The sequence below is a fragment of the Myodes glareolus genome, chromosome 8 (genome assembly GCF_982192425.1).
Source record: "Myodes glareolus chromosome 8, mMyoGla1.1, whole genome shotgun sequence".
Taxonomy (NCBI): domain Eukaryota; kingdom Metazoa; phylum Chordata; class Mammalia; order Rodentia; family Cricetidae; genus Myodes; species Myodes glareolus.
The window spans coordinates 76,130,263-76,201,902 of NC_142033.1; the positions used below are offsets into that span (position 1 = coordinate 76,130,263).

The following is a 71,640-nucleotide window of genomic DNA, read 5'->3' on the forward strand; positions in this document are numbered from 1 at the left end:
AAAAACAAACAAAATCATATTGCTAGTCAGGTGATGGTGGATTTAATTTCAGCACTCAGGAGACAGAGGCAGGCAGATCTTTGAATTCAGGGACAGCTAGGGCTACAGAGTGACTTCTGGGACAGCCAGAGCTACACGGAGAAATCCTGTCTCAAAAAAAAAAAACCACAAAAAAAAAAGAAAAGAAAAAAGGGAGGGAGCAACGGAGGGAGAGAGGAAGGAAGGGAGGGAGGAAGGGAAGGAAGAAGAAAAGAAATTGCAGGCACTGAACGTTGGGGAGGAACAGGCCAGAAACCTCTGCTGGTGTGTAACTTATCATATTATCAAGGAAAGAATAAACTAGGCATGGAAAATGACAGCGTGATTCAGGTGGAGGTGTCTGATGAAGAGGATTGTGTAAAGAGCATATTTCCGTCATTCTGCTGGGTTTAATTTTGCTTATTTTCAGGCTAATTAGATGGAGTTCATTCTAACAGTCGTTATAGAGTGTAGCTTTAGTTTCTTACAGCTGAGCTGGCATCAGTTGTCGACTGCCCTGGACCAGTCTCAGTTTACATCCTTCGCCGTGAAACCGTATTTTTTACTCATGCAGCTCTACAAGCTGAGAGAAACTTGGGAAACTACATCTTACAAGTGTCTACACACGGTTGTAAAGCTTCAGTTCATGGAGCAGGAGCTAGCAGCGATGAAATCGGAACAAAAGAAGTGTGGACGCCTCCTCGAGAACCACAAGAACTTAGAAGAAGAAGTTCTTCACTGCAGAGGCTGGATGCGGGGACACGCGGTAGGTGGTGAGAGCTGTGTAACCCGAACAGAGCGACGTGCTTGAATTCATCTCAGCACAGCGGTAATGTGGACTATATCCCTTGTGTTTCCTCCCCTTCCCATAGCAGTTGACTTTGTAGATTTCTGAACAGCATCTGTCTCTTCTAAGTTTTCAGTGTATGTCATTGTTCTGGTTTGCTTTTCTATTGTTGTAAAACAAACAAACAAACCACTGATTGAAAGCAGCTAGGGGAGGTAAACTGGCTACTTTTATGTCAACTAGACACAAGTTAAAGTGATTTAAGAGGAGGGAACCTCAGTTAAGAGAACACCTCCAGCTGGGCAGTGTGGTGCACACCTTTACTCCCAGCACTCAGGAGGCAGAGGCAGGTGGATCTCTTATGTAGTCCAGCATGGGCTACAGACATTCCAGAACAGCCAGGGCTACACAGAGAAACCATCTCAAACAAACAAACAAACAAACAAAATAAAACAAAGAAAATGTCTCCACAAGATCCGGGTTTCTTTATTAGTGATTGGTGAGGAGGACTTCTGGCCTCCAATTAGGGGTGGTGCCCCCCGTGGGTGGGGGTCCTGAGTTCTATAAGGAAGCAGGTGAGCCAGGCGTAGGGAGCAAACCTATAAGCCGCACCCCTCCACGTGCTCTGCATCAGCTCCTGTCTCCAGGTTCCTGTCCTGTGTGAGTTCTTGCCCCGACTTCCTTCCACGATGGACTTGGAAGTGTAAACCAAATAAACACTTTCTTCCACAACTTCTCTTGGTCCTGGGGTTTCATCACAGCAATAGTGTAACACGAGGGCCGGCTTGTTGGGGTTTCTGTCCCACCCGGTACCCCACAACTGGCAATTCCCAAAGAGAAAATCACACACAGGACTCCATAACATTATAAACTGATTGGCCCTTAGCTCTGGCTACTTATTAGTTTTTATGACTTATCTTAACCCATTATTCTCATCTATGTTAGCCATAATGGCTCCGTACCTTTCTCAGCTGGGCAGCTTACATCTTGCCTCTTAGGTGGTCTGGACAGGAGTGGCTGAGGGAGCGTTCTCCTCCCTAGCCTTATCCTATTCTCATTGCCCCGCCTCTACTTCCTGTCTGGTTGACCCGCCTATACTTCCTGCCTGTCCAATCAGCGTTTTATTAAAATACATGATTGACAGAATACAGATAATTCTCCCGCACCACAATAGCAACCCTAAGACAGGAGGAACATGTTTATAACAGGCTTCCAGGTCCTACTCACACCGAAAGAAACCAACGCAGGAGCTCCAATGAATCAGGACAGGCTTGATCTCCATATATCCTTGCCCACAGGTCAACGCAATGGAGGTAATGCGTCAAGGGAGGTTCCTTCATCCCAGATATGCCTAGGTTAGTAACAAGCTTACAAAAAAATATTATTGATCTTCCACAATATTTTAATTAGACAATCATTTGTGTCTTAAGACAATTGAGAGGAAAAAAGTTCTCTATGAAAATTAAAACACACTCTTAAATATTTCCTTCAGTTACAGTTATGCTTTTAAAATGTTTTTGAGTTGATTCTTTTGTTCTGTGACTTATGAAACTACATTGGAGCTAGCATGGGGGTGACTCAGAACACAGGGCTCCAGGTTCAAAGGAAAACAATATACTATTTTTATGTTTTAAATTTTTAATAGTTTTTGGTTTTGGGGTTTGGGGTTTTGTGTGTGGGTGTGGGTATGATTTTTCAAGACAAGGTTTCTCTGTGTAACAGTTCTGTCTGTCCTGGAACTCGCTTTGTAGACCAGGTTGGCCTCAAACTCACAGAGATGCACCTGTCTCTGCCTCCCGAGTGCTGGGATTAAAGACATATGCCACCACTACTTGGCTTTAATCAGGTTTTGTTTTGTTTGTTTGTTTTGTTTTGTTTTGTTTGAGACAGCCATTCATTATATAGACCAGAATGACCTCAAATTCAGAGATCTACTGCCTCTGTCTCCCACGTTCCACCATGCTGGCTTTATGTGTTAAATATAATGCAGATGACATTAGTCATAAAAATTTTAAATCCCAACATCTTATTTAACATACTTACAACTGCCTGTGAGTTGATGATTCTTAACTAAAGGTAACAAGAGCAAAGTAGTTGTCGAAAGTTAATTATTTTGGAATTTTGTGCTTTTTGCTTCAGATCCAAGCAAGAGATCAAAACAACACTAAGGATTTAAGAGATGCGGATGAAGTGGTCACGATAGGTGAGATGGAACTCAGAATTAAGACCCTGGAATCTCAGCTGGCCACTAGGGGAGCTCAGCACAGTCTCCCGGAAGAAGTGCTACCCTCTGAGCAGGACTGTGTGGGAGAGCGTGGCGTGACACAGCCCCTGAGAAGAAAGCTGGGTGAGCAGGCCAGCCGGAGTCCGCAGAAATAGCGAAGCTTGTTGGTTTGTCTCTGCCACAGGTGGACAGGTTCCAGGGACCAGACCTCACAACAGACTCGGAGTTAGAGAATGAATGTGCCCTGGACTGCATTCAGGCCTGCGTACTTGTTTCTCCCCCTTTCAGTCTGGGTTTCTGTGGCCTTTTGCCCCCAGTGCTCTCTTGGAACTAACATGGTTCATTAGTCTTTTAGATTAATATTCTAAAGTTTTCTAAATAAGCCATTTATGTTCTCATTAAGCTACTTTTTGCTATTTTATTGAATGAAAATCTTAACATGTGTAACTATTTGGGGAGTATTACAACCTGAACGGCGATGCGTGTTCTGACATGGGCAGACTTTCCTGGATTGGGATCTTTGGTGTCACCTATTGGAGGGTCCCTGTTGACAAACTGTCATTGGCAGGTTTTCTAGATTGTGTAAAGACATACTTATGATGCAGGAAAGAAACACAAATGAAGGGAAGAAAAAAATCATAAAAATAACTGCATGGTCAGTGTGAAGGGGTGTGTGAACCTCAGAAAGCACGGCCCCCTGGTTGGCTTGGTGATGTCACAATAGTGGACACAGGAGCAGCCACGCTCACTCCTGCTGGTCACCCCAGAGTTGGCTACTCTCAGTCATCCCTCAGTGCCAAATAGGGTCCAGGTGAATTGTGCATAGAGTAAAAGCAAAACCGTGAAATGACTTCAAGGAATGTTTGTTTGTTTTTTTTTAACTCCTAAGCCAATTTGAAAAACACAAGTTACTTCTAGATTGGTTTTCAGTTTTATTTTAACTAAGTACACTTAAGAGCACAATGATTATTAATAAATGTATGCATAGCATGATGCTTTTATAGTTAAACAGATGATTATACCCATCATCCACATAATTTTACTCCTTAAAGTACAAGTATTAGGGCTGGAGCGATGGTTCAATGGTTAACGGCATTTACTGCTCTTCCGGAAGACCCAGGTTCAAGTCCCAGCAGCCACAGGGCAGCTCATCACCACAGTCCCAAGTGATCCAGTGCCTCCTCCTGGCAGCCCAGGGCACTCCATGCACACAGTACACAAACGCACATGCAGACAAAACACCCATACGCATAGCAATTAAAGGAATAAAAATTCCTAAAACAAACATTTTCATGGCATCATCAAGACTTTCTAATTTACTTTTGTTAATTATGTGTACATGTGTGGGTGTGAGCACATGAGTGCAGGTATTCACAGAGGCCAGAGGAGTCAGAGCCCCCTGAGCTGGAGTTCCGCTGGTTGTGAAACTGAGATGTGGGTGGTGAGAACTGAACTCGGGTCCACTGGAAGAGCAGTGATGTGATCTTAACTGTGGAGCCATCTGTCCAGCCCATCCTCAAGAATGTTGTCAGTGGTCCCCTTCCTTCCAGAAGGCACAGCGTTACCTTCCTGTTAAGTTGTCTGTCTCACTTTGTTAGCCACTATAAAATGTTTATTTAAAATAATTTTAAATCTATAATTGTGTACAGTGGCATTTTTACCCTTAAGACACTGTCTAAATGAAAATTCTGTTGAATCATGTGACTCCTTTTAAGACACGAGTTGCTTAGGGAGGGAGATACATTCTGAAGTCTGCAGTCTCATGGGACTAGAGAGGCTGGAGATGGCCAGTCCACAACCTCTCCAGTAGGAGAGAATTTGGCCAATCATTCTGAAAAAAAGCCTGTTCCGAGTGCCCTTGCAATGAGCAGCTTCATGACAGTATTGCTGCGAAGTTTGTGACCCCTGGGAAAAACTATAGACTCAGTCTAATTATAGTTAAAAGACTTATTGGTTAGCTGCTAGCAAGATGATAGCCTTAAAGCTGAATCTTGGGCATGTCATGAAGGAGGGATATGGGGAAAGGGTTTTTTAAGGGCAAAACCACAAGAAGACCTTCAAGCAAGCAAAAGTTGGTCTATTCTGGCAAGTTTAAGTGACTAAGGTCACTCAGAACAATCTTTGGGTATCTGTGTAAGAAATTTACAAAAACAAAGAAAGCAGTTGGTTTTATAATAGTAAGTAGATAGTCATGACTGGACATTTTGGGTGGAGGTCACTGAGTCAGAGTTGCTAGGAACTTATCTTCCAAGGACTAAGTCAGAGATGAATGAATGGTGGGTACCAAAGATAGATGCCTAGCATGAAGTGCATTTCCTTTAGCCATTACATTCCCACTATCATATGAATCAAGTCATTAATACACATTTATATAGAGATAAAGGTTGGTATTTTAATTGTGTTGAATATATATATATACATACATACATATATGTGTAAGTAGCCAGGTTATGACTCAAAGGCCAATATAAAACAAATTCCATAGGTTTGTGTTGTATGTGTGCATGTGTGCGTGCGTGTGTGTGTGTTTATTGTTTTGGTTTGCTTTTTATTGTGTTGTTTTTGGGTTTTTTGAGAGAACATGAAATTGGGTGGTTTGGGAGGAGGGAGAAGATCTGAGAGCAATTAGAAAAGGGGAAAAATGTGATCAAAATATATTTTATGAAAAAAATTTAAATAATATGGTGTGGGAGAATTGTCTGTATTCTGTCAATCATATTTTAAATAAGTGCTGATTGGCCAGGCAGGAAGTATAGGCGGGAAAACCAGACAGGAAGTAGAGGTGGAGCAAAGAGAATGGGAGTATTCTGGGAAGCAGGAAGCTCTCTCCGTCACTCCTGCGCAGACCACCAAAGAGGCAGGATGCAATTTGCCTGGCTGTGAAAGGTATGGAGCCTTGTGGCTAACATAGATAAGAATAATGGGTTAATATAAGCTGCAAGAACAATAAGAAGACTGAGCTAATGGACCGATCAGTTTTATAACTTATGAAGTCCTCTGTGTGATTTTCTTTGGGGCTTGCTGACTTGTTGGGGTACCGGGAGGGACAGAAACCCCAACAAGCTGACCTTCATATTACAATAATACATAAAATATGCTTTTTAAAAAAGCATTTGCTGGGCTGGAGAGATGGTTCAGAGGTTAAGAGCACTAGCTGTTATTTCAGAGGTCCTGAGTTCAATTCCCAGCAACCACATGGTGGCTCACAACCATCTGTAATGAGATCTGGTGCCCTCTTCTGGCCTGCAAGTATACATGCAAGCAGAACACTGTATATGTAATAAATAAATATATTTTAAAAAAAAAAGCATTTGCTGCTTTGTCAGAGGATCCCAGCACCCGTATCAGGTGGTTTACAACCATCTGTAACTCCAGCTCCCAGGCATCTATCATCCGCTCCTGGTCTCCACAGGCATCTTCAAGCATGTGTGTACACACATGCAGACAAACATGTATATGCAATAAAATAAAGAATTAAACAATTTTTAAAACATTTAAAGAAATAATATTAACTTTATTCATAAATTCAAATCAAGTGATATAACTTACAGTGAAATTTGATTCAAGGAAGTGAATATCACTGCCTCTAATTAGTGGTGTAATGCATGATGCTTCTATGTAATTTAAATTTGCTGTGTTTCATGACACTTTCAGAGTTTTCCAGCATCACAAAAAGGTTGACATCCCAATCAGAAGAGAATGATTCACAACCAAGCATACAACCACACGTAGTTTTGATTTAAATGAAAATGATATGAATGCATTATATAAAGTAGGAAAACACACTTAACACTAAAGAAAACTAAATTCTTTTTAAGTTAATTTTTCAGTTTCTTTAAATACAAATATATCATCAATTGCTATATTTTGCTACTGCAACTTTATCTTATTTTTCAGTCAATTGAATGTACAAATTCATTGTTGACATGGTGCAATTTGGATAGTTGAGTTAGCATATATTTAAATTTTATCTATAACTGTACAAACAACTGAGGTCTAGTATGACATGATCAACATCCATGTAACTTTGACACTCGGACAGTATCCACCCCTGTGTTAACCTCTTCATACCTCCTCCTCATCCTTTTCCCTTCTGCATCCTTACCTCACTGTTCTACAGGTGCAGACACACACACACACACACACACACACATACAGTCCTGTTATTTCACTGTCCTACACACATACACACACACGCTCAAACACACACACAGTCCTCTGTTATTTCACTGTCCTACACACACACACACACACACACACACACACACACACACGCACGCACGCACGCTCAAACACACACATCTGTTATTTCATTGTCTTACACACACAAACACACACACTCACACACACAGTCCTCTGTTATGTCACTGTCCTACACACACACATTCAAACACACATGTGCACCTAAATTTCACACTTGGAATACAACCTGTAACACATATCTCTGTTGGGGTAGTTCATTTCACTTAGCATGATCACAGTCTATTTTTTTTCCTATTTTCCTGCATAAAATAAATAGCACCATGATTTCATTTTACTTTCTGGAAACTTTTATCATGCTCATACATAGGATTTTGTTGCCAGTGAATCTGTTGATAGGTGCCTGGATGAATTCTGTATCTTGCGCCCTGTGATCGGTGCCACTGTGGACAGATGCAAGCAAGTACCTGTATCGTCAGTTTTTATTCACGTTAGTAATACCCTGAAGAGGCACGGCTGTATCTGCCAATAGTTCTACATTTGTTTATGTATTTAGTATTCATTTAGTTATTTATATGAGTATTGTTGCTTTGCTGTGCATATGTTTGTGCAGCTTGTGTGTGCAGTGCCTACAGCGGGAATAAGAGGGCATTAGAGCCCTTGGGGCTGGCTGTGAGCCACTTTTAGGTGCTGGGAATTGAAACTGTATCCTCTGCAAGAGCAGCCAATGTTCTTAACCACTGAACCATATCTCCAGCTCTAGTTATTATTATATAGCATATTATTATATATTATTCTATGATATATAATATAATAAAATATACAGGGGGTATGCCATACTAATTTGCATAGCAAACAAAGTGCTTTACATTTCCCCAGTATATAGAAGGGAAATTTTTCCTACTTCCTCACCATCAAATACTTTTATAGCTGTTTGTCACTTGCTTTATTGATGCTAGCCTTTCTGAATGCAGTGAGACAGACTCTCCATGTAGTTCTGATTTGTGTTTCCCTGGTGGCTGAGAAGAGTCGACATTTTTTTCCCTGTATTTGCTGGCAATTTCTACATCTGCACCTGAAAGGTTTCTGCTTGTTTTTTGCATATGTTTACTGGAATGTTTGTTCTTTGGGTGTTAAGTTTCTAAGCTATTTATATGCACTATGTCTCAATCCTCTGTTGAATATCTGGAAAGTAGTTCTGCCATTCTGTACAACTTCAGTCCGTCAATCGCTTTCCCTCACTGTGTGTGGGGGCTTTTAAATTTTACACAATCCGGTTTGGTGATTCTTGTTCTGCCCTGAGCTCCTCAAATCCTATACAGAACAGATTGCCTATCCTTCTACACTGAAGCCTTCCCATTGTTTCAATTGTACACTAACATCTGTTCTGCTTTGAGATGCTTTTCGCCTAGTGTGGACCATAGGGATGCCATCTTAGTCTTTATGTCTTCGCTTTTCTCAGCACGCTTGCTGCCTCTTTACAATGTGTGTGTGTGTTGGGTGCTTTTGTTGAGATTCACACAGTTATTGCTGTGAGCTAATGGTTTCCATTCCACTGGTCTACGTGTCTGTTTCTGTGCCATAATCATGCTGGTTCTTTTGTTTCTGACCATGGCTCTGCACTGTAACTTGAAGTCAGGTGATGTTTCTGGCACGCCCTTTTTGCTCATTTTTAAAATGAAGTATCTCTTGCCATCATTTGAATGATATTTTCCTAAGATGACCGTGATATCCAAACTCTGTAAATACCAGCTCTAGACAACCAAGTTCATGTTTGAATACTTGGTCCCCAGTTGGTAAAACTGTTTGAGAAGGATTAGGTGATATGGTGATATGGTGATATGGTGATATGGTGATATGGCCTTGTGGGAGGAGGTGCGGGATGGGCTTTGAGGCTTAAAAACACTCATTCCCCTCATTCCAAAATAACTTCATCCCTCTCTCTCTCTCTCTCTCTCTCTCTCTCTCTCTCTCTCGTTTGTGTGTGTGTACCTCATGGTTGTGGATCAAGGCGTGTGTTCTCAGCTGTTCCTGCAGTTTGCCACCATGAATTCCAACCCTCTGAAACCAGAGGTCAAAACAAACGCTAAGCTTCCTCAGTCATGGTGTTTAGTCAACAGTAGAAAGATTAGTAAGACAAGTTGCAAGATCATAGGTTCCCAAACAGCTTCTTTGTACATTCTTCATTTTGGTTACATCCTCCACCAGCACCTGGCTTTCCTGGTCCACACCCCTTCTCTACTTTCATTTTACCCGTATTTTACTATAACCTCCCTCCCCCCCTTTTAAGACATCCATAAGAAGCACCTCTGAGAAATAAAAATTTCTATACAAATTTCAACCAAGGATGACTTAAAAAAGAAATTTCAAGGCATAATAAATGGATGTCAAACAAGAGACCCTACAGCCCTTACCTGGGTTTGTGTCGCTGAAAAAAAAAAACCTTGACCACAGCTTTAGAAAAGTGTCTGGTGTAGAAAATGGTTCAGGGTCACAAACTGAAGCATCAATTTCATTATCCTCTTGCTATGTAACACAAATACAAATAGCTCATGGTCTCACCAAGCAGGTGCTGCCTTGTCTTTGAAACTAAATATTGTCTACACATGTGTAAACACAGGTTAAATAAATGCAGTCTAGAAAGTAAAACGAAGAGTGAAGTGCTCTGTGGGTGAAGGAGATTGTGCCAGAACCCACGGTTAAAGAACAGATTCCTGTAAGCTGTTCTCTGACCTCCACATGAGCCCCCCAACACACACACACACACACACACACACACACACACACACACACGCGCGCGCGCGCGCGCACGCATGCACAATGAAGAAGGAAGGGATAAAAAGAAAGGGAGGGAGGAAGGGAGAGAGGGAGGTTAGTAAGTAGTACATGCCTGAAAGCCAGGCACACAGCTCAGAAGGTGGAGGCAGAAGGGTCTTGTCTTTCCAGGCAAGCCTCAGCTAAAAACAAGATCCTGTCTCTAAATAAATAAACCGTTTTGCATAAGTCTATCATGCAAGAGAGGGGTGGTTATGGGAGAAGAGTAGAAAGGGCATAGAGGAGGAAGTAGGGGTAAGAGAAAAACTAAAAAGTATTTTTTTTTTCCTGAGACAGGGTTTCTCTGTGTTGCTTTGGAGCCTGTCCTGGAACTAGCTCTTGTAGACCAGATTGGCCTCGAACTCACAGAGATCTGCCTGCCTCTGCCTCCCAAGTGCTGGGATTAAAGGCGTGTGCCACCACCACCCAGCTAAAAGGTATTTCTTACATGTTTTGGTCAGAGGATGTGGAGAAATCAAGTTAATATTGACCAGGAAGCTTCCTCCCTGCTGGCTAGGGTTATCTAAAGAACCTGTCTCAGAAAAAGAAAAAAAAAATTGAGACAGGGTTTCTCCGTGTAGCCCTGGCTGTACTGAAACTGACTTTGTAGACCAGGCTACCCTCTGACTCAGAGATCTGCCTGCTTCTGCTTCCCAAGTGCTAGGATTGAAGGCGTGAGCTACCACTGCCTAGCCTTCAAAATACTTTTGGAAGATACAATTTATAACAACAGCCTCAATATTTGAAAATTGAATACCACACTTTGTAGTTTGTGAGCACTGAATATATCTGGGACCAGCATGCCGTGATGGCTTTCTGGAAAACTAACGGGAGAAATTTCTTTCCTTTGGTGAAAATATGGACACATCCATGTGCTCACATTTCCATCAGTCTATCTGTTCTGTTCATTCTGACTTTCAGATAAGCCTGGACAAGACCCAACAGCCTGAAGCTTCCTCCCACCTCTGCATCTCCCCAGCTTTTATTGGTCCTTGGAGTACAGCTCTGCAAGCGCTTCTTGGAGCCTTGAATGGTCAAGTGGCTGTAAAGCTCTTGTTCACTCCCACCCAAGAAAGACCTGCTTTCCACATCTCCCTCTAACAATTCTCTTAAGTTACTTAGCATCTTGAAAGCAGATAAAATGGACACATTTGCTTTCTCCAGGAGGGAATGATGCTTCAGATAGACAGTGGGAGTAAGGGCATCCCAGAGCCAGGCATGGTGGCACACACCTTTAATCCCAGTGCTAGGTGAGGCAGAGGCAGGACCTGTTGGTTCAAGGCCAGCCAGGACTATATAGTTGAAATCCTGTCTCAAAAACAAAATTAGGGGCTGAAGAGATGACTCAGCGGTTAAGAGCATTGGCTGTCCTTCCAGAGGACCTAGGTTCAATTCCCAGCACCCTATGAGCACATGACAGCTCACAACTGTAACTCCAGTTCTAGGGGATCTGATACCTTCATACCAATGCACATAAAAGTTAATTAAAATAATAAAATTAAAAATTAAGTGTACCTTCAGGCTAGTACATAACCCTGTAGGTTACTGTTGCCGCACTGTCAGTGCACTGGGTCCCATTCCCCAGGACACAGTTGACATCAGCTCATACTGGAAGCACACCTATTTAATATTTGACTTAACGTTTAGTAGACTTACCCAGAACTTAAGTTTCCTTAAGGTCCAAAAGAAAAAGGCTCCAGAACTAGAGCCTTCTAAGTATTAAAAGTAGAGCCTTTTAAGGGTTTGGAGGTTTTGCCCCCACTGTAGAAATCTGTAACTGGCCCTTTACGTCAAGTGCCTGCACAAGGATGTCTATGAAGTATATCCCTTCACCTCAAGTTCCCTGCAAACCCTGTGCGCCTCTGAGACCCACTAAAAAAAGACAACTACAGAGATGGCTCCTTCGGCAGCTAAGAACTACTGCAGAGGACCCAGGTCAGTTCTCAGCACTGGTCCAGACCACTTGGATCAGGGTTCCAGTCCCACAGAGAAGACTGGAGACCAAAATAAAGAGATGACAGGAGTCAAAAGCTGGGTCAGGAGAGCTACCAGCAACACAGCTCTTCACACCCCTCACTCGGGGAAGCAGCAGACAGACAGTAAAGAGCATCTGACAGGACCAGAGCCCAGGTATCTCAGGCTCCCCCTCAGCAAGACTCACCTTGGAATGGCAAATGCAGCATCTGGGTCTGGAACATCTGACCACATATCTAGGTGGGAAATGCCAAGTACCAATTCCCACACTACAGGCCCTGGCACCAGTCCATAGCTGGCACCACCCCGGCTGAGGGACAAAACGCCTACATCCCAACATCAAGACCTCCAGGCAGTCTCCAGCCCAGGCTAGACCCCAACACAGCACCCACGCTGGGCAGCTCAGTCATGTGATTCCAGCTCCTAGAATATCCAATGTTTTCCTCTCACATGAACACACAGACACACCGATCCACATATAACTAAAAGTAAAATCTTTAAAAGAGACAGAGAGGGACATTAGCAGGGTCTTTATTCAACAGCAGCTTAGAGTTGATGCCGCCATCCCGAGATCTATTTCACTTTTCTGGATCGTTGCAGATTCCAGCTTGATTAAGAGATAGCGCCTTTCATATGTACTTGTACACGACCTTGGAGGGCACAGTTTGAAGGTGGAGTCGTACAGGACACTTGTAAAAGTGTGACAACAGAGTCTCACTGTAGCCCACAAGGAAGTAGAATTTGTGTGCTGGCAGCTGCCTCAAGACAAGGGCACAGATGTCCACTTGGTTGGCCCGGCGCTTCAGAACGATCTGGTCAGCCAGACAACCTGGAAAGGTGCCCAGCATGAATTTTCGAAGGAAAACATCTTCCAGTGTTCTCTCTGCAGCATGATCTTCTCCATCCAGGTTACCTGGAGAGGATGCAATACAAGAGTCAGCCAGGTGCAGACTCCAGACCTGACACTCAACAGGTCTGGACACTCAGTTCCATCCCTTGCCCTAGCCATTTCCCTTTTCTTCTGAGGGAGGAAGACTAACATCTTAAAATTCAAAGCACAAGGATACCAAGATGGCTCAACAGGTAAAAACACTTGTGAAAGTCTAACAACCGGAGTTCAACCCCCAAAGCATACCTTAAGAAGCCAGATGCACTTTCAGTGTTGTAGCTGCCTTTGAGTCCCTCTACTCTCATCCATGAAGTAACCCATTAAACTCATTAGTCCACACCTCCCCACAAAAACAGGTGCAATCACACACATCTGTAAGCCCAGCACTCTTACAGCAATATGACAGGTGGAGACAGGAGCTCAACAAACAGACGCCTGGAGTACAAACCACAGCAGACAGACACCCTGCCACTGATCCACATGGCAGCTTCTCCGATTAGCTCTATATCCCTCCATCTCTCTCTCGCTCTCTCTAAACCCTTCCTCCACTCTGTCAAACTCTGGACAATTATGTTACATTTTCAGGGCCTGACCCATTCTCATAACACATGGTAAGTCATGTAGTTTCTCTTAGGCTAGGGAGGTTACACTGACTGGCCAGTGAGTAATGCTTGGCCATGCGCGTAGTTCTTTCACAGACAAAAAAAATGACACTGGAATTCAAGAATTAATAGTACAGTTAATTAGCTGGACCTTGAGTCATAGGAAATGCATGCAGAAAGTCCATTGCTGCAGGGAGCTGTCTACTAAAGTTGCTTCAAGCTCTGACCCTGAATCAGCAAAACGCTGGGGAAATGACCTCATGCATTTGTCTCTAGGGGCAACCAGCCTGCTATGAATTTGTTCTGGAGTCTAAAGTTAGCTGTCTATGTAAAAGGTTATCTTTGTGACTGAGACTCCTATGTCAGCCTGAGTAATGCAAAATATCCTAATATTATTTCTATTCATCAGAATTATACAGATTAAGCAGAAATCATCTTCCTGACCATCCACAGCTGTATGTACGCCCAACAGATGGAATATATACATGCGATAAACATACAAGCAGTGGGAAAACACCCAGAACAGTTCTTAGGGAAGAAATGAAGTTGTACATGAGAAAAATTACAGACAAGAGCAACAGGTTTCCACAACCAGTGACCCATGAACTTCACCAGGTGAGGCTCCCCAAAAGGAAGTTATACGTCTGGTGGGTCGACTTGTTAAATACTAGCTGTCATCTGCTGTGTACACCCACGGCAGCTCTCAGCATCTGGGTACCCGCAGCCATGCAGTATAGTTTCAGAGACTCTGACCTCAGGGGCTCAAAGGTGTATCTTACCTCTTCTCTTGGGATGGAAGGGGCTCGGCACTAAACCCAAGAAACTGTATTTTAAATGTTTTACATGTGCATCCTATTGAACGTTAATTCAAGACAAGAATGCACATGCTGAACAAACACACTCTCATTAGTTCACAACAGTTATGTGCTATCTACACCATCACACATTGAGCTAGTGAGTTCTGAGCCACTGCCCCCAGTGGTCATTCACAGCAAGCTTTGTACAAGCCTCTAGTTACAACATTTTTATCAACAGATTAAAACATAACTAATTTTATGTGTCCTTCTATTTAAAGGCACTGCTAATATATATGGTTCACTCTTTAATACTGAGCTCCGATAACTCAGGCCCAAGTAAAGTTTATCTAACAAACATTTTCTCCACAAGGCATGCCAGTCGACTACAGCTCACGGGAACACTAGACAGCATTTCAGGGTCAAAGTGTCATATCCCCAACATAAGGCACAGTAGTGTTTGAAATATGGCTCCAGACCAAAGGGGTACATTTAACCACATAAGCTTGTTCTACCTCATCTGGGAACCCACAGGTCAGCCTCGCTCTGCCACTCCCAGGTGACCTTGGATGACTTTGAGGTTACAGATGAATTTTAATCTGAGGAGCCGAGCAGACAGCTCACCAGGGGTATAGACTACTGTACTACCATGAGGACCTGAGTTCAGATCCCCAGAGCTCACGCACAGGTTACCTCAACAGTGCGACCCAGCAGCTGTAATCCCCATGCTCCTACTGAGACAGAGGGCAGAAGCAGGAAAATCCCCAGAAGCATGCGAACTAGTCTAGCACACACAGGTGCTGACAACAAAGAAACCTGTCTCAAACACGATGAAGGTAAGCACTGGTCTGAGATGTCTTGACTTTCACATACATGCAGCATCATACATGTACACCTGAACTCACACATGAACATGTACAAACACAGGTATAGACATTTTACATAGGAATACCATATATACAGATTATTAAATATGCACACAAGGATCGGGAGTTGAAACTCCAGTATCTAAAAATTAAATAAATCGGCTGATGATAGGGTGCATACACACAGCACCGAGAAAAATGAGGCAGAGTATGGGAGTTCCAGGCCAGCCTGAGGCGCACTGCCTGACTCACGTAAAGATGGTTCTGCAGGTAACGATCCCTGGGACCCATATGGTTGAAGGAGAGAACTGACTGTGACAAATTGCACACACACACACATACACACAGCATGCATACAGAAATGTAAATGAATAAAGAAAAGCAGGAGGAGAGGGTGAGAAAATAGACGTCTGCAAACACGGGTGAGTAACGAAGACCGAGTGTGATACGACTGTGCAGAGTCTGTGCTTTGCATTATTAGGGCTCTCTCTTCCCAGGTCTAGGATTCTGCGCAGACTCCACTACCTCTTCGCCTCTGAGTTCTTTCACATCTCTATAAGTAATGTCAAATCTTATTTGTAGGCATGCAAATACTGCGTCCTCTGGAGGCTCAATGGAGACCTGAACTCTCACTGAACAAGGAATGCCCAAATTCCTTTCAGCATCCTAGTCTGTGGGTCACGCTGTAATGCGTGCAGGTGTGCTCCTCGATGGCCATGTGAAGGAAACCAGGGATTACAGCCAATGCGTCCTCTGTCGCTCTCCATTTCCATTTATTTATTTGATACCTATTTTTTTTTTTTTTGGCAAGACAGCAGCTCTTTCGAGACCGACTGGCTAGTGACTCCAAGGACGGCCTGTGTCCATCATCCTCGCACCCCTGAGCTGTGATCACAGACCCATCAGTTTTACATTGAGGAGCCAGGGCGGGTCCTCATGCGCGAGCGACAGTGCGTTTTACTAATCTCCACTCACTTTTCCAGCCCCATAACTAGATGTCTTTTACTTTTATTTTATTTAACTATATTTTTTCTTGCGACAAGGTCTCACTACGTAACCCTGGCTAATCCCGAGTGATCCCGAGTGCTGGAATTAAAGGCGTTCGCCATCACGCCCGACCCCCTTAACCAAAAATTCAGATCTTTGCCTTAAATAACAGGTTAATGTGTCACCCGTGCCACCGTTTCAGTCAGACCGGATGGTGATCCGTCCCGGGTGCCCTCACCTGTGTGCAGCGACAGCCAGCCCTTTCTGTGCGCAATGTGGTGTGGGGCGTGCGCCTCCTCGTAGCTCACCGGCTTGTCCCCCTTGGCCACACGGACTCGCGCCGCCCGGTTCTAGAAGCAAAGGGACGATCACGGGGCAACCGGCCCCCTCCCCCAAACCCCCAGCCGGCGGGACGGCCCGATGCACTCACCTTGGCGCAGACCGCGGAGGTGTGCAGGGCGCGCCAGGCGCAAGGCAGCTCCCAGCTGCACGCCAGCACCTGCGGAGAGACCGAGAGTGAGCGGACACCGGGCGGCGCCCCCAGCACGCCCGCCCGCAGCCCACTCACCCGCCGCCCCAGACAGCTGACGGACACGGACGCCGCCATGTTGGACCGGCGCAGAGCGGGACGCGCCAACGCGCAGCCGCGGGAAGGAGGTGCCGAGGGGCAAGAACCAATAGGAGAAACTCGGGCGGGGGCGGAGCGAGGCGTGGCGGGGGCGAAGGAGAGGGTGTGGCGTGGGCGGGTCGGGGTGCCACTCGCTAGTCTGCTGAATTTTAAGTGCGAGAATTTAATGCTATAAAACATGAGGTTTTAACTCTCAAGGAGCAGGTGATAGGCGGCGAGGCTTCCGTGCTCCCACCCGAGCCAGCGTTTTTGCCTGCAACCCCAGCATCAGCCTCCCTTGACCTGGAAATACAGTCGTCTGAGCAGATCCCTGAGAAAAGGTTGCTGGGCAGACTCCTAATCTTTTAAAATGAGGGGAAAGAGAGGCATTATATTGAGGGTGCGTCTCAGCGGCAGAGCCAGACAAGGAAGACAGTTTTTAAAGGGCAAGGAGATTTATGAGGATGTGGCTGGACCTGCTAATGCTCAAACTAGAGGGGTACAAAGGTAATTGGTATCCAGAAATTATTAAAGGAAGGGGGGGGGCAGATAGCACCGTGGATATTTTATTTTAGAACTCACTGTTCTAAAGTAAGTACATGGATGGACTCTGCTGTCTCACTCTCATTATATAACAAAATCTACTAAGAATGGCAAGCGCCTTCAGAAGCGAACGCCTTTTAAACAGCACCTTCAAGGCATCCTTTCCAGCCGGGCTTAGTGATATATGCCTTTAATCCCAGCACTCAAGAGGCAGAAGTCAGCAAATCTCTGAATTGGAGGTCAGTCTGATCTACAGAGAAAAATCCTGTCTAAAAAAAGAAAAAAAGGCACCTTTCCTTTATTTCAGATAAATGCTCAGGAAACGAGCCGAGTGTGCATGAATCACTCTTATCCAAAACTTTACATTTTTAAGCTTATGCGCCATGACTTTTGGCTAACCATACCCAAATAAATGTCTACTGTTTTTCCTTCTTACCTAGGACTTTAAAATGGGAGTGGCCGTGAGCACTTTTAATCTTACGGCTTGGAAGGCAGAAGCAGATGAATTCATTACGAGTTCAAGGCTGGTCTACATATGGAGTTCCAGGCCACCAGGGCTACACAGAAAGACCCTGTCTCAAAACTAACCTAAAAAAGCAGATTGGGAATGCACTCCTCTGATAGTACTTATGACTAAGCCAATTCCTGTAACAATATGTCCAGGTTCTCTGTTCAGGAAGGGCACTGCTTTGGAAATAACTCTGATGCTACCTTGCCTCTTGTAGGTAGGCAATGGTTTTCAAGACATGGTCTCCTGTAGCCCATACTTGTCTGGAACTCAATGTGTACCAGAAGCTAACCTTGAGTTCCTAATCCTCTTGCATCTGCCTTCCAACTCCTGAGGTATGTACCACTTTGTTTGGCCACAGGTAATAAATCTTTCTCTACTCTTATATCTTGGCTATATTTATTTTGACTTTGCACTCGCTAAGAGGCAAACATGTTACATTTGTACAGTTAAACCTGGGTTCCATTACGTAGAAATGGAACATCTCACCCATAAGGGCTAGTGAGATGGCTCAGCTGATAAGGCACTTGCTTCCCAAGCCTGTTGCTCTGAGTTCTATTCCCAGAGCCTTTGTAAAAGTTGGAAGGATCAGAGGACCCCCCTGTGGTGGTATGAATGAGAATGGCCCCATTAGGTTCCAATCACCAGGAAGTGGAATTGTTGGGGAAGGATTAAAAGGTGTGGCCTCATTGTGTCACTTAGGATGGGCTTAGAAGTTTCAAAAGCCCCACTAGCTCCCACCCCAGGCTACAACTTGGGGATCAGATGTAAGTTCTTAGCTACTTCTCCAGCACAGTGTCTGTAGCTGTCTGCCTGTGTGTTGCCATCACCATGATGATAAATGCTTCTGAAACTGCAAGCCAGCTCCCAGTTAAGTGCTTTCTTTTGTAAGAGTTGCCTTGGTCATGATGTCTCTTCACAGTAATAGAACAGAAACTAAGACACTCCCCCACAAAGCTTCACATGCCCCTTGAGTTAGCACACACATGCACGCACGCAATACATGCACGCACATACATGCACACATATATAAATAAAAATTTAAAAAAATAACCACTTCTTTGAGCTGTTAGGATGAGGAAGGTTTTTAATAGTCAGGCTTGGTGGCTTACTCCTACAGTCCCAGCACTTGGGAGGCTGAAACAGGACTGCATTGAGTTCAAGGCTATTCTCGTGTATAAACAGGAGCGCATTTAATGACTGGCAGCTGGAATTGGGTCTGTCTGCCTGAACTGTGTGAAACTGCCAACATTTGACTGTTTGGGATATGCCTGGGTCAACTGGTGGGATACGCACACCTGTGTTTCCTGAGGGAAAAAGATTGGACCTGGACCTCTCAGGTGGGAAATAGATGGTTAGTGCCCACAATGACAGCGAGGCAAATGTAGAGCGACCAGTCCATCGGCTCCCGTCTGTTTTGAGGGTTAAAGTTTCTTTGACCACTGAAACTGGGTCCTTCATCTGGACCTCACTGGGAGTATTTTATTCTTGATGTTTTTTAGACTGCAGCCTCCAGCTGTCTTAGCTATTGGATAATGGACTTACAGGGGCGTGGCCTTTTCTCAGCTATTGGATAATGGACTTACAGGGGCGTGGCCTTTTCTCAGCTATTGGATAATGGACTTACAGGGGCGTGGCCTTTTCTCAGCTATTGGATAATTGACTTACAGGGGCGTGGCCTTTTTCCATATCCAGTCACTTGCAAACGTAAAATCTTGCAGTTTTTCCTAAATAATTCTTAGATGTTTTCCTTTTTAAAGTTTGCATAAAGTGTGAGGATTTTTAGTTTGACAAATTATATAAATTTGCTCCAACATCGAGTGAGAGATGGTATCCAGCATCTGAACTGCCCAGATCCAAACTTGAACCCACTTCTTCGCTGTATAATGTGAGCAAGGACGACCTCCCTCTGTCCAGGCTTCCTCATGTGTAAAATGGGGTCAGTAATGGTTACTGTGGACTGGGGGTGGCGCTCAGTGGTACAGCACATGTGTAAGGCTTTGGGCTCCCTCCCCAGCACTTGAAAATAAATGGGAAAGGGGTTGGAGAAATGGCGCAGCAGTTAAGAGCACTGGCTGCTCTTCAGAGGACCTGGACTCAATTCCCAGCACCCATATGGCTGCTCACAATTGTGTAATTCCACCTCCTGAGGATCTGGCACCTTCACACAAGATATACATACAGGCAAAACCTCGATGCACATAAAATAGAAAAAAATTAAAAAATAGAAAAAAATAAAACCAGGAAAACTAATACCATATTCCCACAGAGACGTTAAGTGTCCTGAGTCTGGCTGACTAGTTGGGCCTTTGGTTTCTTTTGTTTTTGTTCTCTTTGGCCTCTGAAGACGAGAGAGAGCAGAGCCTTGGGCTACCCTTGAGTCTCATAAAAGTGAAGTCATAAACTCCACTGAGGTGGGGCTAGCTACATGAGCAGGGCATGACTACTGCTTGGCTTCTGTGTCCCCTCCAAACAGTTAAATGTGTTCTATTGAAGAACCATCGTGCTGGGGCGGCTTCCTCCATCACTCCTCACTATAGTAACCAAACCTCTGCAGAGCTCACCAACTCAGCCAGTCTAGCTTGGCAGCTTGCTCCAGGGGTCCTGTCTTTTCCTTTTGTCTTGTTGTTGTTGTATGAGACGTGAAGCTCTAACTGACCTACAGAAGCAATCTGCCTCGGCATTATGCATCACCTCGCCAGGCCCATCTCCCTCCCTTAAGCAATGGAATGACAAGCTTTTCTGAGGATTGTAGGCCTTCCAGTTCTCATCATCACGCACAGCCAACACTTTACCTACTGGGTCATTTCCCCAGCCCAACCAGTGGAAATTTCATTTTTAACATTGGTGTGTGCAGGTGCTGTGGAAGCCAGAACATGTAGGATCCCCTGGAGCTAGGGAGTTGTGAGCTGCCTGGTGTGGATGCTACAAGTGCAGGTCCTCTGGGAGAGAAGAAAGCACACTTAAGCGCTGAGCCATCGCCCCAGCTCCAGGCGGGGACTTTCTAAGGGAGCTATTTCTTCTACAGCATGCACTTGTGTTAATGCACTCTGCTCCTCCCAGACATCATGCTGAAGTAGTATCTCCAGGCTTTACCGATGAGACAGTGGAGGCTCCAGATTCACACAGTAGCCAGGTGCAGGCCTTGTTCAGAACCTGCGTTCTTGCTGTATCTGGGATTCCTGAATCACTTTGGTACAGTGAAAATTCAGAACCAAGCTAGTATGAGGGGGTGACCCCAGCCTTTGGGGCTAGGTGAGTGGCTGCTGGGTACGGAACAGCCTCTGTTAGGAGCGATCCCCACATGAATGGCCACAATACCTCCCCAGGCTGAAGGCCAAGCTGGAGGGATGCATTGCTTTCTCTGATATGAGTTCTTGTTCTTCGCATGACAGCCAGCGGTCTACGCGCTCAGAAGACAGAACCACCAGCCTCATCTCCGTGAGAAAGCAGGCGCAGGTGCTTTTGGAAATCCCCGCAGAGATGACAGCTTGCAGTGGAGTTGTGAACTAGTTTGGAACGATGATTATGTGTGTGATTATTGCCTGCATGCATGTATTTGTGCCTGGTGCTGGGTGGGAGGCCAGAAAAGGGCATCAGTTATGATCCACCATGTAAGTGCTGGAACAGAACTCGGGTTCTCTGCAGCAGCAAGCACTCCCGACCACAGAGCCATCTCTCCAGCCCAAGAACTGGTGTCTTAACTCATCTTTTTGGGAGGATGCCCCAAACAGCTATCTGCAGACCTTTCTGAGGGAAAGATTGTGGCACTTTTCTGCCCAGTCCACTGGGTGGAGGAAGGCCCTAGCTGCAGTCCAGGTGTCTTAAAAACGATCTGTCTGTCCCTGCATAAGCAATAGTGTTCAAAGGCTGAGCTATGGGGTGACTTTGTGCAAGAGCAACAATCCAGCCAAGAACACAAGGAGTTGTTAGAGTCCAGGAAGGTGTTTTTCTCACTTTCCTTGGAGCCCGATCTGGTCTCTAGTTCATGGTCATTTCACTTTGGCCTCCCAAATGCACCATGCAATCCAGCCAGTGCTGCTCTGTACCACCTAGTGAAGTCAGTTCAGAGGGGCTGATGCTCACTTTGTAAACCTGCTTCCTGGTAATTCCTCTTACCCAGTCAGTAAACAAGAACTCCGGCGCTTTTCCTGAGAAGTCAACCACTGAAGCCCACAAGCTAAAGCAGAAAGCAGCACCACAGGAAGCCTGTGCAGCCTCCTACCTCACCCTTCCTGTGGAGGCTCAGGGAAACCAGGCCAAGTATATGGCTCAGCACACACTACACTTAACTTCAGCTCCAGGGCCCCGAGAATGCTCTCTTGACATCGGAGCCAAGGGCAATAGGAAGGCTGAACAACCTGCTGCCAAAGTCCTGGAAATCCTCTCCTAGGTCTTGGGCTAGAAACGTTAGCCCTCAAAATAGGCATGGTGAGCAGAGAAGTGACTTCCTGGAAGTCACCCAGCTCAGGCTGACCTCTTCTGTTCTGATGGTCTCGGCTTGACTAACAGTCACAGAATTCTTCTAACATGTCCTGCTTGCAGGGGAGCCTCCAGAATGTCTCACCGAGACTAGTTTGTTGTCCAGGTTTGACACATAAAGCAGATGGGTCCTGATGATATATGGAGTAACTTTATTAATAAGTTTAATGTTATTTAGCCTTTTTTGTTTTGTTTTGAGACAGGGTCCAGAGCTCACTATATAGACCAGACTGACCTTGAACTTACAGGGATCTACCTGCCTCTGCCTTTTGAGTAATCGAGGTATTTTTAGATAGGGTCTCACCAGGTAGCCCAAGCTGGTCTTGAACTCTCCTCTTTCCTCAGTTTCCCAAATGCTCAGAATACAGATATGTAGCCCCATACCCTGTCCCTTTGAAACTCTAATGAAAGTTATAAAACTAAAAACTCTCTGCATATATATAAATCTTAGGAATCCAGTTGAATTTTATTTCTGGGCTATGGGCAGACTTCATGTATAAAACACCTTTTATGTTCCTGAAGATGGGGGGGGGGGTCTTGCTGTATAAACCTTTATGTTCTTGGAGATGGGAGTCTTGCTGTATAACCCAGACTGACCCTGAGCTTTGAAAATCCTTGTCTCCCAAACACTAGCACCCCAGCTATGCACCAATAATCCCAGCTAAAGAATCTTTTTCTCAACTGTCATGAATCCTGACTTCCTTGTCTCAGATTTTAGGAACAATATGACACCATCTTTAAGGATACTGGTTGAAATTCAACAACTTTGAACTTGTAAGTGTGAGACTCTGACTCGGCAATGGTGGTGGAGCACGCCTTTAATTCCAGCACTCGGGAGGCAGAGGCAGGCAGACCTCGGTGAGTTCGAGGCCAGCCTGGTCTACAGAGTGAGTTCCAGGACAGCCAGAGCTGTTACACCGAGAAACCCTGTCTTGAAAAAAGAAGAAAAGAAAGAGTGGGACTCTGAAGGTGAAAGCCGTAGCTTTATTGTTAGATGTGTGATGAGCAGGGGAGGTAACCTGGCATGGCATGTGTGGAGGTCAGCAGACAGCTTTATGGAGTGGCTTCTCCTTCCAGTTTTATGTGCGTTCCGGGGATTGAATTCAAGTTGCATGCTTTGTCGCAAGTGTTTGTGCCCACTGAGCTACCGCACAGGCCCTCTGTACAAAACGATTCTGAGAGGTATTTCCTGTGCATAAGTGTAAATTTGGAGCTAGGAATGCTGGGTGAAATTCCTGCAGTGCAGGGAGGTGCCAGGGAAGTTTCTGTGACTCTGGTAGGAAAGGTGGGGGGGATGTTTTTGTTGTTTTTATTATTGCTTATTGATTGGTTTTTGTTTGTTTTGTTTGTTTGTAGCCCTGGCTGTCCTGGAACTCGCTCTGTAGACCAGACTGGCCTCAAACACACAGAGATCACCTGCCTCTGCCTCCTAAGTACCGGGATTAAAAGTGTGCACCACCATGCCCTGCCGGCGGAAGTGAATCTTAAGGTAAAAAAAGGTTTGTTACTTCCAACTGAATCAGCACAGTACGGTCATCTTAATGCTCTGGGCAGGTCGAGTCCCCTTTTCCTAACCGGGTCTGACAGCAGGTTTGCCACGGTTCGGGATGGCTTCCCTCTGCCCACATGTCCAGACCTACCACCGGATCAAGGGACACAGGGGAGGCTCTCAGGCCACTGCCTGACTTCTGACAAGAAACAAGCAAAAGGAAACCCCAAAGCCTCAGCAACAAGGCACAGTTAAGCAGAAACTCCTAGGCCTGAGATGTAGGGGAGTGGGGCTCTGAAACGCAGCGGAGTACCGGCTGATTCCAGCTGAAGAATCAGAGAGGACGAGCTTCAGGCCGTTCCTCACCAAGCACCTGTCTCACAGGATGGCTACTTTGCTGCGGAGAGAGGTCAGAATGCTGGGGAGGGTTTAGGTCCTCCGTACTCATGTCTGCCATGCAGGGACGGCAGTCTGGGACTTCCTACTGTCAACCACATATGGGGCAGGGACCAAAGTGCTGAAAAGTTACTATGAGGCATTATCCCCAGGCAACAGCCTGCTCCCAGACCCCTCCTCAGGCAAAGGTTGTCCTGAGCACAAGGACAATGAAGGCACAGAGAGGCAAAACCTACACGCTACTATCATTGGAGCATTCATTCAACTCATTAGTTCAACAAACATTTATTAAGCGCCTATGTGTGCCAGGTCCTAGGGACCCAGAGCTGCATGGTGCTTAGGTCCTGCCCTCAAGCAGCTCACAGTCGAGGGGCAGACAGTAAACACACAAGTGACAATGTGCCAGGAAGTGTTGAGGAGAAAGTGTGACAAAGTGCTGGAGCACAAAAGGGTGACTGACAAACACTTCCTGGGCAAGGGTCAGGGAGCGCTTCACACACCAGTAAGCTCAGTGCCATGGCAGTGCCTTGCACTTCGGTGCCACATCACCGAAACCTTGAAGGCTGGTCCACAAAGGACCGGTGGACTGAATGGAAGCAAAGCCTCTTTTGCTTCTTCAGAACAACCCGCAACATCCCTGTCTGCGACTAAGTCCCTGCTGTGACTAAGGGAGCTGTTCCCTAACTTCAGGGACCAGTGAAGGAGCAGCTACCCAGAGGGCCAACTTCCAGGAGCCTCGACATGGGTTAGGGACAGAGAACGCCACTGCTTTGATCACCCCGCCCTGGGCCTCTATTCTCAATATTTCTGAGCCAGTCTGAGACTGCTTCTTAACACTGTGAAGAGGACCTTAACTCCTGTCTGTCACTAGTGTTCCTTCTCAGGTGCAGCAAGCACCAGCCAACCCTCAGGTGCCAAGCCAGCCTTGCTGGCTGCTGGCCCAACAGACCACAGCAGGAGGCCCTACCCTCACGACATTCACAGCCTCCGCACCAGCTCGATGAGCTGCTGAATGTTTTGGTTTTGGTTGGACAAGCCATTCCTGATGTTTTCTAGCAGGCATCTCTTCAATTCAAAAATGGCCTCACTGTAGCCCAGGCTCACAGTGGCCATGGGTGGTGCTCCATGCCACAGGGCTGGGATGTGCCAGACGTGCTGCCTCTCTGCCAGGCCTGCCAGTGTCCGGAAGCTGCTACCCTGCTTCTCCATGTGGGTAGCAGCCCTGCCCAGGTCGCTGGGCGGATCCAGGAGCTGCCTCCTGTCTCTCGGCTTGGGGCTGGGGACAGAGAGGTCATGAAGGTTCTGGTAGACAAACTGATAGTTGGGCATGTGCCCTGTCTTTTCTAGCCTTAGAAAAGCATGAAGAATAGCTGGCGGAATGTCCTTCATGTCAGCTAAACTGACCACAGTGACATTGCTTAGCCCCATTAGCAGCGTGGCCAAGGAAGCCTCCAGTTCGAACCTGTCTCCAGCAGAGGGCAAGGCCCCACTGATCAAACCCCCAGAGTCTATTACCAGGATTTGGTCACAGCCCAAGTCCTGGCTGAAGCCCTCAGCTACAGGGAGGAGCTGCATGAAGGATCCCCGAGGACTACAGCTCCTCCCTGTGACAAACCGCAGGCCAAACATGGTGTTAAGGAGTGTAGATTTCCCTGTGCCTGGCACCCCCAGGGCAGAGAGAACCACTAGTCGAGATCTCCTGTCTAGGCGGACATGCAGCTCCTTGAGAAGCCCAGTGACCCAGCGAACAGGGATGCTCAGGGTGGCCCCATCGACCAGCTCCAGAGGGAGCCCACCCAGCAGCAGTTCCACAGCCAAGCCCGGAAAGTGGGCAAAACGCCTCTGGCTAGCGGGCAGCCTCCCGGCCTCTACCAGGCAGCTCTCGGCCTCATAGAACTGCCCCATCTCCCGCAGGAAGTGCTCCACTCCCAAGGGCTCAGGCCAGAAGGGCTCATTCAAGTCTGAGGCCCCACCAAGTTTTGGTCTCAGGGTGAGAAGGGTCTCTGGAGGCTGTCTTGGCCGTGGCGAGCCTAGTCGAGCTAGCCCCCACTCCATCCACCTCAGGAAGTACTGCCTCTCACCCAGGGAGGGGCTGCTTATCCCCAGAATGAACTCCTGCACCCCTGAGGTGGGCTCCTGGCCATTCTGCTGCACACGGAGCTCCAGGACCCGCCGTCTCAGCTCAGCCCGGTGCTTCTCTGGGGGCTCTGAGACCCACTGGAGCTGGCAGAACTCCCTTTCGACTTGGGCTGCCTTCCTTGCAGGGTCCCCCTGCAGCCTCAGCTCATCTCTCTTGTAGGCATCCACATCCTTGATCTTCCTGATAATCTTCTCCATCCGGTCCTTTGCCTTCTGACACTCCTCAAAGTCCTCATCGACTCTGAGGCCTAACTTCCGTGCCGCATGTGCCATGTCCTCCACAGACAGCCTCCTGCAGGGAGAGCGTGCCACGCTGCATATAATTGCTCGAATCCGCCTCACAAAGCTCTCGTTGTCGGTGCTGCTGACCTTCACAAGGACATGAGAGTGGTCTATCTTCAACACGGGGATCAGCCTGTTCAGGAAGCGCAGGTTTGTGTTCCGCTTCCCTCGGTAGGGACTCAGAATGAAGTAGTACTTTGTGGTTGACTCCTTCATGGAGTACAGCAGCTTGTATTCCTTCTTACTGATGTTGTCAGTCAAAATAAACACAGCGGAGGAAACTTCTGTCAAGAGCTTGAACTGCAGCCAGTGAGACCCAATGTCACCTCTCAAGTTCAGAAAGGCCATAGGCTCTGGGAAAACATCCAGGTCCTCCTTACCACTGGGGAAAAACCAGGAGATTTCTACCAACCCATCCGCAATCTCTCGAGGATTAGTGCCTAAATTGAGGTCCCGATGCCAGAAGCAGTCCCACTGCCGGCGAGCCGGGCTGAGGATGGCATTGAGCAGTTGGGACTTGGAGTTGCTGCTGACATCCATGCGCACGAAGGCAAAGGTGGGCACCCTGGACAGGACCACGCTGTCTTCTCGAAAACTCCCAAGGCCCCGTGGGGGCTGGAAACAGCACGTCCGCACAACGCCCCGCAGGGCCCAGAGAAGAAAAGTGTGGTAGTGGTTTTCTGAATCAGGCAGTACAAGCGGGAGCGCAAACTGGCAGAGGGACATCTTCAGCAGGACCTCCTGCTGCAGAAAGGTGTCTGCAGACAGCAGGAGGGCACAGAGGAGGTCCAGTGGGTTCACAGGAGTGTCAGGCACGGGCAGCTCAGAAAAGGAGTAGATGTCATCAGCGGTGTCCTCAGCCGGGTCCCAGTACATCATCTCCTCCTCCATCTGGCTCGCCTTCTCTGCAGGCCAGGCATCTGGAGGCAGATCCAGCACCATAGTGGTGTTCCTGGCTTCAGAATTCAGGGCCTGCAGCTTCCTGAGGAAATGCCAGGGAAGGTCCTTGGGAGCCTGAGGAGCCCAGTTCTTCATGCTGTCAAAGCTGATCTGCAGGGAGTCCTGGAGGGTGAGCTTCTGTGCCTGGTACGTCTCCAGTCCCAACAAGGACAGCATTTCCTGAAGCCTGCTTCTCTCCACTGTAGGAAAAAGAAGTAAAAATGTTTAGCCTTTATTTTCAAGTCAGGGCCAGGGCCAAGGTAGAGCTGGAGAAAAGCCTAGCAGGAAGGAGTTGGAGAGGACATTCCTCAGAACAGGATTCAGGCCCAGGGGGCCCAGGCTTTGCTGGACTGACCTAAGATTGGGGTAGAAAGTAAAATCCTCCATCAATTGTGCCACCTAACTAAAACATATAAGACACTAACTGTAGGAAGGAAGATGGGCTGGCAAGATGACTCCATGGTTAGAAGTACACACTGCTCTTCCAGAGCAGAGCACAAGACCAGAGTTCATTTCTCAGGACCCTCTCCTCAGGTAGCTCACTCTACTCGTGACTCCAACTCCAGAGATCCTGCAGCCTCTGCAGGCAACGACATCCACATCCACATACCCAGACTCATAACTAAAACGAATCTACAGTCAGGCATTGTGATACATGCTTTTAACTCCAGTACCAGGGAAGCAGAGGCAGGTAGATCTCCTACAAATTCCAGGCTAGCCTGGTCTTCACAGAGCATTCCAGGCCAGCCATGGTCACACAGAAAGACCCTATCTTAAAGAAAAGAAAAGAGAGAGAGAAAAAAAATAAAGAAACAGAAAGAGAGGATAAGGAGGGAGAAAGGAAGGGAGAGGAAAGGAAGGGAGGAAGGGAGGGAGGGAGGGAGGGAGGGAGGGAGGGAGGGAGGGAGGGAGGGAGGGAGGGAGGAAGAACCAGGAAACTGAGGAGTTACATTTAAGACTTAAGAGTTCGTATTGGGGGCTGGAGAGATGGCTAAGTGGTTAAGAGCGTTGCCTGCTCTTCCAAAGGTCCCAAGTTCAATTCCCAGCAACCACATGGTGGCTCACAAACATCCGTAATGAGGTCTGGCGCCCTCTTCTGGCCTGCAGGCACACACGCAGACAGAATACTGTATACTATATATATATAAGAGTTCGTGTTAATGCAGTGACTCTTAGCTGTTCTAGGTGTCTGCAATATTTAACTCTGAGCTCAAACCTAAGTAGTTAGAATGAGCAGACATGTTACTTAGGTGCTGAGCTCCACTTCTCAGTCCTCAGACCAGCTACAAAGGTATCTACCCCCATGCTCGAGTCCAGCAAGGAATCTGGGGGCGTGGTGGAACACGCCTGGAACTCCAGAAGCTCAAACATCTGGACTAATGCAATTCAAGACCAGCACGGGATACACAGCAAAAGCCTGCCTCAAGACCAGGAGGAAAAAAACGTCACCAGGAAATTCCCATGAGAGCACAACCTCTAATCACACTCTGGGTTGTTTGGTAAATATTTTCTTGTTTTTTGTTTAATTTTTGTTAATAAACTAGAGACTATTAAAAGGAAAACAGACCCTTGTTCAGTACCCCTTTGCAAACTCAAGACCAGTAATGCCGGGTTCTGGTTTGTGTTATGATTTCGGATTTTTGTGGTGCTGAAGATGGGGAGCCTTCTGCATGCCAGGCAAATGCTCTACCATTAAGTTACACCTCCAACTTTATTCATACATCAAGATATATAAACATATACATATGTTTATATACATAAACATATATATAAACATAAACATATATATATATTTAAATTCTTATTCTTGTTTTATTTTTGTTTTCAAACAGGTTGTTCTATGTAGTCCTAGTACTCCTGGATCTCACTACGTAGCCCTCACTAAACTTAATCTATGCACACCAGGATGGTCTCAAAATTATACATCCACTTGAGCACTGGGATTAGGTGTGCACAGTACCGCACCCAATGAGTACTGATATTCTAAGACAGTCTCATTATATATGTTTGCTGTGGGATAAAGCTTTTATACATTGTAAAATTTTTCACTCATATTGGTTTAATAAAACATTGATTGGCCAGTAGCCAGGCAGGAAGTATAGGCAGGGCAGCCAGACTAAGAGAATTCTGGGAAGAGAAAAGGCAGAGATGCAGTCACCACCCAGACGCAGAGGAAGTTGAGACTGCATTACTGAGAAAAGGTACCAAGCCACATGGCTAAACATAAGTAAGAATTACAGGTTATTTATTTATTTATTTATTTATTTATTTATTTATTTACTTATTTATTTATTTATTGTTTTTCAAGACAGGGTTTCTCTGTACTTTTGGAGCCTGTCCTGGAACTAGCTCTTGTAGACCAGGCTGGTCTTGAACTCATAGAGATCCACCTGCCTCTGCCTCCCAAGTGTTGGGATCAAAGGTGTGTGCCACCACTGTCTGGCTAGAATTATGGGTTAAGTTGTAAGAGCTAATTAATAATAAGCCTGAGCTAATAAGTCAAACAGTTTATAATTAATATAAGTCTCTGTATTGTTTCTTTGGGACTAAATGGCTGCGGGACACATTCTTGTCTCAAAACTGTTATGAGTGTACATGTAAACTATCACTCCCTGTATAATTACTTGGGTTTTGGTGACTATGAAGGATATTTTGGTTATCAACTTTACTACATCTGAAATTTAACTAAAACCAAAAAAACGGAGGGCACACCTGAAAGAATTTTTTGCTTAATTTTAAATGGGAAAATCCACTTCTAATCTGGATCTTTATGGGTTTGAGGTGGTAAGACACACCTTTAATCCAGATCTCTTAAGGTGGGAAGACCAACCTCCAATCTGGACCAAATCTTCTACTGGAAGCCTATATAGGGACACGAAAGGAGGAAGTTTCTGCTGTTTGCCTGCTGTTCTCACCCTACTAGCAAGTCCATTTCTTCACTTGCATTAGAATTACTTCTTTGGGATTCTGGCATATACTGAAGACTGAGACATCCAGCCTTATGGATTGACCAACTACTGGTCAATCTTTGGACCATCTGTTCATAGGCAGCCAGTGTCGGATTAGCTGGACCACAGCCTACAAGCCATTCTAATAAATCCTTTTTCTTTATATAATTATAATATTTAATATTAATATATAATTTATGTAAAGGTTCATTCTGTAAGTTCTGTTACTCTAGAGAACCCTGACTAATGCAGTGACAATAAGACATCTGGTGTTGACTGATGCCTGGTGGACACTGAATGTCACCCTGTATAATGCAAACTTTACAAGTTAATGATCATAAAATTTCTAACTGTATCCAGATCTTGGCCTGGCAACTTACCAATGTTCATACCCAATGTAAGTGGTTCACTTCTTATTTATTTATGTATTTGCAGTACTGAAATGGAACCAACATGCTAGGCAATATTTCACCACTGAGCTATATTCCTAGCTCTTTTTCTTATTCTTTAACGAAGAAGGTGGGGAGGAGGGGATGGTGTTCCCCAGTCTTGTCTCAAATCTGTGAATAGATTCAATCTTTCTGCATCTACCTTGGGACTACAGGCATATAATACCATCAGTGTCCAATAACATTGATTTTAAGGCTCAGACTTCTAAACTTATTTGTACAGGTGAGCTATGGCACATGTCTAGAGGTGAGAGAAAAACCTATAGGAGTCCTGGGGATCAAACTTTGGTCATCAGGCTTGGTAGTTAGCACTTTTACCTCTGAGCCATCTTGCCAGCTCAGGGCTCTGAGTTCTACAGCAATATGGCTGAAGGATCACTTGAGAAGTTATGAGGGGAGGGGGTGGACGCTGTAAATTTGTTTTAAAGACAGAACAACCAGCTGGGAATATGGCTCAGCAGATAAACCACTGCCTCCAAACCTGCTGACCTGGTAATATGGCTCAGCAGATAAACCACTGCCTCCAAACCTGCTGACCTGAGTTTGATTCCTGGTATCCACATGGCAGAAGGAGAAAACAGATCCTCAAATTTTAATTTTAAAAAAGATTTATTTTTCTTTTATGTATATGTGTATTTTGACTGTGTATTATATGCATGCAGTACCCAAAGAGGCCAGAAGAGGGCATCAGATCCTTCTGGAACTGGAGTAACAGAGAGCTATTAGCCACTTATAACTAACTTAAACTAACTTGGTTTATAGCCAAGTTAGTGCTATAAACCAAACCCAGGTTCTCTGCAAGAGCAACAAGTGCTCTTAACCACTGAGTCATCTCTCCAGCCCAAAATAAATATAATTATAAAATAAATAAAAACAGAAAAACTACACAGGAAGACTGTGCTTTGGCAGAAAATCTACATAACTATTACTCAGGTTTCCCTGTTATGCCTAAATGAAGCCAGGAATATACAACAACCATTGTTGCTTAAACAGCATGATCATCAAAGCAACTTGGGAAAACCACAAAAAAGTAAACTCATTCTACATATGTACTCATACCCTTAGGAGACCATTCAGCAACTCTGGGCCCAAGTTTGCCAATATGCAAATGAAGCTATTGGTAGAGTTCCTAAATTTTGTTAACTGGACATCAGAATCACTTCAGGAACTTGCTAAAAATAAGATACATGGGGATGCCTCCACTCACAAAGACAGTAACTCACGGTGACAGTATAAGTAAGTTAAAGGAATAACTTGTTACTCCATAGTAAGTTCCCAGTGGTTTGGTTTTTAGCAACATTACTAATAGTTCATAAAGGGGTGATAGACAAGAAGGGTCTAGAGTCAAATAGCCAAGATGATTTGATACAGACAAGTTTAAGAATTAGCCACCTATAGGGTACCTTCCTCCAATAGAATGGAAAGCTGAAAAGGAAAGAGAAATGTATACCTGTTGGGAAGTCATTGTCCTGAGCCTCGTTTGCACCATCTATGAGAAAAAGCAAAGGAAAATAAAGGGGTTAATCTAATAATTTGAAATTAAAGTCAAATAGACTGACAGAAAGTAAATTAAGGGAAACAAATCCAAACCCTCTTTTTTAAAAACCAAAACTGTAATTCCTAGAAATTATAACAACATAAAACCATCTAGGCCTAGCTGGTTTTCACTTTGCATTTATACCCTCACCTTCCCAACCCAGTTTGTCCTAAGTCCCACAGTTTCTACCTCCATAATGGAACCCGCAGTCATCTCCTTCCATTTCTCTCCATTCCAAATCTAGAAAGAAAGGGTACAGACATTCACTTCATCAGCAATTAGAGCCTTTCTACCAAGGAGTCTGCAGCAGCTTCTTTCTGCTGACTGTTGGGACTGCAATGAGCATTCCTCAAATACTCAGGAGCAGAAGTGTCCCCAGGTTAGGAATAAGCCAAGCTTAAACAGAAACAAAGACTGGAAAGAAAGCTTCAGCTCTAATATGTTTATTTTTAATCAACCTTATGATCTCCCCGTAATTAATAGATAACCCTTTCTGGGTTTGTGTTGAGAGTTTCTCTGCATAGCACTAGTTGTTCTGCAGACCAGCTGGCCTCAAACTCACAGAGATCTACTTGCCTCGCCTCCAAACTGCTGGGATAAATCTAACATTTTAAACTGTCTCTTTTGATAATTTTTCTGGAAAAAGAGAGAAATAAAGGGGGGTGGCTATTGGAAACAGGATGATTTAAATAAAAACACAAAGGACTCAAGAATCAAATCACAATGTCCAGAAATTAAAAACATACTTACTCAAAGTGAAAATAAGAGTCTAGAAAATAATTTTTCCCAAAGAATTCAAAATTTTGTATAAAGAGAAAAAATAACCAGAGAAGAAAATAATAGCTAAGTATAGGAGTTGGAGAGATAGCTCAGAGGTTAAAAGCACTTGATGCTCTTGCAGAGAGGGCCAAGGTTCAGTTCCTACAAGGAGGTTCATAACTGTCTATGACCCCAGTTCCAGGGAAACAATACCCTTCTTTGGCCTCTGTGGGCACTGCACACACATAGTGTACATAAATGCAGAAAAATAAACATATAATTTTGGTTTTGATGCTTTTGTTTTATTTATTTATTTATTTATTTATTTTTGAGGCAGGGTCTCCATGTAGCTCTGGAAGTCCTGGAACTTGCTATGAGGTAAAGTTGGCCTCACACTCACAGAGATCCCTTTGCTCTGGTTCCTGAGTGCTGGGATTACAGGACTATGCAAGGCTGGTGGTTTTTTTTTTTAAGAGGCTGGCCTGATGGCACATGTCTGTAATCCTAGGCTGCCCCTCGGGAAAGTAGCAAGTTAAAGGAGTAATTGGATTACACTGAGTTTCAGACCAATATTTGCAATTTAACAAACTCTGTTTTAATAAAACAGAAAGGCGAGGAAGAGGACTGTGACTCAGGGGTAAGCCCGACACAGCAGGTCTTAGGGGCACAAGGGCAGACCATGGCCCAGCCTCTACCATGGAACTCACATCCTGTAAGAACTGTCCCAAGCCCAGGTGGAGGAACTGAAAGTGGAGCGCTGTGAGCCACAAGCATGATACAGTAACTGCAGCTAGCAGACCACTAGGCAGACTCACAAATGAGAAACCCAACCTGCAGAGCTTCAGGAACACCGGTCTTTTGAATAGTTGCTGTCAATTCTGTAAACATCTTGTGAAGCCATAGCCTTCCTCCTTTCCATAGTGGGACTCATCCCGAAACATTCCAGCAGTGTGTAAATCATCCCTTAGACATGACTTTTCCTGTTCTGGCAATTGGATGGGGCCCTGGTGTGAAAGCATTCACTCAACCAAACCTTATTGACTGCACTTCTGACAAGGAAGGGACCTTTGCTCTGGACCACTTGGTAACCTCAATGGAACAGGCATTGAGCAGGGAGAATAGCACATCTACCTTTACTGATAAACAGGTCTGGGCAGCCCTAAAATCTCCAACAGCCAACTCAGGAGAGTACAACCTACTGGTCTTTGCTCTACCCTAACAAGCTATTAATATTCCATACTTACTTCCATCTCAATTTCACTGACACAAGATCTTAGTCTAGAAAATTAACTGTTTGTGCCTTTACCCCTAGAAATACAGGAAAAAAAGCTGCCCCAGAGGAAGGAATGCCTTCTCACCTGGGTGCCAGAGGATACAGCACCCCCAGTGCACCCTGTTGGCCCCGGGGGGCGGGGGTAAGCACCATCTGCTTTCCTTCTGCAGCTTATGCTGGTTGCCGTGGTTACCACAATACTGTGTTCCCAGCCACCACTGAAACAGAAGTGCTCAGAAAGTGCAGCAGCACTGCGGCGTTTTTCTCTACTATAATCACAGACTTCTAGCCTAACCAGTTAGTACACAAAACCCCTTTTCCCCTCTTAGGATTCTGTACTGATTTAATCCACAGGGCAGGTATCTACAGCCATGCCCGCTCTGAGACAGGAGTAAGACAACTGGTGCCTACCTCATCCATCTTGCTAGCCCTGAGAAATGCATACTTAGCATCACTGTTATTTACCAGAGAATTGTTCACTATGTCTGTGTGGATATATAAACTGGAAACCATTGGGATTGGGAGGAACATTGAAGAGAAACATTGAAAGGGAACCGCAAGAAACATGGAGGGGAACATTGAGGGCACTGGGGGGAGCACAGGAGAAATAAATAAACATATGTGAGTTAATTTATTTACCCTCAGCCCTTTTTAGTCAGTTTTCACCTGCTATAGCTTTCTTTCTAAATCCTGAGAGGTTTAGGGGGGCTGACCCCCCAACATAAGCCTCAACAGTGGAGTATTAAAGCACTCTCACTGAACAAAGTGATCCTTCTCTCCCGGTTATTATAGTACCTAACACATGCTTGCTAAGTTTCCATCAAGACGTAGCATATTTGTTACTGAGCAGTAAATAAACATCTACCATGTGACACCTCAAGGCTGTTAATACTGGTTAAAGCTCATAGGTGGTCCCTATTAACAAATTAACTTAAAATGGATAAACAATATAAACGTAAGAATTAAAAATCATGAAACTCAAAGCCAGGTGGTGGTGGCACTAACCTTTAATCCCAGCACTCAGAGGCAAAGAGGCAGGTGGATCACTGAGTTCAAGGCCAGCCTGGTCGACAGAGCAAATTCCTGGATATCAGAACTACACAGAGAAATCCTGTCTTGAACCCTACCCCACGGCCCAAAATCATGAAACTCTTAGAAGACATGTGAGTAAATCTTCGTAACCTTGGACTTCATGCTAGATTCTTTGATGTGATACTAAAGAGGCAGCTGACAAAAGCAAAAGATAAGTAAAAACATTGTGCATCTAAGGAAAATATTGAGAAAGTGAAAATAGACAGGCATTGTGGCTACACCTTTAGTTCCTGTACTCAGAAGCAAAAGCAGACAGACCTCTGTGAGTCTGAGGCCAGTCTGGTCTACAATGTAAGTTCCAAGCCAATCAGAGCTATTTAGTGAGAACCTGTCTTTAAAAAAAAAAAAAAAAAAAAAAAAAAAAGTGAAAGCCTGGTGTTGGAGGCTCATGCCTTTAATCCCAGCACTCGGGAGGCAGAGGCAGACAAATCTCTGTGAGTTCGAGGCCGGCCTGGTGTACAGAGTGAGTTCCAAGAAGGCCAGAGCTACACAGAGAAACCCTGTCTTGAAAAAAGTAAAAGCAGAGCTGGGAATGTACTCAACGATACAGTACTCTATACTTTGAGGCCCTGGGTTTGAGTCCTAGCAGCAAAAACAACAACAAAACACACAACACACACACACACACACACACACATAGTGAGTGGGTGGTAAACACAAAGGGACAAAATATTTACATATCGTATACCTGTATCTCCAGTAAAGGTCTAGTATTTGCACAACTTACAGCTTTATAAGAAAAAAAAAACAATAACGTCAATGAAGTACGCAAAGATTTGAACATCTTAAGATGGAATCTTTTCTACAGAGAGAAACAAAGCCTTGAGCTTGTTTGAGAGGTCCAGAGTAACCCCAGCCCAGGAAGAGTGCAGACTCCAGAACCCCAACAGACAGACGAAACCTAGCTATTTCAAAATGGGCCCAAGTCTAGTTTTACCTGCGATTGCCACGGATGTTTGGCTGTCTGAAGGTTTTACTTCTGGGGCCACTTCTCCCAGATCTGAATGCCTGAAAATTTTTCAGAAGAAAATTATCAATAAAATAATACACTACCACTTTCATCTAATCAAATTTGCTGCATATAAATAACTTTTGGGGAGCTTTTAAGAACTCTAACTCAGGCTGTTGAAATCATTCAGTGGTGAAGAACACATACTACTCTTCTGCAGGCTCCCGGCACCCACACATACACATACAAGAATAAAATCTTTTAAAACTACAAATTCTGGATCCATCGCAGATCCATGAAATAAGACCCTCTGTGAGCTGGTCCTGGGCATCTCTGCTTCTGAAGTATTCTTTATGACTCCAATGTACTGTCTAATGGAGATACACTAGTCTGTAAATAGCACCAGAGCTGCTGGCCACTCAGAAAGACTTAAAGACATACATACCCTTTGACCAGTAACTCCACTTCTATCCTAAGGGAAAAATGAAGACTTAGTTACAAAGATGTTCATGTGACCTTGCCATTCTATAGCAAAAGCTATCAAAGCCCAGCAACAGAATCACAGTCCTGTTCAGCAATCAATACACAAGAGTCTATGGGCTTCTTATTGTGAGTAGAGCAACTTTAGGAGAACTATTATGGAAAAACACTAAAGGCATGCCAGTTAGTAGGGAATAAGTTAGAGGATAATGTAATATAAAGATGATTAAATTATGGACGTTTAGAGAGAGCTCTAGAAATGTTCATCCAAAAATGTCTATAGTGTAGAGCTGTGTGTGGTAGCGCACACCTGGAACCCGGCACTCAAGGTGCTGAGGAGGGGATCTCAGGTTCAAAGTCAGCTTGGTTAACACAGCAAGACCCTGTCTCAAACAAACAAACAGTGTGGGCAAGAAAGGGTCATCATTTTTGTATGTTTTCATTTTGTGCACGTGTGTGGCTGAGGTACAAATCCAGGGCACCCACATGTTAAATGCTCTACCACTAATCTATAACCCCCCAACCCAACACTACAGAAGCTGAGGTAGGAGAATTGCAAGTTCCAAGCCCAAACAAGGCTACAAAGATGGACCCTGTATTCAAAAAAAAATTTTTAAATCATTTTAGGTGTATCATAGAAACAGCAAACAGGAGCCAGAGACCGTTCAGCAGGCAAAAGGGCTTGCCACACAAACTGACACCTGAGTTCCACCCTGACAACCCATGGAAGCAGCTAGATGTAGCAGCACCCCTAGACCCTAGAATTCCTCTGGCAAGAGGTGAGACTTAAGGCAGTCTACGGTAACAAAAAGGACAGCAACAGCAGAGTACAGACCCCCATCTCAAAAGCAAGATGGAAGAAGAAAGCAGACTCCTGAAAAGCTGTCCTCTGACTTCCACATGTGCACGAGAGTGCCTTACATACATATGCACATAATACATAACACACACCCATGAACACACATGTACATGTGACATACACACATACATGCATACATACATGCACACACACACAAACACAAGTGCATACATGCATGCACACACACATTTTTTTAAAAAAGAGCGCAAGCAGCCAGGCGGTGGTGGTACACACCTTTAATCCCAGCTGGGGGCAGGGAGGGCAGTATGGACACAGACACAGAAGCAGGTGGATCTGAGTTTGAGGCCAGCCTGGTCTACAGAACGAATTTCAGGACAGTCAGGGCTACACAGAGAAATCTAGAAGAAGAAAACAACAACAACAACAAAAGAGAGAGAGAGGGAAGAGAGAGAGAAGAAAAGTGGGAACAAGCAAACCTGAGGGTAAAGGTTCTGACTGAAGGTGAATACATGAATACTGGGCATCCATACTCAGATGTGTGCACACGCCTATATCCATGTATGTCTGTTTATACATGTGTGTTTCCTCTCTGGCTGAAAGAGTCGGCAAGCACAGACAGAGCGGAGCTATGAGCATGTCATTCTTCACTGTCACTTCTTATGAGAGAACTCAGGACTTCTTGGAGATGCTGGCTAACACCATGACTGAGGGAGAGAAGAGGACCCAATCATTTAGGTGTAGATGAACAGAAACTCTACAAAGTCTTGGGGATGTCTCTGAATTCATGCAGCTGCTCAAGTGATGTGGGAAGTCCTGTATGTGTATTGCTTTTATTGGTTGATAAAGAAGCTGCTTTCGGCCAATGACTTAACAAGATACAGCCAGACTGGGAGAGATATAGAGACAGAGAGTAGCTGCCGCTGGAGACAGACACCTCCTCTGGAGCCTCCAAAACTTCGTCAGTAGGCCACGGCTGTGTGTTGATACGCAGATTAATAGAAATGGGTTAATTTAAGATATGAGTTTGCCAGAAGTACACTTAAACTATTGGTCAAACAGTATTTCAAATAATATGGTTTCTGTGTGGTTATTTCAAGCCTGGGCAGCCAGGAACGAACGAACAGCCTCCAACTACACTCAAGAGATTCCCATTGACCAAAATTGGAATAACATGAGCAGGAAAAGAATAAAATATAATCAGTAAAATGACAGAGCTGGAGCGACGGCTCAGTGACTAGGAGCACATGCTGCTCTTGTGGAGGACCTGGGTTCTATTCCCAGCACCCATATGGTGGCTCACAACCATCCACAGCTCCAGTTTCAGGGGTCCTCTTCTAACACCAAGCAGACATATGGTGCACATGATACATATATGCAGGAAAAACATTCATATGTATAAATAAATCTAAAAAAGAAAAAACACTGAAAACCAATTCAGAAGTGAGGGTGCATGCCTTTAATCCCAGCATGCAGAAGGCAGAGGCAAGGAGATCTTTGTGAATTAACCTACGGCTTCATAGTGAGATCCTGTCTCAGAACAAATATACAAGGGAAACAAAACAAAATCCTGAAAAGCAAATGGATTTGTCCATATAGGTAATAAATAGCTCAAGCACTCTGGCTCACAGAATAATAATAAAAGTGAAAGCATTTCAACATTAACTGTGCCATCAAGCCCAGCAGTGATGGCGCACACCTTAAATCCTAGTACTTGGGAGACAGAGGCAAAGGCAGGTGGATCTCTGAGTTTGAGGTCAGTCCAGTCTACAGAATAAGTTCCAGGACAGCCAGGACTACACAGAGAAACACTGTCTACAAACAAACAAACAAACAAACAAACAAAGAACAGTACTACCCTTCAACTGTTGAAATCAGAATAGTGTCAAGTCAAAGTGAAGGGCCAGCAGGGCTAATGGGGGACAAGCTGTCTGCTCAGTCCTAGAGTGTCCCTAAGATGTGCAGGGAGAAAACAATAGCGGTAATTGCCATAGAGCTCAAGTGATACTTCCTGAGTTGATCCAAACTAATCTTAACAATGAAGCCAGGCCTTAGTGTGCACCCACTGTGGCCTCTAAGTGTTCTGTCCAAGACGGTAGAACCAGGCCATAACAAACTGAAAACAAAGGATATTATACCAGAGGGTGAGAGAGAAAGCTTCCAGAAAACCAAGCACAACAGCTGATCCTAGATTATATCCTGAAGAAGAAATTTCAGGGCAAAATAAAAATGAAATATGTGTCCAGTCAATGTTAACTATGCTGTGGTTATATAACAGAATATCTTATTTCTTAGGAAAAAGAGACTGAAAGGCTTAAGGGGGGAAAGTACCAGGAAGAAAGCAACTGACTCTCAGGCCGAATGTACTTGGTACCTCAAAGTTCATTATGCCCAAAGCCTAAAACCAACGTGATGGTATTTGGAGTAGGGTTTTGGAAGGTGATTAGAAAAGCTCTCAAGAATGGGATTATTAAGTAACAAAAGAGGTCCTCAAAAAAAAAAAAACAAGAAAGAAAGAAAGAAAGAAAGAAAGAAAGAAAGAAAGAAAGAAAAAAGGAGAGTCTGGCTGGGATGTAGGTCAGTGGTGGAGCACTTGCATGGCATGTGCAAGGCCCTGGTCTGAGGGCAGGACGACAAGTGAGACAGAAAGGAACAGAGTAAAATGATGCAGGAGGTCAGCAAGATGCTCATAGGACTAAGGTACTTGCTGCTAGGCCTGACAACCTGAGCACAACCTGAGCACATCAGCATGATGGAAGGAGAGAACGAGCTGTCCCGACTTCCACATGCTTGCATGCTTACATGTGTACACACAGGTACATATGCACTCATGCATGTGCACATACACACTAAATAAATACAACATAAATTTAGTGTGTCTGGTTAAACACAGTTACTCAGAACAAAAGCTGCAGGCTTGGCTTGGAGGTTCAAAGACATTGCCAGAGAATCTCAGGCAGGGCTAAGCCAGGCAGCAGATTTTCTACAGCTCAGGACTTTGGTCCAGCCATGTCCCAGGACTAGACACTCACCCCTAGGACCTATATTCTGTCCAGCACTCAGGACAGTAATCTGACTTCACTCCTTTCTGTTCTACACAAGGAAACGGTAAGCACACAGCAGTCAAAGGATGGCCTCGCAATCGTGCTCATAGAAGAGTGTCTGTTGGCAAGTTCTGGGCTTCGATTCCTGCTGGCTAACCATGTCACAACTGGGATGTGCAAACCATGGTTTGCAGGTCCACTGCTGCTCCTGAAGTATCAGGTTTAACTGGAGGCAGAGTCAGCCTTGTTGCTAATGCCTTTCAGTCTACAGCTTCACTAAATGCACAATGTCCTCTAGCAGTTTAACAGACTGGTTGTGCCCCTCAAAGTACTCACGTCGCAGTTTCCCCCCAGTGATTATATCTGGACTTGAGATCTATAAGTAACTTAAGATCAAGGCAGGCTACAAGGTGAGGCCTTCATGTGATAGGATGGGTGACCTCTAAAGAGGGCCACTCTCCCCTGCAGACACAGAAATAAGGCCCTTACCAGAAACCAAATCTCATGAACCTAATCGGCTATCTCAAGATCTGTGAGAAGAGTAGTCAAAGCTGTGATTGCATGTCTATGGCATCTTACAGCAGCTCATGTGGCTCCCAAACCACACTACAAGGAGGAAAGCAGGGCTCAGAGAAGTGTGCCCACATTATCAAATATGGCTGGGACCCGAACATGAGCTGCTTCCTTTCTAGCTCTGTTACTAATAATTTTACAAAACTTTTGTTTCATCTTTTTTTTTTTTCTTATGGTGCTGAGAGTTGACAAGCATAGCTAAGTACAGGCACAGGATGTGTACCAATCAGCCTGCAGTAGGCTCATGTACCAATCAGCCTACAGTGGGCACGTGTACCAATCAGCCTACAGTGGGCACAAACGAACAAAGGAGCTTGACTTAGAGTAAGCACAGAGAACCACTCACCAACTGTAAACACTAGGAGTTACTAACTGCTTTGCATAATAAAGAACGTCTCTATTTTTGAAGTTCCCTTCCCCTTATGCCCTACATTTCCAGAAAGAGACAGGAAAGCCTAAGGTTCCCTCTTCCTTTGGTGTTAACTGGGGACCCTCAACTTAAAGCAAAACAATATCCTAGGACATTCGCTCTGAGATATAAATGTTTAAAAACCCTGTGGATGTGTTGTGGGTTGAACTGTTTGTGATCCTACTTGGAAACAATATCCTTGCAAGCCTAATTAGCTAAATTAAAATAAGGTCACTTTCAGGTAAGGTGGTTCATGCCTGTAATCTAAGCTCTTAGGACACTGAGGCAGGAGGTTTATGGCTAGTTTGGGTGCAGCCTGACCTATCTAGTGAGTTCAAGTCCATCCAGAGCTATAGAGTAAGAGCTTGACTTAAAAAAAAAAATGGGGTAATGGGGTAGGGTGGGCCTCAATAGAATGAGCAGTTTCCCTATGGAGAGGACAAGTTGGACACACATGAAGGATGGCACGTCCACAGGGTGCAGACTGCAGTGACCCACGTGCAAGTCAGAAAAGTCAAGTACTGTCCACAGCCATCCAGAACGCTTGGGTTTGGAAGTCTCCAGAATGGTGAGAACAAGCATTTCGTCAGGTATCTATCTGCAGTTGGTGTATAGCAGTTTCCTCCCAGATTAAAACCTTCCGTCTTGGAGGGAAAGCTCTTGTGACATAGTTGTAAAGGGAAAAGAGACTATTCTGGACCAGGGAAATACCCCATCCTTCAGAGATGCTCCTTAGCAACAAAAAGTATACAACCCAAAACAGATTCAGGAAGTCTCTGAAACTGAGCAGATTCACTTGGCCCCTCCCTCCCAAGAATAAACAGTAAAGATTGCTGAGAGCCACTTTCTAAGGAACCTTGCTGCACAGAAGACTCTGAGACAAGCCCAGCAGCCTGGAAGAAGCAGGGAGCAAACACAGGTTCCCAGAAGAGAGTCAGACCAGACCAGACAATCAACAGAAGCAGAGACCAGCCCTGCTTCCCGGACCTGCAAAGGCCACTCTTTATCTGCGGAGCCTCCTGCAGCGGTAGTGTGCTAAGGTCCCGGCTCTGTGAGCTGTCACTCATGCTGGATGGGCTTTGGTGATGCAGTTGCCTTTGAGTCATTTCTGCTCCTGTAAGTAGCCCTAATAAAACTGACTGGTTCATCAAACTGGACTTCTATGGTATCAGTACTTGGTCTGTCATGGGCTCCGTGATCTGGGGTGAGTATAGATGTGTGATGCATCTCTGTAAGAAAAGTCTACCACACAACAGCAGTACCTTGTGACACCTGCCTCAGGGAACTAGCAGTGTGTGTGTGGCTTAACAGCAGTGTCACCTCATCACCTCAGTCTTTACACCTCCCTTTCTATGTGCCTGGTTCTTCTCTGCTTCATATAAAAACAATGGTCATACATCCAGAGACCGCCCTAATCCTGTAGAGGCCTCATTCTAACAAATCACGTCTGCAAGGATCCAGTTTCCAAAATCACATTCACAGGGGCTCCGACTTCAACATATCTGATTGGGAGGACGTACAACAACACCTACACTCGGTCTGGGGTGAAGACATCTGTTGTGTCTATTTCCTCCAAATTGAGATACTCCCTCCTAGAGGGAAGGGGCGTTTATAAGGCTCAGGAAGCTCAGAAAGTGACAAGAGCCACAGGACCTCCAAAAGCTACAAAAGCAATAAACCGCAGTCCCACTATGGCTCGGTCAGTAAAGTGCCGGCCGCACACACCAGTATGAATATGAGCAGAGCAATGCCCGTCTGTAACCCTGCACTACGAGAACACACACAGGCAGACTTCTGGGGTACACTGGCTAATCAGAAGCTCAGTCACCAAGTTCCAGGGTCAGTTAGAGACCATGGCTTGAAATACAGGGAGAAGTGATAAAAAAGCTGGAGAGATGGCTTTAGGTCCCCAGTACCACATGGGGTGGCTCATCTTTACCTTCAAACCCTCGGGACTCTGGTTCTCTAGCCTCCTCAGGCACTGCACTCATGTACAAATCCATACTCTGCCATCCATATACACGCAATTAAAAATTAAAATGAGTTGATTAAAGAGACACCCAACATGGACCTCTAGTCTCCACACACATGCGTATACACCACAAAACACATACGCCACATGCATGTGTTAATGTATGTGTGTGAACGTGTGTTTATGCGTGTGCATGTGTGTGTAAGAATAAGGGGCAGTGAGAGGGCTCAGCAGGTAAAAGCGCTTGCTGTCAAGCATGATGACCCGAGCTGATTGATCCCTGGGACTCACACAGTGGAAGGAGAGAGGCAACTTCCACAAGCTGTCCTCTGACCTCTCTGTGTGTCCTGTGACATGCCTCCCACTACCACCACACACACTCACGCATACATGCATACAAAACAAAATACAAAATAAATAAGAGTAAAAGCAGTACCTAGGAGAGTGCCGGGTGCAGCTGCCCACAAGCCCCACCCCTGCTCCTAGGACCTTTCAGTGACAGCAGCTGCTCCTGAATCACCCCTGTTCCTCCAAGCAGCCTCTCACCCATGGTCCTGTCATTAACCCAATAAACCTGAGTGAACCCGTTTCTTTGGTCTGTACATCAGGCACATGCCTGCAACTCCAGCCTTGGAGGGAAATTGGGGGCTGAGACAGGCAGATCCCTGAAGTTCACTGGCCAGGCAGCCTAGATGAGTAGACGAATTTCAGGTTCAGCGAGAGATGTTGTCTCAAATAAATAAATAAATAAATAAATAAATAAATAAATAAATAAATGTAAAAAACAACTGAAGAAACACACTCAGCACCAACCGTGGGCCTCCATAGAGCACAGACACACACCTCTCTCTCACACACACACGCACACCCTCACATACATACACACACACACACACACACACACACACGCATGAACGCACACGCGCACGCACACACACAAGGCACACACAAATTCATTTGGGATCAAGTGTCACCTTAAAGCTCCATGGGAAGGATACAGTAACAGTGTCCACTGCATAAGCTTGCTATGAAGATTAAACAGTCAAGACCCTGAACAGGGCCTGACAGCACTCTTGCTGGAAGAGGGCCTGATCTAAATTTAAGAGCACTCTCTGGCCTGTGAAGTCCCTGACTCAGGGATTCTGGTTTGTTTCTAGGCACAGAGAGGTCAACAACAGGACTGATGATGAAGAACTACCCCGCAAAGCCAGAACACTCCGGCCTACGCTACCCCTGTTAGATCACCAAATGCACCCATATGGGGATTCTAGGTTCATGGAGCCACTGCAAATCTGAATGCTGAAGGCTCACCCAGCATCTGTGCAACAAAAGCGTTCCTGTTAGATTTTCTCTCAAAGCATGACAAATACCTTGTTTTCTCCAAGTGTGGCAAGTTAGTCTCTCTCCTCTTTCCCCAACCCCCAATATCTGGCCTACTCAACCCAGACTTCAGTAGGAAAGACAAGCCCTTCCACCCCCACAAATGCATGCTGAGTATCTTTAGGAAGCACAAGAGACTAAAATAAAGCCCTGGGTATTTTTTAATGTCCAGTCAAGTGTTAGTGCAAGTACTTTTAACTGCTCTGAGAATTCAGCAGTGAGGATGTCCTGGGGGGAGGGGAGAGAGCAAAGTAGACACAAGGTCTCCAGTTGAGATTACAAAGATCAAGTAAGATCGGAACCTGGGAAGAGGGTAAGGGTGAAAGAGGAGGGAAGAAGGCAGCAGAGGAGGGAGGGGAGAAAGAGGACAAGAGAGAAGAAGAAGGAAGAAACAAGACAGCCCAGAGGGGCTGGTGAGATGGCTCAGTGGTTAAGAGCACTGACTGCTCCTCCAGAGGACCTGGGTTCAATTCCTAGCATCCACATGGCAGCTCACAGCTGTCTGTAAATCCAGTTCAAGAGAATCTGACATCATTATACCAATATGCATGAAATAAAGTTAAATAAAGTTTTTTTTTTAAAAAAAAAAAAAAAGATAGGTAGAGAGGAGGAGCTGGAGAGCCCGGCTCAGTGATTAAGAGCAATCTCAAACACCCATGGTGCACAGGCAGACAAACATTCATACACATAAGATAAGCAAATAAATCTTTAAAAAAAAATAGGCAGAGAGAAAGGCTGAAAAAAGAAAGGAAAAAAGGAGGGACAGAGGGGGAGTCCTTCTTAGGCTCCTTCCTGCTCAGGCACCAGCCTTGGGTTCCTAGCCACGGTTGAGTCACCTCACCTAGAACATCATACTCCCACCTTAGCTAAGTTTCCTCACACAGCCCCACTCAGTCGGACCTCCTCCACCTGTCTAACTTGGTACCCCTGACATCTACATCCTCTTCTTCCTCAGCCTGAATATCTTCCTTTCTCTGTGTGTGATGATCTCAGCCCAAACCAAAAGTTGAGGAGTATGAGTTCACTTGCATGCAAATCAGGTATTATGAAATATGAGTGCTTAGAATTCAATGTTGCCAATCTGATCAAACAAATTGGGACTGAATATTATTGAAGAAATGCAAGAGGCCAGGGGGCAAAATAATGCCATCTATAGGATACTTGGGTGGTAGCGATTTTAAAATGGCCAAGATCTCCATCTAGGAGAACCAACTTTTGGGGGGGCAGCGCAGGGAGAGGTTGGGTTGTGAGATAAAGTCTCAATATATAGCCCTGGTTGGCCTAAAACCTACTATGTAGACCAGGCCGGCCTCAAACTCTCAGAAATCCGCCTGCTTCTGCATCCAGAGTGCAGATTAAGGATATTGTGCCTCCAGTTCAGCAAAGGCCAGTTCTTTGTATCTGCTCTTGAACTGTCTAGGGGTACAGATGGGGAGCATTACCTAACCATTCTTAACTCAATATTATAACCATGCCACAGAACAGAACCCAACTGCCAAATGGTAGGGATCTGTTTCTCTTATAGAAAGAATTCCAAGACATACTATTAGCCAGTGTGGTGGCTCATGCCTTTAATCCCAGCAGAGGCAGAGGAGAATCTCTGAGATTGAGGCCAGCCTGATCTAGAGAGCAAGTTCCACAACAGCCACAGATACACAGAGGAACCCTGTCTTGAAAAAAAATAAAAAGACATATTGGTGGCCAAATAAAATGAACACAAAACACTATGACAATATGACCACTCTTATGCTCTTATGTACAGACAGATTAAAAGACGGGTCTGGGTGGCAAAAGCCTGTAACTCAAGCCATTCCAGAGTTGGTACCGGAGGATCACAAGTTCAAGGCCTGCCTAAGTGACAGAGTGAGTTCAAGGCTAGTCTGAACATGTAGTGAGATACTGTCTCAAAGTAAAAAGTAAAGAGATCTAAGTAAGATGTAGTTCAGACATAGAGGGCTGAATCCCAGAACCCCTCTCAAAAAACAAAAAACTAGCAATGAACAAAAAGGAAAGTTTGTAGGGTACTCTCCAAACTCAGACGAGGTAACAGGAGATGTATAATTTCATGTGCAAGGCTGTGTAACAGACGACGTAACTACCACACACATGCACACACCATGAAGTTCCACTTTCCAGAGTTATTTCTTAGTTATTCCTGGACAACTGTAGGCTAGAAATACTAAATTTTTTTAAAAAAATAAAGAATTCCTAAACCAAGCGGTGGTAGCATATGCCTTTAATCCCAGCACTCGGGAGGCAGAGGCAGGCAGATCTCTGTGAGTTTGAGGCCAGACTACAGAGCAAGTCCCAGGACAGGCTCTAAAAAGCTACAGAGAAAGCCTGTCTTAAAACAAACAAACAAAAAAGGGATATTTGAGTCTGCAGTCGTGACCCAGTCGTAGAAGAAGCAAGATAGCAAGATATGACAGCTTTGCCAAAAAAGGTACCAAGCCATGTAGCTAATACAGACAAGAATTATGGGCTAATATAAGTTATAAGAGTTAATAAATAAGCCTGAGATACTAGGCCAATCAGTTTATAATTTAAAAAAAAGAAATGAAAGTTAAATAAAATACAGGTACCATTTTATAAACTCATTCTGAAAAAAAATCCATTTAACATCGGTCAGGATTTAATGAGAATAACTCAATAAGTAAAAAGAGAAATAAGTGTATATATAAAGTCGGGTGGTGGTGGCGCACACCTTTAATCCCAGCACTTGGGAGGCAGAGGCAGGTGGATCTTTGTGAGTTCGAGCCTGGTCTACAGAGCTAGTTCCAGGATAGGCTCCAAAGCTACAGAGAAACCCAGTCTTGAAAGACCAAAAAAAAAAAAAAAAGAATTCCTAAGCTTCAAAGTTCATACTGTTCTGAATAGCATGAAGGTCTGCCTCCAGTCCAGTTACACCCAGGACATGAGTCATCCCTTTTGCTAGCATATCTTGATATATGTCACCAACTGGTTAGTCACTTAAAAATCGTCCTGATTACCAGGTCAACTGTCACAGTATCACAGCTTGTGTTCAAGTGACTCTTATTTTACTTACTAATGATTCTAATTGCAAACTGTTATTATAGTATATTGTTACAAATGTTTTATTTTTATTACTAGTCAGTAATTTAGAAATTATATCATAGGGATGTTTGTGTATAAGAAAAACTGCATACAAAAAAATTGCTAGGCGCTAGGGAGATGGTTCAGGGGTTAAGAGCATTTATTGCTCTTGCAGAAGACCTGGGTTCAAGTCCCAGCACCCATAACTTCAGTTCCCAGGGTTCTGAAGCTCTCTTCTGACTTCCTTAGCCACCAGGCATGCACACGGTTCACATACATATATATGCAGGCAAAATATTCATAAACAAATAAATCTAAAAAGAATGTCTAAAGGTTTGCTGTCTTAGCTGGGTGTGGTAGCGCATGTCTGCAATCCTAGTACTTGGGAGACAGAGGCAAGAAAATCAGTGCATCAAGGTCATCCTCGGGTACACAGTGAGTTTGAGGCCAGCCCAGGCTGCATGCAACCCTGTCTCAAATAGACTGATATCCGCCACAGTTTTGGAGATTTAGAAAAAAATCCTCTCAAAATAATGGGAGAACTGACACTAGTATTTTATAATTTATTTATTTATTTTTATTTTATGTGCATTGGTGTTTTGACTGCATGTATGATTGTGTGAGGTTGTCAGATCTTAAAAAGTTACAGAAAGTTGCAAGTTGCCATATGGGTGCTGGAAATTGAACCCAGGTCCCCTGGAAGAGCAGTCAGTGGTCCTAACCATTGAGCCATCTCTCCAGCCTTTACACTATTATTTAAGAAAGACAGTCTTAGCCAGGCGCTGTGACGCACATCTTTAATACCAGCACTCAGAAGGCAGAGGCAGGTGGATCTCTGTGAGTTCAAGGCCAGTCTGGTCTACAAAGTGAATTCCAGAACAGCAAAAGCTCTTACACAGAGAAACCATGTCTCAAAAAAACAGAGAGAAAGAGAGAGAGAGAGAGAGAGAGACAGAGAGAGTGTCAGATTTACAAAAAATTGAAGAAGTGCTTGTGTGCAAACTTGGCACCCTGAATTCAATTCCAGAACTTATGCAAAAGTTCTGCATAAGGAAGGAAAGAACGGACAAAGGGAACAAAGAAGTTCTCCTCTGACTCCTATGGAACCCATGGCATAAATATCCCCCCCCCGACACACACAAACTAAAAAGTAAGAAGAAGAAATTATTAAGAACCAGGGAATTCAGGCTGGATGGCTGCAACACTGTGAAGAGTGAGAACGCTTTTAAAAATAGGATGGGTAGAGCACAGGGTGAAGGTCAGTAATCCAGCGTTCCAGAGACCGAAGCTGGAGGATCATAAATTCAAGGCCTGCCTGGGCTACACAGTTATACCTTGAAGCCCATAATAGCTAGATTTTGATTCCAAGAAAATACAGACCACCCCAATACTGCACACAATTTCAAGGACCACAGAGACTCCGAGAAACCTACGTGTGAACTGTGAATCAACAGTTAAACCCACAGAAACAGACATGGCAATGCAGAATATATGTGCTGAGATTAGCAGAAATGGACTACAAATCCTCGAGGACACTCCAACCATCAAAGAGAAGCCATCTCTGACAAGACAGGAAGATCTAGGTAGGTGGGAAATCTGCACGCGGTGAAGACAAGAGATGGAAAGAGAGTGAGGCTGGCAGAGATCCAGCTACCTCTCCTTTGGGCAGTGAACTGTTAAAATCACTAAATTCCTTTTAAGACAGGTTACCATGAATTCCAGGCTGACCTCTTCTAACAGTGGATGATGGCCTTGAACTTTTGATGTTCCTGCCTCTACTTCCAGGGTGCTAGTATTACAGGCATGAGCCACCAGGCCCAGTTTATGCAGTGCTCAGGATTGAACCCAGGACTTTGTACATGCCAGGGAAGCTTTCTACAACCAAACTTAACTCTAGCCTTAACCAAAAGCACCTTAAGTTCAAGAGAGCACACCTTCATTTTCACGAGAATAAAGACATTGAGAGAGGGGGCAGTGTTGTCAGTGTCTTTCTGGAGAAGGCCACTCAGGCTCACTTAGTGGTCAGAGACACTCTCTAGTGCGGCCTCCCTGCTTTTGTGACATTAAGCTCAATAAAAGGTTTCCTTGACTACTTTCTTTTCTTACCCATTTTCAATAGTCTGGGCTGAGCTGGTAACAGGAATAAATACCAGTGACAGCAAAGAAATGGTAACATGGACGTAGAACAGCAGCAGGGGTAGTGACCCTCAACAGTCAGCGATGAAGAAGCAGGCAGAGCAGGAAGAAGAGCGGTGGAGGTAGAGAGGAAAAGCAAAGAACGAAGACTGGACACAGCTAAAAAGGCTTGAGATGCCAGGAGAGAACAGCAGGCTCTGGTTGCCAGCAGAGATCCAGGATCTATCTTAAGGGGCAACGATATGAGAATCTAGGCCTATGCGGTTTTAAGCACCAAGAACCCAAAGTTCTGAAGCCACATTCCCTTGTGGGAATAAGGGTCTCAACACTTAAAGCTTGCCCGGGGCTCTAACATAAGGTACTACCTGCTGCTACTCCCCGCCATAACTGTGGCCATTGCTGTGAGCAAACAGAGGGAAATAAGGTTGCCAAAGACCAGCCCTTGAAGAGATTTGAGTTCTATTCAAGTAGAGCAAAACAACCCTAGCCAGCTGATTAGTAATAGGAGCGAGACCCGTCAGGAAGTGGGCAAGATGGTAGCAGCCGGGCGAGCTCTGTGCTGTGTCTCCTGTCTTTCTCCCCTGATTCTCCCAGAGCCATGGCGATGCTGACTAGAAATGCCTTTCAGTGGTGGGTAAGGGGCCCATGGTCCCTACCTTCTCTACTGGTCTAGATTCTACTTTGTTCAGAACACAGTGAGTTATGGGTCATTTCTCAAGCACATCCTTTTTTTTTTTAACACCACATCTGTTAAGATCCTCAAAAACAGGTTCCCGTTTCTCCATTCCCTCTAGCTCTGCCATCCAATCACTCAGATCAGCACTTAGCAAAAGACAACAGACTTGGGGACACACGCTCCCCGTGACTAGCTCCTTCCATCTCTGCCAGGTATTGCTCTACCCTTGCTCTCTAAAACATCTAATGTAGTGAGGAGATTTAATGGTAACAGTCGGAGGCAGGTACATCTCTGTGAGCTTGAAGCCCCAGACCAGCCATGACTACATCAGCCAGACCCCAGCTTAAAAAAAGAAAAATTACAGGCCGCTATCTGAGTGACAGGTCACGAATCCCAGGAGGCAATCCTCTCACCTACAGGGAAGTCTATTAAAGAGGACAGTTGCGGGTAAAATCTAGAGACTGAACTGTAGTCAGTGAGTGAATGCATATCAAAGCAAATAAGCACAGAGTTTTAAGTCTATTAGGAGTTTTATGACCTCAGTTTTGTTAATAAACACCCTTTAGGAAATTACAAATTACTATACACTTCAAATTTACCAAGTCACTCGCAACTACTAGAACCACAAACATTAAATACCACCCATTATACATACCGTGTTTCAGGCATCACTGACCCACAGAATTTTGATCCAACAGAAGGCCCTCCTCTGATTCATGTCTACAAAGCACTGTGCTTTGACACGAAAAATGTGATGATTTCCTACAAGCCTAAAAGAAGCCAAAAGGCTCAAACACTTTCATGCTGCTTCCAAGAGGCCCTTACACCTTCCTAACAGGCAGGGCAAGAATGCAGGGACCTTACCCTCTGGGTCCATCAGCCTGGCCTTCCCAGGATGGGTCACTGTTTATTCTCCTTATGAGCTCAAAGTACTAGATACTGAGCTGGCAATGAAAAGGCCTGATCCCAGACGTGCCCGCTGGCCCTCAAGCCTAGAAAGGCTTTAGGCAGGTGGAAATTGCCCATGATCTGGTTGGCGCCTGCAGGCCTGGATCAAGTTCAGATTGCTTCATTCACCTTCATTCAGACCACTGTGCCTAGCCAAATCACTCCACAGCACAGTGCAGACCTCTTTGTAGGAGGTTTAACTTCAACGTGCTCCACCCCAAAGTCCTCCTGTACCTGTAAGCCCTCTGAACTGCAATGATCCACAGCTTGAACTACTATCAGTACTATTGGGTCTAAGACCCTCTAATGATGGAGTACAATCAAAAAGGATGTTTACCAACTAAAACTATGACCTTGAGTCCCGTTTTCCTTTCTGTGACACAAAACCATTAGTCTAATTATGTCATTTCAGATCTCGTAACTAGTAACTAGTAAAATCAACTAGTAAAATCAACTGTTGAGGTAGTTTTTTATCAAATAAATATAAACTATATGTGTCACTGTAATTTCCTAAGAAAGAACATTATTTTAAAAAGAAGAAAGGAAAAGCACTAGAAAAGAGGTAATACCAGAACAAGTGTAACCATCCCACAGAAGCCCCCCTCAAACACAGGCAGGGCCTTAGATCCCGGATCCGCTTTCCGCCTCTGGACAAGGGTCCAGCGGAGTCCTCCGTACCCTGACATTGTGGAACATCCTGGGGATGTACTAACGACAGTGAACCCAAGCATCAACTTCCAACGCAAGCAAGTACAAACGCCAGAAGCACACGTCAGGCCTGCCAAGCCTCTCTGCGGCCTCGGGCGAGACCTAGGACCCAGAGTCCGCTCCCTCAGCCTTCTCACTGCTCTGACCCAGGCTCTATCTCTCGGGCTCTCGGGTCCTGACCGGCCGCTGGCCTAGCTGGTCCCACCGGCGACCCCGCGGGGAGACCCTGGCCCGGCCACGACCGCCCAAGGTCGGCGGGGGAGGCCACGGGTCGCGGACAGGCACCTGACGGGACAGGGTCACCGGGGGTCTGACCGAGGCTGAAGCAGAGGGGCCGCCGGGTCGCGGACACGCACGGCTCGGCCCGCCCCTCACCCAAGAGGCGCCCCCTGCGCAGCCGGAGCGCCTCACTTACCCGGGCGACGCCATGAGCGCAGCGGCCTGGGCGCTCCCGCCTCCTCCGCTGCTTGCGCGGCTGCCGTTGGGCGCCGGGGAGGGGCCTGCAGGCCGCCCCCGCCCGCTCCGCTAGGGCGTCGGGCGCCGGGGGCCGAACTCCGGGTGAGGGCAGGCCGGCGCCTGGAGCGAGGGAGTGGACGCCCAGGGCCCTGAGGACTTGAGATGGCAGTTTCTAGCCAGGCCGGCTGCCCGGAGGCCGGAACTCACCTGTCGAGCCAGACCTGCCCCGGGGCCACTGACTGGCTGCCAAGCTGCGGGACGTCACCCCCAACCCCCGCGTTCTGATGTTAGTTTCTGTAAGAAAAGCACTTTCTCTAGCTCTGGGGTGTAAAGTGTCATTACTGTTATTATTAAGGAAAACAATGTCTTTCTTGCTATTAGTTCGTAGTGATGTATTGGTGTACTGGTTGGCTTCTGAACTGGAACTGGTTACCCTCTTTTAAAAATGTATGAATATTAAGCATTACTTAGAAGTATAGAGTTTGGAACTTGTACAGTGGGATTTCCTAGCGTCACCTATAAACTGTGACTACTTGGGCACGTAAAATTTTGAGCCTTGATTTCAGTCCCTGACAAATTAGTTTCAAAAACTATTTTTTTTTGATTTGTTAAACGTGTACAACACTTTACTATCTGTGTCAAATGCTGCAGTCAAACACTATTATCTTCTAAGAGAAAATACCTAATAAAAAGCTTTGGACCATGCAATGCAAACCGTTGCTAGCGGCATTTTTGTATTATAGCATTAGTTTTGTTTTTCTTTCAATAAAAAAAATTCATACAATATATTTTGATCATATTCTTTCCCCTCCCAAATACTCCCCACCTTCCTAACTTCATGTTCTTTCTCTCTCTTATTTTTATTGAGACAAGTCTTGAATTCACGGAGTTCTGTCAGCCTGCTTCTGCCCCCGGGCTGCTGAGATTAAAAGTGTGCACCACTGTGTGGTGCAGGGCCCAAAATTATATTTTTTTCACCAGTAAGAATATCAAACACTAAAGAGATAAATCCTTTGTTCAGCTGTCAGAATATCTAAGCTGGAACTGGGCTCCACCAATTTACTAGTTAAAGTTGCCTCTCCAGGGCTGGAGTCCCTCGTTCCCTTTCTTCATCCAAGGAGAACCCCTGCAGTGCTTCAGGGCCTTCTTGTCCTCTTAGGAAAACAAAGCTAACAGTTACTGCCTGAGTTCAGAAGATGTTTAAAGATCTACAAAGGAAAGCTGACAATGCTCCTTTTCCTAGGGATTCTTTTTTTTAATACTTTATTGATATTTATTGAGCTCTACATTTTTCTCTGCTCCCCTCCCTGCCTCTCCCTTTCCCCTTCAACCCTCCCCCAAGGTCCCCATGCTCCCAGTTTACTCAGGAGATCTTGTCTTTTTTCTACTTTCTACTTCCCATGTAGATTAGATCTATGTGAGTCTCTCTTAGTGTCCTCATTGTTGTCTAAATTCTCTGAGATTGTGGTTTGTAGGCTGGCTTTCTTTGCTTTATGTTTAAAAACCACCTATGAGTGAGTACATGTGATAGTTGTCTTTCTGTGTCTGGGTTACCTCACTCTAAATAATGTTTTCTAGTTTCATCCATTTTCCTGCAAAATTCAAGATGTCATTTTTTTATGCTGTGTAGTACTCCATTGTGTAAATGTACCACATTTTCCTTATCCATTCTTCGGTCGAGGGGCATTTAGGTTGTTTCCTGGTTATGGCTATGACAAACAAAGCTGCTATGAACATAGTTGAGCACATGTTCTTGTGGCACGATTGAGCATCCTTTGGATATATACCCAAAAGTGGTATTACTGGGTCTTGAGGTAGGTTGTTTCTTAATTTTCTGAGAAATTGACACACTAACATCCAAAGGGGTTGTACCAGCTTGGATTCCCACCAGCAAGGCAGAAGTGTTCCCTTTTCCCCACAACCTCTCCAGCATAAGTTGTCATCAGTGTTTTTGATCTTGACCATTCTTACAGGTATGAAATCTCAGAGTTGTTTTGATTTGCATTTCTCTGATGACTAAGGATGTTGATCATTTCCTTAAGTGTCTTTCAGCCATTTTAGATTCCTCTGTTGAGAGTTCTCTATTTAGATCTGTACTCCATTTTTTTTAAAAGTAAATCTTTATTTATTAGATATACAGTGTTCTGTTTACATGTATAGGCCAGAAGAGGGCACTAGATCTCATTACACACGGTTGTGAGCCACCATGTGGTTGCTGGGAATTGAACTCAGAACCTCTGGAAAAGCAGACAGTGCTCTTAACCTCTGAGCCATCTCTCCAGCCCCATGTACTCCATTTTTTTTAATTGGATTAGGTGACCTTTCAGTGTTCAATTTCTTGAGTTCTTTGTATATTTTGGAGAACAGACCTCTGTCTGATGTGCGGTTAGTGAAGATCTTTTCCCATTCTGTAGGCTGTTGTTTTGTTGACAATGTTCTTTGCTTTACAGAAGCTTTTCAGTTTCAGGAGGTCCCATTTATTAATTGTTTCTCTCAGTGTCTGTGCTGCTGGGGTTATATTTAGGAAGTGGTTCCCTGTGCCAATGCTTTCAAGTGTATTTCCCACTTTCTCTTCTATAAGGTTCAGTGTGGCTGGCTTTATGTTGAGGTCTTTGATCCATTTGGTCTTGAGTTTGTGTATGGTGATAGATATTGGTCTATTTTCATTCTTCTATATGTTAATATCCAGTTATGCCAGCATCACTTGTTAAATATGCTTTCTTTTTTCCATTTGATATTTTTTGCCTCTTTATCGAAGATCAGATGTTCAAAGATGTGTGGATTGGTATCCGGGTCTTCTATATTCAGTTGCATTGATCCTCCTGTCTGTTCTTATGCCAGTACCAGGCTGTTTTCAGTACTGTAGCTCTGTAGTAGAGTTTGGAGTCACGGATTAGATGTCATTAGAAGTTCTTTTATTGTACAGGATTGTTTTGGCTATCCTGGATCTTTTGCTTTTCCATATGAAATTGAGTACCGTTTTTTCAAGATCTTTGAAGAATTTTGCTGGGATTTTGATGGGCAGATCTCTTAATGTCTGCATAATGCTTGACCATGACCTTCTAGGTTTCATTGTCTCCAATGCGAAGTCAGATGTAATTCTGATAGGTTTACCTTTATATGTTACTTGGCCTTTTTCCTTTGCAGCTCTTAATATTCTTTCTTTACTCTGTATGTTTAGTGTTTTGATTATTATGTGGTGAGAGGACTCTTTTTGGCCTAGGTTACCGGCTTTGACCTGTATCTGTAAATCCTGGTCTGGATTCCCTCCTGCAGAAGTCCTTGGGTTGGAGGTGAACCTGGAAAGGTTTCTGGTTCTGGTCTACTGCCTGGGAGGGGGCAGGTCCCAGGCTAGGGTGCACCCAAACCTGCAGAGGACCTGCTTACTTCTTCAGGGGGCCCAGACTTGTGCTCAGACCGGCAGGGGGTCCAGGTTCCTGCCTATTCCCTTTGATGTCCCAGACCAATGCCTGAACCCACAGAAGTCCTGGCTCAGGCCTACTCTCTCTGAGGTCCCAGACTCACGCCTGACCCCGCCAAGTCTCTGGTTCCTGCCTATTCCCTCGGAGGACCCAGATTCACTCATGCCCAGACTGGCTGAGGTCCTGGCTCAGGGGTGTTGGCTTAGGTCTACTCTCTTGAAGGTCCCGGATTCATTCCCGGACCCTCAGCAGTCTCTGGCTCTGGCTCACTCGTTTAGCAGTTACTCCCTTGGACCTGTTCTGGTGGAGATCGTTGACTCTGGATCTGGTAGCTGGCTCAATCCTGATCCATCTGTGTCCCGGGACTGAGTTTGCTCCTGGCTTCTGTTCCTGGTGGAGTTTGTTCTCTCTCTGTCCTAGGTAGCTGGTTCAGTCTCACTCTGGTTCCTGAGAGACTCTGAGTCAGGTTGTTGGCTCAATCCTGGTCTGCCAGTGTCCCAGGACTGGGTTGGGTTCCGGAACTGGATTTGCCCTCTACCTCAGTCTGAAATGGCGATCCTACCTCCAGGAATCTCAGAATGAGACTGTTCCTAGGGATTCTTAAGCAAGGATGGTCAAAATAAGACATCAACTATGTTTACTTAGGACCAGAATGTGTGTTATCTTGGGTTTAGCCAAAGTAGCCCTCCTCTCCCAACTCTAAGTCCAAGTCGCGCGCACGCACGCGCACACACACACACACACACACACACACACACACACACACGGCCCAAAAATGTGAGCTTGTTTCCACCTTGTCTGAAGGTCAGAGTTTCAGCTTGCTCAAAGTTGTTGCCATTCCACTCTGACCAAAGGGCAGAGAGTTGGAGCGTCTGTTCTCTCAGGTGTGGCTAATATCCAGACCTTATATTTCAGGAATAGAGAAGATGTTTCTACCTCAATCAAAAGTCTAAGGATCCTACTAAGTTCCTTCTTCCTTAGGGAGGTAACAATGGAGTTCACCCAGGGAGTGGTTTGCCTACAGAATTTTTTTTAAAGATTTGTTTGTTATATATACAATGTTCTGCATGCTTGCATTCATGCCTTAGGCCAGAAGAGAGCATCAAGATTTCATTATAGATGGTTCTGAGTCAACATGTGGTTGCTGGGAATTGAACTCGGGACCTTAAAGAAGAGCAAGTAGTGCTCTTAACCACTGAGTCATCTCTCCAGCCCACCTACAGAATGTTTTGGTCTAGGGTGTGAGCCTAACTTGTTCTAGCAACAGAATGTTTAACTAAGAATGTAGCCTACAAGTGGTTTGTTCATTTCCTTGTATCATGCTAATTAATGTTTTTTTTTAATCTTACTCCTACCTTTTGTGGTTGGAGTATTTTAAGCAAATGGAAATTAAACACAGGTAATTTCAGTATTCACTGGAACTTCCTTCCAATACTATCCCATATTTTCTGTTTTATAATTTTCACTTCTTTGTTCTCTGTACTATTTTTCTAATCCTCATGCCCCTACCCTGGTAAGTGGTATACTTGTCAAAGCTGGTCCCCAACAACAACCCCCCCCAAAAAAAAATTTACAAATTTATTTACAAAGGGAAATTCTTTAAAACAAATTTTTTTAAAATGTGTGATGTGGTGGCATACACCTTAAACCCTAGCACTCAGGAGGCAGATGCAGGAGTGAGTTCAAGAATAGCCTTATAAGGGGTATAGGGATCTTTATGCTCACAGATGAGCAGTAGGGAACCTGGAATGTTATGCAGCCTGGATTGTTCCTTCAAGAGAAGGAATGCAATACCTATTGCCTTCTCACAAGGCTAAAGCTAAGGTGCTTCCTAGCCTGGTGACCGCTTCGCTGTCTGTGTGGCCAGAAACTTCTCCCAACACTGGACCCCTATCCTAGCCAATCTAGAGACCCCATATTTATGTCCTTTACAAAGTGTTTCGATGTATTCTCACCTGGTCTGTATTTGGCTTACCTTGTTCCTCAAGGAGACTTTGTTGTGTACACAGGATTGAGTTAATTATCACCAGGATAGTTTTCACCAAATTGTGTTGTGCTTACATATGCTTAAAATAGACCACCTGAAGTCAGAGCCTAGAAGTTTGAACCAACACAGGCTACTGAGTCCTGCTGAACCAACTTGTCTAGCCTTGTCCACTTGTCACTCTGCTGGCCATGGTCACAGAGACCCTACACAGCCTGATCTAAATAGTGAGTTCTAGGCTAGACAGGGATATACAGTGAGACTCTTGTCTCAAAAAAAAACCAACAAAATAACAAAAATATTTAACAAAATAACTCATATTTTCAACTTAATCTTTATTTTTTAATTTTTTAAAATTATTTTTTGAATCTTAATTTTTAAACTTGGTTTAAACTGTCTGGTTCTACCTTATTTAGTGCTAGGATTGGAGGAACATGCTATCACTCCCAGTTTTCATTTTAAGATTTTCCTTAAAGATTTGTAATTAAGTGTACATGTATCTGTGTGGGGGCATGTACACATGATTGCAGATGGCTGTGGAAGTCAGACGTATTGTGTCCCCCTTGACCTTGAGTCACAGGCAATGGTTGAGAGCTGCTGGACATGGGTGCTCAGAACACAACTTGGGTGCCCACCAAGTAGAGGATGTGTTCTCAACTGCTGAGTCATCTCATCTTTCAAGCCAGTTCGTTGCATTCTTTTTTATGCATATGAGTGTTTTGTCTGCATGCATGTCTGTGTTACCATATTGTGTAGTAGCCTCAAAGGCAAAAAGAGATCACTAGATGCTCTGGAACCAGAGTGACAAATATGAGACACCACATGGGTGCTGAAAAGCCAACTTAAGTCTTCTGGAAAAGCAGCCAGTGCTCTAAACTGCTGAGCTAGCTCCAAGTCCCTGTGCTGCATTCTTAATTGTGTCAGAGCTATGTCTATTGCCTAGAAGAGAGACATACAATGTTATTCATTGAGGAAAAAAAATCCCATTTTATATATAAAATGAAAAAGTATCTTGGTATTGGGTAAAGTGTAGTATTCATTTGAATTGACAAATAGCATTATTTAGAAATATATTAGTTATCTATTCCCAGTCTCGTATTTACATGGTTTCTGGTGCGGGAGAATTATATTCTGTCAATCATGTTTTAAATAAATGCTGATTGGCCAGGCAGGAAGTATAGGCGGGTCAACCAGATGGGAAGTAGAGGCGAGGCAATGAGAACAGGAGAATTCTGGGAAGGAGAAAGCCCATCCCTCTGCATTCCTGCCTAGATCACAGAGGAAGCAGGATGTGACCTGCCCGGATGAGAAAGGTACCGAGCCATGTGGCTAACATAGATAAGAATAATGGGTTAATATAAGCTACAAGAGCTAATAAGAAGACTGAGCTATTGGGCCAATCAGTTTATAATCTTATAGAGATCTCTGTGTGATTTTCTTTGGGGCTTGCTGGCTGTGGGGTATCAGGCGGGACAGAAACCCCAACAAGCCAGCCCTCATGTTACAGTTTCTTTTTTGACATTTCATTTCACTTGAAGTCTTTATATGTGAATTGTGTCAATTTTCACTAAGTATTTTCTGAGTAAGTGTAACATCTTAGGTATGAATACATATAAACTGTAATTAAAAGAAATCAATTTTTTTTAAAAAAAATCACTTTTATCCATTCTTTACCATGCTAACCCAAGCATGCTATGAAGTGAATTGAAAACATTAAGTGAATTGAAAACATCACCATTTTCATTTTAGAACTTTTCATCATCTGGAACAGAAATGTATCCTGTAGACAATAACTCTCCATTCCCACTTTCCCTACTTATGAGCTCTACTCTGATGTAGCTATTTGCATGTTCTTTCTCTAGGGCTCTCTTTAATGGGGTATATCTGTGCTTCATGACCAGCTAATTCCACTTAGCACAATGCTGTCAAAGTTCATTTTTTGGAGTTTGCTCAGACTATCAACAGACTGGATACCAGAAACAACAAGAATTTATTTTCTTGAGGTTGGGATGGTTAGAGGTCCAAGATCTATTTACTGTGGTTGTTTTCTGATTAGACAGTTGATTCTGTGTCTTATAGAGCTGCTTCTCTGCATATACATGGAAGGAGGAGAATAGGCATTCTCAGCCAGGCAGTGGTGGCGTGTGCCTTCAATCCCAGCACTCAGGAGGCAGAGGCAGGTGGATTTCTGTGAGTTTGAGGCCAGCCTGGCCTACACAGTGAGTTCCAGGAGAGGCTCCAAAGCTACACAGAAACACTGTCTCAACAAACAAAAAGAACAAACATTTTCTAGGTGTCTTCTTATCTTTTTTTTTTTAGCTTCTCACATCACTTAATCTGTTTATGTGTATTTTGCCTATATGTATACAATCTGATCACATGTGTGAAGTATCTGTGGAAGCCAGAAGAAGGCATCAGATTCCCTGGAACTGGAGTTGTGAGATACCACAGGAGTGCTGGGGAACAATCCCTGATCCTCTACAAGAGCAGTGTCAAGCTCCTATTTGTTATTTCTTTTAAGGAGCAAAAAATTCCTCAGGCCTTTCTTTTTCACAAGTTAGAAGCTTAGTTGGGTGGGGTCTTCCATTTCACAGCAGGCTTTTCTTTAAACCTCTTATCTCTTTCAGCAAAAGCCTTGGCTCCAATATTAAATTTCCAAGTGTTCTTTTTTACTTATACTGTACATTTTGTATGTCTTTTTGCCCCATTTGTTATTTTTCATTGTACAACTGCATAAGAATGATTACAAATAACCACATAACAAAGTCAATATTAGACTGTCTTGAAATCTCTACCAAAAAGAAAAAAAATTAGTTCATTACATTTCAATTTAAGGATATAGGCAAAAAGCAGCCATCACATTCTTTGCCAAAATATCCCAGGAATGATCTCTAGCAGCTGCTAATATTGTTCTCCTCTGAAACGTTGTGAGTGGGCCTCCATAGCCCACATGGCTCTCAAAACTGTTGTCTCTAAGCTCCTACTAGGCCTGTTAAGTCCCAATACAGCTCCAATCACTCCCACTGTCTAAAGTCTCAATATCTTCCACAGTCCTCCAAAAAGTAGCATAGTCAGGTCACATTAATACCACCCCCAACCAGCTTCTGTCTTAATTTTATATTGTGATAAAACACCATGATCAACACAACTTACAGAAGAAAGCATTTATTTGAACTTTATAGTTGCAGAGGATTAGAGTATATGACCATTACACTGAGGACATGGCGCTGAAGCAGTAGCTGAGAGCTCACATCTTGGGGTACAATCATGAAGCAGAGAGAGACTGGGAATGGTTTGTTGAAACATCCAAGCCCACCCACAGCAACACATTTCCTAACTCTTCCCAACCATTTCTATCAACTGGAGACCAAGCATTAAAACATATGAGCCTAATGGGGTTCACTCTCATTCAAACCACAAGCAGCAAGTGCTTCTAATGGCCAACCCAGCTTTCCTTTCCAGTCCATCCTGACCTTAAACTCACTAAGATCCACTTGCCTCTGCCTCCCAAGTGCTGGGATTAAACATGTCTGCCACCACTACCCGGCCCATCTTTTCTTATAAGGACACCTATCAGACTGGAATCTTACTCTTATGATTTTATTTAATAATAATTACCTCTTTAAGGGGAAATCAGAGAGTCCTATTTAAAGTTAGGAATTTAGTCTAGTGTTTCCTCTCTGCCTCTGCTTCCTAGAGTACTGGAATTAAAGGTGTATGCCACCACCACCCGGCCTTTAATAATTTTTTAAAAGATTTAATTATTTTATGTATATGATTATATCTATTGTCTTGTACACCTGTATGACGAAAGGCATCAGATCCCATTATAGATGGCTATGAGCCATCATGTGATTGATGGGAATTCAGTTCTGGTCTTCTGGAAGAGCAACTAATGCTCAACCTCTGAGCTATCTCTCTAGTCTCCTCTTTTCTTTCTTTCTTTCTTTCTTTTTGTTTTGTTTTTGTTTTTTTGAGACAGGGTTTCCCTGTGTAGCTTTGAAGTCTATCCTGGAACTCACTCTGTAGACCAGGCTGACCTCAAACTCACATAGATCTGCCTGCCTCTGCCTCCCAAGTGCGGATTAAAGGTGTGCACCACCACTGCCAGACCCTCTTTTCTTTTCTTAAAGGCAAGGTATTGTTTAACCCAGTCTGGCCTCTTCAAACCCATTATCTTCCTACCTCAACCTCCAAGAATGTATGAGGAATAAAAAAAGAAAAAGAAAATGTTTTTGATGTTTTGAGACAGGGTCATTTGTAGCCTAGGTTTTCCTAAAACTCACTATGTAGCTGAATGACACTTGCCTCAAACTCCTGATCTTCTGTCCCAACCTCCAGAGTACTAGGATCACAGATATGTTATGCCACCATGCTTGACTAAAAGGACATTTATCAACAATATTTAATTCTCAAAAACTAGTATCTTGTAAAACATATGAGGGTTCACCATGCAGTAGAATGGTTTAGAATTTAAGACGGAGCAGGGCACACACCTATAATCCCAGCAGGACTTGGGAGATGGAGGCAGGAGAATCAGGAATTCAAGGCCAGCTTCTGCTACATAAGGAATCTGATGCTAGCATGATACATGATACATGAGGCTGTTTCAAAAGATGTGATGGTTCAGTGGACAAAGGCACCTGCTGCCATACCTGTCAAACCGAGTTCAAACCCTTGGACCCAAGTGATGGTATAAGAGAACACACTGCCACAAGATGTCCTCTGTCCTTTTCCATGGATCCTGATACACATGGTTCCTATCCCAACCCCAAATAAACAAATAAAATGTTAAAAAACAAAACAAACGAAACAGAAACTTACAGTGAGAAATAATTTCAGTTAATTTAAATTAATACTTTAAAAGCCAACAAAAGTCAGGTAGTGGTGGCACATGCCTTTAATCCCAGCACTTCGGAGGCAGAGGCAGGCGGATCTCTGTGAGTTCGAGGCCAGCCTGGTCTACAAGAGTGAATTCCAGGACAGGCTCCAAAAGCTACAGAGAAAACTTGTCTCGAAAAAAACAAAAAAATAAACAAAAAAAGTCAACAAAGTTTAATAATTTGTAGTGCTAAGATTGAACCCAAGACCTTGCATATGCTAAGCAATGAGTCTGCTACTATACAATTCGATGAATTTTTTTTAAATCTTATTTATTTTATTTCATATGCATTAGTGTTTTGCCTGCATGTATGTCTGTATGAAGATGTCAGGTCCCCTGAAACTGGAGTTACAGACAGTTACGAGCTGCCATGTGGGTCCTGGGAACTGCACCAAGGTCCTCTGGAAGAGCTATCAGTGCTCTTAACCACTGAGCCATCTCTCCAGCCCCAAGAAAGCCGCCTTCTTCTTCTTCTCCTTCTCCTTCTTCTTCTTTCTTCTTCTTTTTTGGTTTTTCGAGACAGGGTTTTGCTGTATTTTTAGAGCCTGTCCTGCAACTAGCTCTTGTAGACCAGGATGGCCTCGAACTCACAGAGATCCACCTGCCTCTGCCTCCCAAGTGCTGGGATTAAAGGCGTCCGCCACCACTGCCCAGCCTCGATGAATGTTTTATGTGTATGAATTTTACTTGCATGTATATCTGTACAACACATGGATCTTTTGGGGCTGGAGTTACAAGCAGTAGTGAATTGCCATGTGGGTGCTGGGAAATGAACCTGGGTCTTCTGCAAGAGCAACAGTGCTCTTAACCACAGAGCCAACCCTTTAAACCCAATTTTTTGTTTGTTAGGTTTTGGTTTTTTGAAACAGGGTTTCTCTGTGTAACATCTCTGGCTGTTCTGAACTCACTTGTAGACTCAGGCTGGCCTTGAATTTAGACAGAGATCCACCTACCTCTGCCTCCCGAGTGTTGGGATTAAAGGCATGCAACACTACTGCCCAGCTATTAGACCCAAATGTTTTATTTAAAAACAAAACAAAACAAAAAAAACCCTGACCCTACTAATGAAGGCGTAAGTCACAAACAATCCCACACCAGTTTGGAATTATGATTAATAGAATGGTTATTTATTCAAAGGGGAAAAAACTTACAGATTACCGTCCCAGACAATAGCCCCTCTGCATGAAGCGGAGCTGGAAGCCAGAGAGAGAAAATGGAGGACAGCCGCTGCTTTTTTAAAGAGAGAAAGACCACGCCCCAATGGGCTGGTATCTCAGCGGCTATTGGCTGAAGGAGCAGAAGGAGCTCCCGCAGCATACTAATTTGCTCTAATTCAAGGATGACCAAACTTCTGATCCTCCTGCCTCCACCTCCCCAGTTACAAGCATGTGCCACCACAACAGATTTATGTGTTGCTAAGGGTTGAAGCTATAGCCTTATGTGTGGTAGGTCAAGATTCTAGCAACTGAATTGTATCACCAGCCCACTTGGGGCTGAAGATGGCTCAGATAAGTGTACAAACTGGTCTTCCACAGGATCTGGCCCAGTTCCCAGCACCGATGTCAGGCAGCTCACAGCAGCCTGACACAACTTTAGTTCTTGGAAGAACCTATGTCTCTGGCATCTTCGGGCACCCAAATGTATGTGCACATCCATCCATTCCTCCCCCCCACATAATTAAAAAAATAGGTTTTGTTTCTTGAAAAAAAGAAAAAAGCTGACAATTTGCTAAACCAATGGAGGTGGGGAAACATATACAACTAAATTCAGCAATATTAATGGAGACATTGCTATTAATCTTATGGAAAAAAAGAATCAAAAGAAGAGTTAACACCAACAAATTAGATAATACAGATGAAATGAACAAATTTCCAGAAACATAAATTATTTTGAAGTTATTAGTTACTTTTCTTATCACTATGACAAAATATAGCAATTTAAGAGGCTGGTACAGGCTACTTTTAAAGCAAAAAGCCACAGAAACAAGGGGGAAGTCTAGGGGTTGTTCTTCAACTATTATGATTGGCTTATTCAAAGGGCTATTACCAATAATTGGCTAGAGAGCAGTTGCCAGATCAGGTGAGGAAAGAGGAAACATTTGAGGGATTCTTTGCCCCTTTCCCAGGGACTGAGTCAAAACATTTGTGGACATCTGTGGGCTATCTTGTTCCAATTTCAGGAACGGAGCTCTATTTGGAGAACACTCACAAGGAGTTGCAAAGTTCAAAACATTTCAATACGTGCATGTCTAGTTGTCAGGTCCTTGGATCCCAGGGGAGGGGGGGCACTACTGCTGAGAGGCCTCAGAATTGACCTCAGAGTTGTCAGAAATGGCTTTAGAGTTATTTTAGAGTTCTACCGTTCCTAATTCACTGCATAAGGTCAACATTACTCTAATAAGAGTACAAGAAAGAAAGGAGGTGTTGAGGTAAAATAAAACTAGATAAGGAAAGTAACCTATTGACCAATACCCCTCAGAATTTAGCTACAGAAATCCTGAACTGGCCAGCACTTGGGAGGCAGATGCAGGTAGATCTCTGATTGTTTGAGGTCAGCCTGCTCTACCATAGTGGGTTCCAGGACAGCCAGTGCCACATAGTGAAACCCTATGAAAGAAAGAGGTCTCAAAGAGAGAAAAACAAAGAAAGAAAAAAGGTGGATTTTTAAAATGGGTGGGGGCTGGAGCTCCGCAGTTAAGAGCACAGCACAATTTTCCAGAGGTTCCCTATACCTGAGGCTCACAAACACCTGTAACACAGATCCAGGGGATCAGTGCCACCTTCTGACCTCCATGGACACCTTAACTTGTGCACATACCCACAAAGACATACACATAGTTTTTTAATTAAATAAATAAATATGGGCTGGGAATACCTACCATGTGTGAAGCTCTGGGTTTATCTCAATCTCTCTTTCTCCCCCTCCCCACCCTCTCTTCAGGAGTAGTAGCTTGTCTGTAATCTTAGCACTCAGAAGGCAGAAGGATCCTAAGTTTGAGGCCAGCCTGAACTACATAGTGAAAAGTCTAAAAAAATTTTTTTAAATCCCCAGCAAATTGAATCCAACAGCACATTAAAGGAATTGTACGCTGGGCCGGGGATATAGTCAGTTTGTAGACTGCCTGTAGAGGAAAAACTAGTAGAATCATTGTATCTAGGGTAAATCTTAGAGTGCAGCAGTTGTTCTGTAAATACCTATATCCTGAAGAAATCATTGTGGAAAACAATAACTGTTTTCTGTTAGCTATAGAGTTGTTTTTCTGAAGGAGCCTTTGCATGACTTTGGTCATAAGATGGTCCTGGCACACCTGGAGCGCCCTGCATTATTGGATACTGCAAACAGCACACAACAATGACTAAAGTTTCAGGGTGTGATGTTTTCATTCAGAAAACATATAGATAAGATCAGGGGGTTGGTATGAGGAACTTGTTTTACCCAAAAAATAACAGTTGTGTAACAATAAATATGCCTTTGCACAGCTGTTCATAGAAACTGCTCCTCCCTGCGGCCAGAAAGTCTGAACTCTATTCTGGAGTAACCCTCTTAGAACACTGACACTGCCTGCCTAGGTTAGGTCTCCAGAACTAAATGGTGGTTCACATCAGTAACCCCAGAACTCAGGAGGTTAAAGCAGGAGGACTGTGTGTTCACAGTCAGCCAGGGGAGTACTTAGTGAGTCTGAGACAAGTCTGAGCTTCCTAGTGAGATCCTGTCACAAAAAAAAAAAAAGAAAGAAAGAAAGAAAAGGAAGGGAAAGATGGGGAGAAAGGAGAAGGGAAAAAAGAAAAGAGGAAAAAGAAAAAGGAGAGAGGGAGAAATAGAGAAATGGAGGGAAGGAAGGAAAAAGGGGGAGAAACCCATTTTAATCACTTCTATAGTGGTTTAGTACTATAGAATAGGACTAAAAATTCTATCAAGCCAATTACACACACAAAAAAACCATTTACAGAAAAATAAAAAGTTTAAAAATGGAAAAAACTGGATGTGGTAGCAAAGTCCTGTAATCCCAGAGGTGGAAGCAGGAAAATAAAGTTCAAGGTCATTCTCTACTATATAGTGAGCACTGTAAGCATACTATGCCAGAAACACAGGCAAACATGTGTCTCTCTACAGTGTCAGAATTTTATCAAGTATCAATAAATTCACAAGATTCAATGGTTTCAGTGGCAGCCAAATAATCCTATTATTGGTAATCTAGCCAAGGCAAATGCAGGTCCTTTCATTACAATATTTTTTTCTTGTGTGTATGCATGTGTAGACATACATGTGTGCATCCATGCATGTGTGTACGTGGAATCCTGACGTTGATGTCAGAAATCATTACCGTCGATTATTTTTATTTAAGGAGGCAGAGTCTATCAAACCCGGAGCTCAGGTCAATATGGCTGTTTAGCTGGGATTCACCCCAGATCCTGGCATAAGCTCCCTCCCCTGGGAGTTGCCTCAGTCCAAACTTCACCTCCAAGAAAGCCCACCAAACAGTGACCCCTCCCCAGGGAGGGTCAAGAAAGCCCACCAAATGGTGGCCCCCTCCCCAGGAAAAGTCAAGACCACTCCCACAGGCTATTTAAACTGCCCCCCAGAGAATGAACATGTGGTCTCTTTGTTTTTCTGTGGTCTCCCCTTTTCCCTCTTTCCCTCTCCGTGTTTTCCCTGGGGTCACCCAGGAGTGCTGGCAGCCATTAAACCTGGGCATCTTTTAATTCATTCTGATTTTGGTCTGATTGGGAATTATTGCATCGGCGGAGAGATTGGTCATTTAAGCAGAAATGCTTAACATTGGCTAGCCTCCCTAGTCAGTTTGACTGTATATAATCTGCCTCTGTCTTCTGAGGCTGAAATTATAGTTGCAACACCCACTTGGCATTTTCCTTGGTTCTGGAGATCTGAATTCCTGTCTTCACACTTAAATATCAGGTACTTAACCATAAGTCATCTCCTCAGTTCCTTTATTCCAATCTAATTACTAATATTAACTCTCATATCACATATCACATGGTAAATATATCTATATACAAACATATATACATATATATGGTTACAGAAAGAATTAAAGTTAAGGAGGCTACATCAGAGTTCAAGTGGGCTGAGAGAAATACAAGTAGAATCTATATTGCTACTGAACCGAAACCAACTACTGGTGTGATGGTCTGACTAAGTTAAAGACTCGCCCTCATAGGCTCATATTTTTTAATGCTATCAGGGAGCGGCACTACTTGAGAAGAATTAAGAGGTGTGGACTAAACCAGGCAGTGGTGGTGCAAGCCTTTAATCCAAGCACTTCAGAGGCAGGTGGATCTCTGTGAGTTCAAGGCCAGCCTGGTCTACAGAGGGAGTTCCAGGACGGCAAAGGCTACACAGAGAAACCTTGTCTCAAAAAAACAAAACAAAACAATAACAAAAGAAGTGTGGCCTTGTTGGAGGAAGTGTGTCACTAGGGTTGGGTTTTGGGGTTTCAAAAGCCAGTCACTATCTCTCTCTTTCTGTTGTCTGCAGATCAGGATGTAGAACTCTCAACTACTTCTCCAGCACCATGTCTGCCTTCCTGCTGCCGTGCTCCCCACATGTACATGATGATAATGTGCTAAACATCTGAAATTGTAAGCAAGTCCCAATTAACTGTTTTCTCTTATAAGAGTTGCTTAGGTCATGGTGTCTCTTCACAGCAATAGAACACAAGACTATGAAAGAAGCTCTTCTTGATGGGGTTGAAAATAAAGCTGCAGAGTTTCAGATCCAAGGTCAAAGGCAGAACCAGGTCTAAGAGCAAGAAATGCCAAGTTCAGGAACACACAAAACAAACAGGTAGATGGCTGGAAAGCAGGTAAACCATGTCAACAATAGTGGACCAAGATAAAGTCAGGCCCCAGGGATCAGAATATAGAGTAAGATGGGTCATTGTTACTAGGTGTCTACCACTTTTTGAATTCCAGGTTGAGGGAATTACACCCTTTCCCCAGGCTAGCATGTCAGATTAAGTTCTTGGGCTTGTTTGTTTGATATGATTTTAATCTGCCCATATACTCCAAAGCCCCCATTCACTTCAATAAATTTACAAAATGGCTCCCTCTCTTCTTCCAGGAGTAAGTCATTAATCAGTTTGTGCTCCATGAATAGTATCTATCCCTGTTGCTGGCAGATGGTGGTGTTTACTAGAGCAAGATCCTCTAACTTCAAAGTCAAGTCAAAAGTGGCTTATAAAATGCTTTCGGGGCAACCCACAGGCTGTGTCACTGCTTTACATAACATGGGTGACTTAGAGTAGAGCCATCTCTCCAATGCTTTTCTTAAGGGAATGAGTTAGCTATCACGGCAGTTCAGCACCTTTGTCTTTTTGTACTACTGCTTGCCTTTCCAGCTTTCCACCATGGAACACTGTGAGGTAGAGACTGAGCATAAACAGCTCTCCAACCTTATTCGTCTAATAGTCGGAACTGAGTGACAGCTGCACTAAAACACAAAACCTGCTACAGAGAAACCCTGTCTCGGAAAAAAATCAAAAAATAAATAAATAAATAAAAATAAAACACAAAAACTGGCCGGGCAGTGGTGGCACACGCCTTTAATGCTAGCACTCAGGAGACAGAGGTGGGCAGATCTGAGTTCCAGGACAGCCAGAGCTATACAGAGAAACCCTGTCTCAAACAACAACAATAAAAAACAGGCCTCTTAACAGTATAGGCTGAACTCAAATTTAAGATCTCTATACCTGGCTGGGCAGTAGTGAAGCATGCCTTTAATCTCAGCACGCAGAAGGCTGAGGCAGGCCAAGCTCTGTGAAGTTCAAGGTCAGTCTGGTCTACTGAGCGTCCAAGACAGGCTCCAAGCTACACTGAGAAACCCTGTCTCGAAAGAAAAAAAAATCCCTCCACCTCCACCTCCTAAATGCTAGCATTCCAAGCATTGTTGTCATTTCATTTCCATGATAAAACACTCTGACCCCAAGGTTCATTGACTTAAAATTCTACTTCACAGTTTATCACAGAAGGAAGTCAAAACAGAACTTGAACACAGGCCTGCTTGCTATTCCACACAATATTATCTCCAACCATGGAACTCTCTTACTTAACAAAGAAATAAAGCAGGGACCATGGGTTTGCTGCTGGTTGGCTGACGTGCAGGCTCATGCTTGAGCTTCCTTATATAATTGAAAATTATCTTACTAGAGGATGGAACTGCCCATCCACAGACATCCACAGGCCAAACCGATCTAAATAACTTCTCAATGAAGCTCTTCTCAGGGGATTCTAGTTGGTGTCAAGTTGGTAGTCAAAGCTAACCAGGATAAGCATGCCCCACCACACCTGGCTTCTTCTCAGCGTCTGCATCTCTTTAGTTGCCTTGGTATCTTATCCACACATACTTTTCTTAAATTTTCCACATTATCTTTGTTATTCTTTGAACATCTTTAAGAATTTATCTTTGAGAGGGCTAATGAGATGGCTCAATAGGTAAAGGAACTTTCCACCAGCCAAATTCAATCCCTGAGACCCACATGAAAGAAGAAGAGAACTGACTCACATACCTATTTATACACTCATCTACAAATAAATAAATGTAATCTTAAAAATGTACCTTTTTAGTGTCTAGGAGATGGCTCAGTATTTAAGAGCACTGGCTGCTCCAGCAGAGGACCTGGGTTACAAACCCAGCGCCCAGCTCACAACCTTCTATAACTCCAGTTCTAGGGTATCCAAAGAGTTATTCTTCTGCTTTCATCAGGCACCAGGCACACATGTGGTACACAGACATAGCATATGCATAAGAAACTATTTTTCATGTGTTTCAGTTATGGTTTCTATTGCTGTGAAGAGACACCATGACCATGGCAACTCCTATAAAGGAAAACATTTAACTGGGGTGGCTCACTTACAGTTCAGAGGTTCAGTTCATTATCATCATGGCAGGGAGTATGGTGGCATGAAGGCAGACATGGTGCTGGCTACATCTTGGTATGAAAACAACAGGAAATGGACTGTAACTTGGGCATATATAAGACTTCAAAGCCCACCCACACAGTGACTCACTTCCTCCAACAAGGCTATACTTACTCCAAAAAGTCACACCTCAGGCTGGAGAAATGGCTCAGTGGTTAAGAGCACTGTCTGCTCTTCCAAAGGTCCTGAGTTCAATTCCCGGCAACCACATATTG

The 71,640-nt window shown here is 44.4% G+C and overlaps 2 protein-coding genes and 1 long non-coding RNA gene across 5 annotated transcripts; 1 reads left to right on the forward strand and 2 right to left on the reverse strand.

The window, feature by feature from the left end:
* The first annotated feature begins 596 nt into the window (after positions 1-596).
* On the forward strand, positions 597-3,508 carry LOC148121198 (uncharacterized). Its single transcript, XR_015738505.1, has 2 exons — positions 597-784; positions 2,945-3,508. It is a non-coding gene; the product is annotated as an uncharacterized LOC148121198 (long non-coding RNA).
* Positions 3,509-12,532: 9,024 nt separating this feature from the next.
* Positions 12,533-16,812, reverse strand: Mrps24 (mitochondrial ribosomal protein S24). Its single transcript, XM_048450045.3, has 4 exons — positions 16,724-16,812; positions 16,586-16,654; positions 16,394-16,505; positions 12,533-12,930 (listed from the first exon to the last, which is right to left on the reverse strand). The coding sequence occupies exons 1-4, from the start codon at positions 16,760-16,762 to the stop codon at positions 12,647-12,649; spliced, it is 504 nt and encodes a 167-aa protein (XP_048306002.1). The 5' UTR covers positions 16,763-16,812; the 3' UTR covers positions 12,533-12,646.
* Positions 16,813-24,449: 7,637 nt separating this feature from the next.
* Urgcp (upregulator of cell proliferation) lies at positions 24,450-53,244 on the reverse strand. Of its 3 annotated transcripts, none has more exons than XM_085692160.2 (6): positions 53,160-53,244; positions 36,993-37,019; positions 36,536-36,606; positions 32,664-32,714; positions 32,388-32,426; positions 24,450-27,740 (listed from the first exon to the last, which is right to left on the reverse strand). In XM_085692160.2, exons 1-6 carry the CDS (start codon positions 53,171-53,173, stop codon positions 25,159-25,161), a joined length of 2,784 nt encoding a protein of 927 aa, XP_085548286.1. In that variant the 5' UTR covers positions 53,174-53,244; the 3' UTR covers positions 24,450-25,158. The 3 variants fall into 3 exon arrangements, with proteins under 3 accessions (XP_085548286.1, XP_085548287.1, XP_048306003.1); XM_085692161.2 differs by having other exon boundaries at positions 36,993-37,014; positions 53,160-53,214; XM_048450046.3 differs by lacking the exon at positions 53,160-53,244 and adding an exon at positions 51,744-51,914.
* Between the last annotated feature and the right edge of the window lie 18,396 nt (positions 53,245-71,640).

Coding starts and splice junctions, on each gene's coding strand:
- Urgcp (XM_085692160.2), bottom strand. Junction 36,607..36,992: donor GTGGAGTTACTGGTCAAAGG/GTATGTATGTCT, acceptor AAAAATTTTCAG/GCATTCAGATCTGGGAGAAG. Junction 32,715..36,535: donor AACATCCGTGGCAATCGCAG/GTAAAACTAGAC, acceptor CTTTCTTTCTAG/ATTTGGAATGGAGAGAAATG.
- Mrps24 (XM_048450045.3), bottom strand. CDS start 16,762: ATGGCGGCGTCCGTGTCCGTCAGCTGTCTGGGGCGGCGG. Junction 16,655..16,723: donor TCAGCTGTCTGGGGCGGCGG/GTGAGTGGGCTG, acceptor GTCTCTCCGCAG/GTGCTGGCGTGCAGCTGGGA. Junction 16,506..16,585: donor CCTCCGCGGTCTGCGCCAAG/GTGAGTGCATCG, acceptor CTTTGCTTCTAG/AACCGGGCGGCGCGAGTCCG.